The 68,586-nt window shown below is 55.5% G+C and overlaps 2 protein-coding genes and 1 long non-coding RNA gene across 4 annotated transcripts; 2 read left to right on the forward strand and 1 right to left on the reverse strand.

The window, feature by feature from the left end:
- The first annotated feature begins 14,851 nt into the window (after window positions 1-14,851).
- Window positions 14,852-20,795, forward strand: LOC124511553 (uncharacterized). The gene is made up of 3 exons (XR_006961929.1): window positions 14,852-16,063; window positions 17,259-17,431; window positions 19,260-20,795. It is a non-coding gene; the product is annotated as an uncharacterized LOC124511553 (long non-coding RNA).
- A 1,902-nt stretch (window positions 20,796-22,697) lies between these two features.
- Window positions 22,698-40,407, reverse strand: EMC8 (ER membrane protein complex subunit 8). Of its 2 annotated transcripts, XM_047078876.1 has the most exons (5): window positions 39,913-40,399; window positions 31,906-31,982; window positions 24,475-24,544; window positions 23,644-23,738; window positions 22,698-23,169 (listed from the first exon to the last, which is right to left on the reverse strand). In XM_047078876.1, exons 1-5 carry the CDS (start codon window positions 40,141-40,143, stop codon window positions 23,010-23,012), a joined length of 633 nt encoding a protein of 210 aa, XP_046934832.1. In that variant the 5' UTR covers window positions 40,144-40,399; the 3' UTR covers window positions 22,698-23,009. The 2 variants fall into 2 exon arrangements, with proteins under 2 accessions (XP_046934832.1, XP_046934833.1); XM_047078877.1 differs by lacking the exon at window positions 23,644-23,738 and having other exon boundaries at window positions 23,082-23,169; window positions 39,913-40,407.
- A 95-nt stretch (window positions 40,408-40,502) lies between these two features.
- Window positions 40,503-47,982, forward strand: LOC124511555 (cytochrome c oxidase subunit 4 isoform 1, mitochondrial). Its single transcript, XM_047078878.1, has 5 exons — window positions 40,503-40,607; window positions 41,746-41,819; window positions 46,006-46,173; window positions 46,717-46,848; window positions 47,711-47,982. Exons 2-5 carry the CDS (start codon window positions 41,747-41,749, stop codon window positions 47,845-47,847), a joined length of 510 nt encoding a protein of 169 aa, XP_046934834.1. The 5' UTR covers window positions 40,503-40,607; window position 41,746; the 3' UTR covers window positions 47,848-47,982.
- The last annotated feature ends 20,604 nt before the right edge of the window (window positions 47,983-68,586 follow it).

Below are 68,586 nucleotides of genomic sequence, written 5' to 3' on the forward strand. Positions count from 1 at the left end.
GATCTCAGAAGCGCCTTCACCCCGCTGCCTTCCATCTCCCTTCTGGCTGCTCAGCCGGCACAGGCTGACCCTGCTGTGGGTTCCACCCAGGCCCCGGAGCCCGGCGCCTCGGGACAGTCCGACCGCCCTTGACCCCGCCCCCCACGCGGCCGAGCGAGCGGAGCTGCGGGTCTCCCTTAATGAGCGCCTCCCCGGGTTCCGCTGAGCTCTGCCTGCCCGGAGAAGGCGCGCGTGCGTTCACACTGGTCGCCCTTTGCGGTTGCAAACCTGCTTTGATGCCCTGGGAGCCGAGGGGGCCCCTAAGTGAGGCGGCTCATAAATAATATAGTTTGAAATACTCGATCGAGGGGAAATGGTTCCTCTCGAGGCCTCCTGCCCCCACCCCCGGCTGGGCTCCTTTCCAGCTCTGAGGAATGGCGGTCTGGCCCATTCCCGAGGAACTCGTGACAGCGCGGGGTGTCGGCTGGAGAGTGGGGGGCCAGAGGCGGCCACGCGCGGACACACCCCCCACCCGCCCCGTGTAAGTTGCAACACGGCCAGAGGGGCCCAACTCTGCCCCAGCCCGCGTCTCCGCAGAAAAGTCTGCGAGAAGTTAGGGGGACGTCCGGGCCCGCGAGGGTTCCCCGCCCCCCTCCCCCCACCGCCCCTGGGGACCCTCTGGCCTCCCCGGGCGCGCCCTTCCCGCCGCGGGAGCCGGCGGGGCGTGGACGCCGCTCGGGGGACTGCGGCTCTCGGGGACCGCGGCGTCCACTGGAAGGGGTGGGCGGGCAGCGCGGGGCACTCACCGCTTCCTGGGGGGCTCACTGCGGAGCCGCGCCCGGGGCGCACGGGGCCCACCCGGGCGCTGGTGGCGGCGGCGGCCGGGCTCCGGGGGCCGCGGCGACGAGCCTGCAAGAGAGAGCAGCGGGGGTCATGGCCCGGGCCGGGTAGCGCACTGGGGTCCCCGCTCCGCCCCGGCCGGCGCTCCTGGCCGCCGCCGCCGCCGCCGCGAGCACGCCTCCCGCCCCCCCTCCCCTCCCCGGCCCCTCGGGGCGGTGCCGCCCGCAGCCCCGCCCCGCCCGCGGGCGCCGAATCGCACGGCCCGGGCGCGGGGGCGGAGTAGGCCCGCCCGCCGCCTCCCGCCGACCGTGCCAGGGGCGCGCCCGGCGCCCGCGCCTCCGGCCTCCCGCCTCAGTTTCCTCTCGCCCTGCCCGGAGGAGGAGGAGGAGGAGGGTGGGGCCCAAGGAAAGTGTGGGCCACTCCCCGGGGCTGGGTGCCAAGCTCCCTGAAGCCGTGCACCCCTGCCCGGGGGTGGGGGCGGCGGTGCGTGGAGAGGGGCTCCGGGGTCACCCCCTACCGTGTGGTCATACTTTAGTCGGCCCCGTCGCCCGGCTGCAGGGAGGGGAGGCTCCAACATCCCGCCATCCCCAGTCCCCTACCCCTTCGCGGGGCCCTGGGGACAAGTAAGCAACGTGCCCCCACGTCTTAGGGGAGCTATGGGGCCTCGGATGGCCCTCGTGATCAAAAGGCAGCCTCCCTGGTGTCGGGGTCTGGCCCCTCTGCTCTCTGCCCGTGCTATCACTCTTTACCTCTGGAGGTGACAGCTTCAGATATTTGCTGATACCCAGCTGGGAGTAACTCCCCAGTTCCCCTCCCGGTGGGTACAGAGATCTTTTATCCAAATGGGTTTCTTAGGAGGCTCCCTGGTGTGGAGGTCTCGGCTGGCACCCACCCAGCTAGCCAGGAGGAACAAAAGCATCCCCTCCCATGGGTTCTTTCTGTCCCTGTAGAAGTCCCTCATGCCAGCTCCATCTAACACGCCCAAGGTCTCCACACCCTGTGCTGTGTGTACTTCTGGAGGCTTGGAAGGGGAAACTGAGTCACAGAGCAGGACAGTGACACTCCCTTGGCGAAAGCAGGAAAGAATTGAGTTGCAGGAAATAGAGTCAGCATCCTAGCTGTGTTCGCCCTTTGAGTCATTCCTAAAAATGCTGCAATCTTTTTGTATCAAAGTCAGGAGTGACAGGTAGAAATGTATCCTGTTCCCCTCCCAAAAGGACAGAAGGGGGCAGGGTTAGGGACAGGATGCTCCTTCCATGGGTCCCCACTGGGAGGGAAGGTGGGCTGCCCAGGGTCTTGCGTCCTGGCTGTGAGCTGTGGGGCAGGGCTGCTCGGAATTGTCTCCTTCAATGGTGGCAACACAGGTGTGGGGGAGGCCCTGGGGACGGTGGGCACAGCCACCAGGGCCTTGTTCCTGCCAGGTGGAGACCAGCGAGGCCTTTCCAGCAGGCAGAGAAGTCCTCGGCCGGGCTGAACGGATGCTCGTTGTGAGATCAGCATTTCCGGGCCTCGGTTTCCACAAGGGACAAATGGGGATCTATTCGTGTCTACAAAACCTTTTGGAGCACTTACTCTGCGCCAGGCACCGGGGAACCCCAGTGTGTAGGATCACTGTCAGTGAAGGCGTCACCTATGCACGAAACCCCCACATCATCACCTGCTCAGAACGGGCCCTGCGAGGGGGAGACCCTGATGCTCTCTCCATTTCCCCAGGGGGCTGCGGCACAGGCCAGCTAGTGGGCCCAGGGAGAGACTCTGTCCCCATTCAGGGCGGGAGGTTGGGGGTTGCTACCGAGAGGTGGCCAGGAGGATACGTTTTGTCAACAGCAAGGGTGGAGATGAGGAATGCAAACAATCCAGGTTAACTTGCTCCTCCCCCGCACGGCTCCCCCTCCCTCCCCCTCCGTCCCCCGGGGAACAGGAGGGGTTGTGCTTCAGTGTGTCAGAACTGCGCACTTGACAATGACATCCTTCCGGGGCTGGGTCATTCTCTGTCATGGGGGCCGTCCTGGGCACTGCAGGATACTGAACGGCATCCCTGGCCTTCACCCCCTGGATGCCACTAGCATCACCTCCCCCTTTGCAACTTGTGACAGCTAGACACCTGTCCACTGGGGGGCACAGTCACCTGCTCATCCCCTGAGTGGATTCCAGTGGTTCCGGGGGGGCGGGGCGGGGGGGGGGGAGAGGTGAACAAGCAGATAAATGAAAATGCATAAAGCAAACGCCCAGGCCCAGGCTCACCCCAGGGATCCTGGCCTAATTGGTCCAGGCAGAGCCCAGGTAAGGGTGTTTTCTAAAAACTCCCAGGTGACACACGCATCGGCTGCTCCCACGGAGAACCTCGAGTCTAACGTCAGAGCCCACTTGGCAGACCGGGGACTTAGGGACACATCAATCAAGTGCCGTGTGTGACACGGGTACAGATCCTGATATGCACAGACCTGCTATGGAAAGGTATTTGTGAGGTAACAGTGGAAAAAGGAACAGAGTCTGGGTATTAGATAATATTAAGAAATTATGAATTTGAGAAACAGCTGGACGTGGGGGAAGGGAAGGAAAACTACGATAAAAACGGAGAAGGCAAATTATAAGAGACTCCTAAATACAGAGAACAAACTGAGGGTTGACAAGGGAGGTGGGAGGGGATGGGCACTGAGGAGGCCACTTGTTGGGAGGAGCTCTGGGTGTTGTAGGTAGGAGATGAGTCACTGGATTCTACTCCTGAAGCCAAGACTACACTGTACATTAACGAACTTGAATTTAAACTAAAAAAAAGGAATTATTACTAATTTTAATAGATACGGCAGTGGTATCATTGTGCTTTTAAAAGCTCCTGTTAGCGATGCGTATGGAAGTGTATTTATGGGTCAATTTGGTATGAGGAGCAGTTTGTTTTAAAAGTGTCCAGGAAAATAAAAAGTGGAGGAGAGGGGCGCCTGGGTGGCTCAGTCGGTTGAGCGGCCGACTTCGGCTCAGGTCATGATCTCACGTTCTGTGAGTTCAAGCCCCGCGTCAGGCTCTGTGCTGACGGCTCGGAGCCTGGAGCCTGTTTCGGATTCTGTGTCTCCCTCTCTCTGACCCTCCCCCGTTCATGTTCTGTCTCTCTCTGTCTCAAAAATAAATAAACGTTAAAAAAAATAAAAAAAAAAAAGGTGGAGGAGAGAGACAAAGCAAATGACGGGAAACGTGGATAGTTGTCGAAGTTACGTGGATGTTCATCCATTACGTGGATGTTTGCCACTTTCCAAAGAGAAGCACCTGACGGGCTTAGTCGGTGGAGCTTATGATTCTTGATCTCGGGGTCGTGAGCTAGAGCTCCACATTGGGTGTAGAAATCACTTAAATAAATCTTTAAGAAAAGAGAAAAGAAAATTTCCAAAAATAAAAAGATTTTGGTTTAAAAGAAAAAGAGAGAGAGAGAGAAAGAGAGAGGGCCTATGTGGGCACTGTTCTCCTGGCAGCCGGGTGAGGTACCCACCCCCTGGGGCTTGGGCTTGGTGTGGAGGTGGGGTGGGTTCTGGGAGTGGAGGCTCACCTTGCACCCCCACCTGGAAGCAGCCGTTACTGAAGAGAGGAGTGGGCAGCCTTGAACCTGCAGGCCGGGGGCCCCACACCAGGCCTGTGACCAGAATCACCTGGAGCTTTGGGAAAAGGCAGGTGCTGCAGGCCAGGGGAGGCTTCCTTAGGTGTGGGCCCGGCCGGCCCCTGACACCTGTCCCTAAAGCCCTTCCTTTTCAGCCCCAAACCCCTTGGTCTGCAGAGGAAGCAGGCCGGTGGGAGCAATTCCTCCCGGCCCGGCCCCTCCCCTGGGGATAAGCCCAGCAACAGCTTCCTGTGCGGGATTCAGCAAGAGTCCCCAGCCCTGACAGGGTGCCTGCATGTGCCAGAGGTTCTGGGCTCTAGCGGGAGAACAAGAGCCCCGTGGACATTAGGGGCTGCGCACTGAGAAGGAAACTAAAATGGTAGGAGGCTGTGAAGGGTGGTGGCGGGGAGCTAACACTTTGCAGAAGGTGGCCTTTCGGGAAGCCTCTGGAGGGCATCAGGAGGAAACGCTAGCTTCGGGGATTCTGGCTTCAGGGCAGGTCCCAAGAAGGGCAGAAAAGGGAGCACAGTCATAGGACAACTTCCTCCCCCTGAAACGTCTCCTCCCCCACAGCCCTAGCCCCGCCGGCCCCTCCTGACTTCCAGAGCTCTGAGCAAGGGTCCCTTTGCCGGTGTGGAACCGCAGCCTGTCGTGGGTTCACCGGCCATGTCGCTGAAGGTCTGTCTGTCACTAGCAGGTAAGCCCCCAGGAGGCAGGGACCAGGTCTGCTTTGCTGACGGTCACATGGTTGGCAGAGTGCAGGCACTCCACGCTTCAGGGAGAATGGGGTGTGAATGAGTGGACAAAGAATTACAAGTCCTCAGAAGGGTTCTGGGGGACTAGGGGACCAGACGCGTCCCAGATGCTAGAGGCCATTCCCAAAGGGAGCCATCTGCCAAAGTGCCAACCAGCGCAGTTGGCTGGGGGAGCTATAGGGGAGAGCCCCTCTCCGAGGGTGCTGTGCCCAGATACAGGGAGGAGCTGGTCCTGTCTCTGTGACCTGGTCACTTGGGGCCCTTCTCAGTTGTCACAGAGGGGCTGCATGGAGGAGGGTGACATTCCCCATCTGGGCTGCATCAGGAGATGGGGCCAGAGGCCACGGAGAGGAGGGGAGGTGTGGTTGTTCCGGACACTTTCTGGGCCTAGACGGACATCAGGCAGGCCCGAGTCTCAGTGGGGACCAAGGGTGGGCTGTGATCTGGGACGATCGCAGGACAGCCTGCGATATGGCACAGGGTTGGGGTGGGGGGGCAGTGGTCCTGCAGTCTGGCCTCCTAGCAGACCCCACATGGGTCTGAGAAGCTTGGGTCTTCCTGGTCACTGTGATGCAACCACCCTGTACCCTGGGAGCACCACCGAGTCACGGGTGGATCTGGGTCATCTGACAATGGCAAGTCCCCATCAGGTGACAGCAGCCCCAGCCTGTGCCCAAGAACCACCTGGCTGAGCCCACGCATCCCACAGAACTGGGAGGAAATAGAACACAGTCGTTGTTTCAAGCCACTTAGTTTTGGGACATTTGTTACACGGCAACAGATTGCTGAGACAAGCTTCTACGAAGTGCCAAGCATAGATGTGATCTGAGTTAATGCTTTGTTTAAGCTTGGCCTTAGTTTGTTGCAGTTAGATTTATGAATTATTCCACATGTCCAAAAAAGCACAGAGCATGAGAAAATGTACACCTACAACTTGCTATATTTGCTTGGGTTTCTGTTGTTGCTGTGACAGATACTCGAAGCTCTGTGTGTCCCCCTCCCCAATCTCATCCCCTTCCCTGCCTGTCCTCCTGGCTGTGAGGCTGACCGGCCTGCTGTGCCCTGCTGGATGCCTGTGCACTCACAGACGGTCTGCAGTTGTCTGGGTTTGCCTCTGGAGGCGCCTTGCCAGGCGGCGGGCCTTGACATCCCATTTTACAGATGCGGAAATGGGGCTCGGAGAGGTGGACCGAGGATGCCGGGCTGGAGAGGGGCAGGGCTGGCCTCTCTCGCCAGGACCCTCCAGCACGGGGTGAGCGGCAGCTGGCTCTTTCTTTCCGAGGGAGCTTTTGTGTGCGTGCGTGTGCTCGCACCGTGCTGCGGGACGTTGGGAACGTGGGCCATGGGACTGGGGATCGGGGATTGGGGATGGGGCGCCTGGAGTTTATTCCGCGGATGGGAGGGTGGACGGGAGCGGCCCTGGCGAGGCCACGGCCGGGGGCCGGGGGCCGGGGGCCGGGTACACGGGACTGGTTGTGCCACCCTCTCCCTTTTTAAATCACAATTTTTCCTTTGTATTCATTTCATATATTAAGCGAAATGCAGATAAATGCGCTCTCCTTCACACAGGACACAGTAAGTGTTCTAGATATAAATAAACACTGGCTGGAAACACTCTTGCCAATGTGAGTCTTACAATGATAATTCAGTTTTCTTCAAATGTCTCCACATATATGTTTGAAAATTCCCTACGTAAAAGTTACAAAAGAAACACAGGCCCTGGGGAGACAGGCCCCAGGAGACGGGGACTAACTAGGTGGCTGCACGGGGGGACGGTCTGTGCTGCGCTGTCTGCCCCACAGGGTCCCTCCCCGAGAGCCCTTGCTGCTCTGAGGTCGTCAGCAGGGCCACAGGGGCTCAACCCCACCCTGGGGGAGGCTGAGACGCCCCCTCTTCACGCCCCAGGCTGGGTCTGGCTCCCTCCTCAACGCTCCTCAAATGCCCAGGGCCCTCCAACCTCCATGACCACGCTGTCCCAGCAGTTTTGTGCCCCTGGGGGATGGTGTGAGGGCTTGGCTGGGGGCCGGCAGCAGTGAACGAGTCTCATCCCTGCGTCCTGGTCGGCACGCGAACCTGGGGAGTCGGGAAAGAGCCTCACTTTGCCTTCAGGGAGCAGCCGTAACTTTGGGAGAACCAGACAGATTGGAGCTCACGCCCGTGTTGAGCTGGCCTGGGTGCCGGGCCCCACGTTAAGTTGCGTGGCCTTCCGAGGCAGACGCCTTGTACAGAGGGAGGGCTGAGGCCGGTAGCGGTGCCTCACTTGCCCCAGGGCTTGGGCTGGAGGTGGCAGGGCCTGGGTTTCTACGCGGCAGTCAGGCGTCCCTCACCGCCCTCCATGCGCGCTGCGGCCGGAAGTCGGCGTGTGAGCGCAACTGTCCCTGCCCGGGGACCATCGGGGCTGCCCGTCGGGGGAGAGGTCAGAAAGTGGCCACAGGCAAAGCAGCATCTGCCCACAGATGCAGAGTCACGAGATTCGATTTATATGTCACCAAAGTAAAAACCTTCAAGAGACACCATTACAGAAATGAATGGACAAGCCACAGACTAGAAGAACTCATTTGCGAATCATGTATCCGAGAAAGGACTGAATACAGAAAGAAGCCTTAAGACTCAATAATAAGGAGGCAAGGAACTCAATTAAAAACTTAAGTTTAAGGGGCGCCCGGGTGGCTCAGTTGGTTGAGCCTCTGACTCTTGATTTCAGCTCAGGTCATGATCCCAGGGTCGTGGGATCGAGCCCTGAATTGGGCTCTGCACTGAGCGTGGATCCTGTTTGGGATTCTCTCTCTCTCCTTCTCCCTCTCTCTCTCTCCCTCTGCCCCTCCCCTGCTCATGTTCTCTCTCTAAAAAAAAAAAAGAAAGACACTTAAATTTAAGTTACAAAATTACATTCAAAACAGATCTGAATAGGGGCGCCTGGGTGGCGCAGTCGGTTAAGCGTCCGACTTCAGCCAGGTCACGGTCTCGCGGTCCGTGAGTTCGAGCCCCGCGTCGGGCTCTGGGCTGATGGCTCAGAGCCTGGAGCCTGTTTCCGATTCTGTGTCTCCCTCTCTCTCTGCCCCTCCCCCGTTCATGCTCTGTCTCTCTCTGTCCCAAAAATAAATAAACGTTAAAAAAAAAAATTAAAAAAAAAAAAAAACAGATCTGAATAGACAGGGCACCAGAGATGCACGCGGAGGAACGCTCAGGGACGTTAGTCATTAGTCGTCAGGGAAATGCAAATGAATGCAAATGCACCTCGCCACCTCACATGCATCAGGGTGGCCGTCAGAGTAATAAAGGGACCCTGTGGGGAGGCTCTGCCATCGCTGCTGGGAACGTAAACTGATGCGGCCACTCTGGAAAGCAGCCGAGAAGAGTCTTCAAAGGCTAAACATACCATGATTCCACCCGGGGGGGGGGGGGAGAGTGGGGGGGGCGCAATGACATTCTGGGTCCTCGAAAAGACTGGTGCACGCATGCTCACGGCGGCTGGATCCACAACCCACAGGTGGAAACAGCCCGGTGACCGTCCAGCAAGGGCATGCGGGGCGTTACTGAGCCGTGAGCTTGAGACCTGGAAACGCTCACTTCAGTCGGATTGAAAACTCGCGAGTGTTCGAGTACGCAAGACGGTGAGCGCTCAAAGCTGATGGTAACTTTGGGAAGTTACTTTTGGCCAAATATTTCAAAAGAAAAATTTTTTATTGTTGATTGAGAGACAGAGAGAGACAGAGTGTGAGCAGGGGAGGGGCAGAGAGGGAGGGAGACACAGAATCCGAAGCAGGCTCCAGGCTCCGAGCTGTCAGCACAGAGCCCGACGCAGGGCTCGAACTCACGAACTGTGAGATCATGACCTGAGCCGAAGTCGGCCGCTCAACCGACTGAGCCCCCCAGGCGCTCCTAATAGCCAAATATTTCAAATGCAAAATCACAGAAATTATTTTTTAAAAAGCTCCAGAGCCAATGGTGTTTAATGGTAGGTGTGGGTGAGACTTTTCACCAGTGTCCAGGACTCTGGGGTGAGGCCTGGCAAGGCAGGAGATTTGGAAGCAGCAACCTGGGCTGGGGTTGGGGTCATGAGCGTGGAGAAACAGGGGGAGTCCCTGGCGGGGGCAGGGATGAGATTTGCGGGTGGGGGGACAGGAAGGGGCGTCCCTGAGGGGTCAAGGGCTGGATATATGGGCAGTGGATGGGGGACAGGAGGAATCAAGGACGGCTCCCCATCCTGTGTCTCCTTCAGCCTGTGGGTGAATTTGCTTTGTTGAATTCATTTCTATTTTGGCAAGTTCAAGCAAACAGCAGATCTTAGAACCATCTTGAAGACAAAAACATTGGTACTTGGTGATCTGTAGTGAGTTGGTTGCTTCTCATCGGCACTCTTGTTCATGTACTAGTATGTTCTAAAATGACAGCAATGCCACTTATGTGAAGTCATGTCTGGGGACCTCACCTGTCCACACCCCGAAGCCCTGTGCCAAAGACCACCCAGCGGTCAGAGGTAAGACCCAATCCAAACCTTTTGCCTTTATTTTACATGTTATTGAACAAGTCTGGTTTCTCCAGCTCAGCTTAGAGGGAGTCATTTCAGAGGGGGTCGGGATGGGCCAGGGGAAAGCGAGGGCAGGGAAGGACATGGACTGCAGATGCCCTAGGCAGCAGGGGCGGGTGAAGGTTCTGGACCAGAGAAGAACGAGGAACTAGGAAAGCAGACCCAAGGCCCAGAAAGTGTGGCCCCTGGGGACAGCGGAGACACAGTCTTCCATGCTCAACAGGGCCTCAGGGTGTCGCCATTCAACTGTCCAGCCTCGTACCTACCGGTCACCATTTGTCACGGAGAAAAGGATGAAGGTCATTGGCAAACATTTCCCACGTAAAACCATCAGACTACGTGTGAGCACCGTGTCTGACGGGTGACGTTCAGTTGCCTGAAGCCCTGAGTGACAGATTTCTTCCCAGAGTCCAGATGGGTGAGCTTTCTGCACATTTTGGAACGACAGGGGAGCCGCCGACACTTCAGACCGGGCTCCCCACTGCTCCGGGGTTACTCTGCAGGGCACCCCAAGCTGGAAGCCTTGGGGCTGTTTGTTCAAGCTCCGCCTGGCTTAGCCACTCCACAGGCGGCTTCAAAGTTAACCTTTCTCAGGGCATCACGGCGGCCCCGTGGAGTGCAGGGCCCGGGCACCTTGCCCAGGGGCCGAGCCAAGCTTTGGTGTCCTTCTTCCTCGAGGCCTTGGGCAGGCACAGCGGCTGACTCACCACCCTCCACAGTGTAGTCCTGGCCTCCCGTGGGCTTAGGGACAGCGCCCGCAGGATAGGGCTGGGAGGGAAACGAGGGTGCTCGCCCAAGGGGGCCCGAGCCGTCCTGCAGGACATCGTTTCCGTGGTCGGCGTGGGGCTTTCCGGGAGGCCCTGCTGCGGGGAGGAGGGGGGGTGGCCGGGAGTCTGGCCCGGCAGAGCCCAGGCTTCTCTCCCAGGCAGCTGGTCTCCAGGGGCCCACCCCTCAGTCCCCGGAGGCAGGGGGCCAAGGGGCTCATAGCTCTCAGCCTTGGCACAGGCGCCAGGGGTGGGGCCGGGGGGCCCCAGCTATGCCAAGGATGTCTTCCTCTCAAGTGTCTGATTTCACTCACTCATTCATCAAACGCTCCCCGGGCGCCTGCCACCAGGCACCTGCCGGGCAGACTGTAGGGCTGCATCATCCCACAGAAATCTAACTCCTGCCCCCGGTGCCGCTTACAGATTTCCTAGCAGCCTTGTTAAAAGGAGTGAAAACAAGACAGGCAAAGTGCATTCTAGGGGTCTTTTTCGTTTAACCCAATGTCTCCAAAAACGATCGTTTCAACGTGTAATCGGCACGCGGCCTGGCGAGCTGCCAAGGCCGGCCCGCATTTGGCGACCGAGGAGACCCCAGCGCACACCCACCCGATGGACGCCAAGTGCCAGCTCTGGCCGCGGCGCCGAGAACTCTTCCCAGCTCGTGCGGTGGAAGGAAGCGGGCAGCATCTGGGCAACTCATCCCCCGCCGCCCAGCCACTCCACCGAGGGGTCTGTGTCCTGGGACACGCGCACGAGCAGGCAGGCGTGGGGCTGTTCGCCCAGCACCGTGGGTCAAACCGCCAACTAGGAACTGCCGTCCGTCAGAAGGATGAACGGACGCCCTGGGGCGTGGATAGGCGGTGACCTCATTTGGCGGAAGATCGCACGGCGGCCAAGGGGACGCGACCCAGACCTGGGGGTGTCCGCACGGGAAATACTCAAAGGCACAGCGAGTAGGGAAACACACGGACGGCGTGATGTCGATTGGAACACTTTGGAAAAAAGACCAAGTGGAAGTCGCACACCCCCGCAACGCGACCCGACTCGCGGGGAGCCTCCAGGGAGCGCTGGACTCCGGGAAGGGGGAGAAAGAGGCGGGAAGGGGGAGGAAGCCAGAGGCGGTCTCAGCTCAACATTTTAGCTCCGAGCAAAGTCAGCAACTGCGGCGAGGGGCTCCTGAGTGTCGTACAAGAGCGCACGTGAAGGTGTTCTCTGAACGAAAAAATAAAGAATGGCCTCGCGAAGGTCACCTGCCCACCCTGCCGTTCGGTGTCACCCCCCCCAAAGATGGGGTGAGAGTACCTACATCACCCAGCTGATGGGGAGCCAAAGCGTGGCCATTTTTTCACAACCAGCGTCTGGTAAGAATCGCAGCCGTGAATATTTGTGGAGTGCTTAGTGTGTGCCCGGCACTAACGAACCGACCCGATGGCGACGAGGACATTTTACAGATGAGGACACGGAGGGCGGAGAGGTTGCCCAGCGTTGCCGGGGTTTGAGCTCAGCCAGCCGGATTCAGAACTGGCCTTTTCACTCCCTTGCGCCTACTCGGTGCTGATTCGCTCTCCTTTCCCAGACGCGGAAACCACTTTTCGAGCCTGTGGGTGGCAAGTCGAGCCGGTGCTCGGTGCTCGGTGCTCGGGGCCCCGGCTAATCCCCGGAGAGGCAGGTGGGTCTTGCTCTGGCGACAGATGGCCCTCCCCTGCACGGACAAGCCCGCCTGGGGACCAAAGAGCCACCTGCCGACTTTAGCCCCTGCCCCTGCCCCCCCACCCCCATGCGGCCAGCACACCAAGTTCAAAGGAGTGCACCAAGTTAAGACTGAGGCCATCAGCAGCCCCACCTTTGTCTCCAGCTATAAAAATATTCACCAGGATGGGGGTCTACACAGAAGGGGGTTCTGAGTCCTAGATCCACCTTCAAGGTTCCCACCCCCCCCCCCCCGCCCCCGGGGCCTTGGAGAGCAGCTCACTTGGCTGGATGGCCTGGCTGCCTCATCTGGGGAGCAAAGGAAGTGCCTGCTCCTCGCAGCATAAAGACAAAACCCGAAGGCTTGGAGGGTCGCTGCTGGGCGGCCACACAACTGGGCAAACAGGTGAACGTCGTCTTCCTCCCGGGGCGCTGCTCGCCGACAGCGAGAAGAAAGTGAACTTTCTTTTCAACATTCCATTTAATTCCAGTATCTCATTTAAACTGGACCGAGTCCCACTGAAGTGTGGTTGCCACTTCTTTCTCTGGTACAACCGTCTATCATCTTTAGGTTAACCACCCCCCCCCCAACACCAGGGTGTATCTGGCTTCTGATATAAGACAATAAAAACCCAGGTTTAAAAATTCACAAGCAGAGGTCCAGAAAAGTGTCTGGCATCCCGTGGGCACCCAGGAGGTGGTGTTATGTACCAAAAGAAGTTGCATGGTGAGGCAAGTAGAGAGGGCTCTTCCTAAAACTTAGAGAGGTCTGGAGATGGGGCAGGGGACGGGGCCGCTCTTCCCTCCAAGCCCCTCGCAGACACCCCCGCGAGGCTCCCAGTGGCAGCCCCCTTACCTCTAGGAGAAGAGATCAGCGGCCGTCTTGCGTCTCAGGCTGGGGACGGTAGCTTGTGTTTCTGGGATGGCCATCTGGGCTGTGGCTGCTGTCCCCTGCTGGCCTGGCCCTCGCCCGACTCTGCCCATTTGGACTAAATGCCTGGCCTTTGCAGAGAAGGGAAATTATCTCTAAGCTCAGGCCTTCCAATGGCCCCCGTGACTTTCGGAAGCTTACTCCGTGCGATTAATCCCTGGCTCATATCCCCAGTTCCCGGCCTTGAGGACAGAGGAATGGACAGACTGGAGATAGAATCCACGTGGCGAAGGGAGTCAAAACCACGACGGTGGGGGGGGGGGGGGAGAGGTGGAGGAGGTCACTATTTCTGAAAAGCTCTCCTGGGAAGGAGGCCCTGGGGGCTGCCACCAGGGTCAAAAGGGGATTGCGGGACACAGCTTATTTGTAACAGAAGCGGAAATTTCTGGCAATCGGAACGGGGCGATGAATTGCCTCCAGACCCAGTGAGTCCCCAAGTCCGGGTGTGCCTGGCACTCTGTCACCACCCTGGGGCGGGTCTCCCCTTGTGAGGGAAAGCAGAAGAGGTGGGGTGCTCCAAGGACGCCCGCGTGAGGTGCTGACAGGCAGTGCCGGGGCGAGAGGGCAAGGCTGATCCTGACCTGGGGGCTTCGACCTGTCACAGGCCAGGGCAGAGAGCAGATGAGCACAAGGACACGCTGTGGGCGGAGCCACAGGACTTCACACGTGGCCAAGGGCTGTGTCTGGTAATAAGACAGGCCTGGCCGAGAGCAGGGATTTCCAGTAAGCTGGTAAGAAGCGAGTCAGCCGTGGCCAAGGACAAGCCAAGGACGCTTGCTCAGGCCTGCGAGGCCCACCTGCGTCCAGTCGCCATGCCACTTCTGGGAAGGCAGCAAGCAGATGGGCCTCTTTTCCCAGCAGGCTCCCCAGGCCACCACTTAGCTTCGGAGACTCCGGAGCAGGAATGAGGGCATCGCTACAAGGCTCTGAGCCTGCGGGAGTGGAATGAAAGCCTCTGTGGACCCCAGGAGGCCGAGGCAGCGGAGAGGCCCGGGGGGTGCTGGCGTGCTGGGCCGTCCAGGGCCCAGACCCCACCGCCACGCCGACAAGCAGCTGGAACCAGAGGCAGATGGGGCTGGAGAGGGGCGGACGTGGGTCTCGTGCTCCCCGTGGGAAGCCTCGGTGTCTGAGGACCCGTGACTCGGGCCCTGAGGCTGTGCCCTGGTCACTGCTGTGGGACACCTTTGTGACTCTCCCTTCCTGGAGTTTCTTTAGGGGCCCCGCAATTTCAGTGCTTCAGCAAATGCTGTGCTGGGGTGTGCCAGTCCGCGGGTGTAGACGTTGCTGATGGCTGAGCTCGGCCTCTGCTCATCTCACCCGCCCCCCTCCCTTGGCCACTTCAGGCGGCATTCGTCATGACAGAACCGATCTAGGGGACAGGAGCTGAGGCACAGTTGAACCCAAGGTCCCCGGGGTAAGCGAGGGAGCCCCAAGGCACCTCTGAAGCGGGAGGGACACGGCCACGGGGCCATTTTCCAGGCCGGTCCAGCCTTCTGCAGTTCTGTTGACTCCACGAGTGTCAGCACCAGCCTGGCTCAGCCGCTCTCCCGCCCCTGCTCCAGCGGATGGGACGCAGGTGAAGCGGCTGCCACACAGAGCAGGAAAGGCCTGGAGGACCGTCCTACCTGCCATCAGTCCCCTCAGCCCTCGCATCCTCAGCTGGGATCTCAGTCCCTGTCCCAGGGCCCGGCCGGCAGCAGCAGCAGAGGCCTGGCCAACCCCGCCTCCACTCGTACCTGGTGACCGTGTACTTCCTGCCACAGGCGCACCGCAGGAAGGAGGCCCTGCGTTTGGGGCTTCCGTATCCTGTATCCTGTCAGAGCCTGGGTGGCTGGGTGGCCAGGCCTGTCAAGGGCAGGGTGGGGCAGGTCCCCAGCAAAGGCCCTGTGGCCACGGACTGGGGAGGTTTTTGCCTGCCCTGGGGCTGGAAGTTCCTGCTTCAGGAAAGCTAAGTGTGTCACCAGGAAAACAGTTCCCTGGCCCTGGGAGGGGCGGGGGGCTGGCGGATCCGTCCCTCTGAGGGTGGAGGTGAGCCTCGATGTGCCTGTCAGCCTGTGGCGCTCCTTCCCCAGTGACTCAGCAAACCAGAGTGGCGGCCCAAGCGTCTGGGGTGCCGGGGAGGTCTGGCCCCAGCTGACGGCTCCGGTGGAGCGGGGACGATACATGACAAGATTTATTCAGCTCCAGGCTTAGCGAGTGACCCTCGATCTCCCACCCAAATTAACCCACGCACAGTGAGACAGAGAGCCCGGCTCTGCGGGGGGAGCTCGTCAGGGGTCATTTCCAGGCCTCCTCCCTGCGGCGTGTTTCCAGGGGCCTGGAGTGGGTCTGGGTTCCCCGGGGGGGGGGGGTTCAGCGAGCAGGAGCAGCTGCTGGCATCTCCGGGGGGTGGCAGGTGAGGCGGTCAGGGAGGCCCCAGGGAGCCTCTTGGTCGTCAGCACAGACGGAACTTGCACAGAATAACGTTTCCCTATTCTGAGTCTCTGGAACGTTCCTCCCCTGCCCCCACCCCCCCATGGAGACTGTGCAGGCAGCACCCCGACTTCCTCCCTGAGGCCTCAGGGATGCGAATGGAAACTGTGCAATACTAGGCAGTCAGCTGAACCCTGGCCCCCAGGCCCAAGCCCCATGCCTGCGGGTTCCTGCACCCACTGCCGGCCTCCTCCAACACCTGTGCCTGCTCCTCTGCGCCCACCCCATCGCCCCCACCCACACTGCTGGGGCGGGTCCCTCCCTGCCACCCTGGCCCTGGCTTGGTCCTGCCTCCCTGACTGCTCAGGTGGGCACCCCCCAGGGACGTGGCTCTGCACCTCGGCTTCCAGCTTCCCCAGAGCGATGGCTCTTGCTTATGAACTCAGCCCCTTCCTGGCCACAGAAGGGGGCCTGCAGCCCTGCCTGTGTGCGGCCCGCGTGCACGGTGGGCTGCTTGGGAGAAACATCCGGGAAGGGAGCCAAGGGACCCCTTGCTGAAAATGGGGAAATGCGCAGGTAGGTCCTAACTTCCTTTGGGTCCTGGGCTTCTCCCCGTCTGCCTTGCTGTACCGGTCCCACAACCAAAACACCCTCCTCCCCTCTTCTCTGCTTCCAGCCTCCCCACTGTCCTGGGATCAGCCCTGCCTCGGTTTCCCTCTGCCTAGCTGTGAGCGGTGGCACAGAGTGTGGCTGCGTTGGCAGGTGCACCAGCCCACCTGGATAGCCGCACTTGAGCCCATAATTATGACGAAGAACACCACCATCCCTCCCGGATAATCCTGTAAAGCCTGGATGAACAGTGCCTTTCTCCCGGGGCTCCAGCCGGCACAGAGCCGGCTCATAAAGGCGCCCCAGGTCTCCAGGACTGTCGAGGAGCCCTTTTGAAAACTACCTCTTAGCACAGACGTAATTTAGCAGAGAGCTTGACCACGGGGCAGCCATTTTATCAGCAGGATCTGCAAATGACTTTGGGCTCCTCAGAAGGCAGGTGCTGAGTAAATTCCAGGCATTATGGGTGATTAAGAGAACAATTCCACTCTGGAAAGACTAGGTCTGAACTTCGGGACAGGACAAGGAGGGAGGCCGGGATGGCGGAGGCAGGCGGCCACAGGAGGGGTCTTCCTTTAAGTCCCGCAGAGGTACATGTCCTACGTAGGCTGGGAGAAACCCAGCCGAGGTCCTCACATCAGTAACTCCTGCTCCCTGTTTGCCTGGGCCAGGCATTCAAGTGGAATCTCAAGCTTCCGCTACTCCAGGACCGAAGGAGCCGGATGCTGTGTCTCGGGGCGGGGGGTGGTCCTGACCCTGAGTCACGGTTGCGTGAAGCGGTCCGGGGATCACTGGGGCATTTGAGCTGTGCACACGTGGACGGTTCTGCTTCCTGACATTTTCTTCCCGTTAACAAACGGACTCCCGTGTTTTTAATTTGCTTCCCCTTGATGACATTCGTGGAGCACATTTTCATACGCTCGCTGGCTGTGTGGATATCTTCTTTTGGGAAGCACCTGATCAGCCGGGCTGTCTATTTTTAAAGACTGATCTGTAGTTTTTTAATATATTTGGGTAGACACATTGGAGTTTTCGGTTGGGTAACTGTATCATAAATCTCTTCTTCTGCCCTGTGGCCTCCCTTTTCACAACCCTGATTATGTCTTTTAAATGAACAAAAGCTCTTGATCTCAACAGAGTACAACGGATTGTTTCTTTATAGGTCCTGTTGAAAAATCTTTGCTGAGCCCATGTCATGAATACATTCTTCAGTTACCTTCTGGAAGCTGTATCGTTTTAGACATAGACCAATAATCCACGAGATGCCACCACAAACCACCAAAATGTCTGAAATTAAAGACCGCCAACACCAAGGGTTGAATTTAGGAGACAAATGTAAGTGAGCAACGTAACGGTTCGGAAATAAACTGTTTACGTAGTCCAGCAAATATGAATTACACTCTTATAAAGGGATTTCACGGCACACCTCTTTCAATAAATTCAAATCTAAGACTTGAGAATTCAAAGATCCAGAGTTCTGACATTTAGGGAGAGGTAGTTAGAAGGATATCAGCAAATGGTGAGAGTTCAGATGACTTTTAGTTTGTACCTTTTTTTGTCTGAGCTGATCTGCAGTAGGTCCCTGTGGGTATGTCTTAATACATGGGGGCCAGGGCGGGGCTCTGGGGAGCCACATGAGTCTCACTATAAAGGCACCTCCTGGGGGCGCCTGGGTGGCGCAGTCGGTTAAGCGTCCGACTTCAGCCAGGTCACGATCTCGCGGCCCGTGAGTTCGAGCCCCGCGTCGGGCTCTGGGCTGATGGCTCGGAGCCTGGAGCCTGTTTCCGATTCTGTGTCTCCCTCTCTCTCTGCCCCTCCCCCGTTCACGCTCTGTCTCTCTCTGTCCCCAAAATAAATAAACGTTGAAAAAAAAAATTAAAAAAAAAAAAAAAAAAAGTAAAGGCACCTCCTGGAAAGGAGCAGCACAGGACAGACTGGAGCCCAAACTTTGAAAATTAAAGACGCAGGGCACCTGGGTGGCTCAGTCGGTTAAGCATCCGGCTTTGGCTCAGGTCACGATCTCAAGATTTGCGGGTTCGAGCCCCGCGTCAGGCTCTGTGCTGACAGCTCGGAGCCTGGAACCTGCTTCCGATTCTGTCTCCCTCTCTGCCTTTCCCCGCTCACGCGGTCTCTCAAAAATAGACATTACAAAACAATTTAAAGACGTGTAGGACACCTCAGAAGGCAGAGGGAGTGTTAAGACATTGACCTTGCTCTATCCTCCTGGGTCTAGGGCTATGAGCTTGTTCAAAAGCTATCAGTCTGTTTCTGACTGTTCAAATGTTAAGCATACATTTTGTGCACTGAGTGTGCAATATGTTTTAAAAAAGAAAAAAAATCAAAGAAGCTCCCCGCTGAGACAGAGTTCACTCAGGAGCCCTGAATTCTGCCAGCGTGAGCCCGGTCGAGCTGTGAGTTCTCAGCTGCTGACCTGCCCAATTAGGTTTCACAGTGCCAGCTCCTCGGGTCCTGGCTGTCTGGGTACGACTGGGTGAATCTCTGGATTTCTGTGGATCTGAATCTACCTGCCACAAATGCCAACTTTTGGGCCCAGAATCTCAATGAATTGGGATGCTTGGGGTCTGGGCCCAGGAATCTGCACAAATTTCCTAACATTTTCCTTGTATTTATACCTTCTATATCTTAAATTATGTCGTAAGGTCCTCCAAGTTCTTTGCATCTCAATATCCAAGGACATCACGGCACATTTGACTTTCTACCTTGTCTCTGGGGGGGGGGGCGGGGGACGGAGGATGGAAGCAGGGAGTAAGTTTGTTTCTTTGCCATCTTCTGACACGAGCATACACTGACGTCACAGTGAGGACGAAAACGTGTTAGCACTGGGCTGGGGCTTTTCTGCTCCCGGTCTCCTAGGAGAGGGGCCACACCTGGAGCCCTTGCCTCACCTTCCCTTCTGGTCTGTGTCTTGGGCAGACACGTCAACACCCGTGCCCTGGTTCCCCCTGCAAAACGCAGACGAGGCCCTGAGACATCATAGCGGGGTTGGGAAGGTAAACGTGAGGAAAGGGTTCGATATAAGCTGCTGTTGTCTTTCGAGAAGGCTGCTTTCACTTACTTATTCATTCGACAAACGTGCCCTGGATGTCTACTGAGTAAGCGCTCTGTTCTTTCTCGGTCCGGCCTGGAACCGCGACAACATTAGCAGTGAAGAACCTTCCTCAGCGCAGCCCTAGCGTGTCCCGCTAAGTGCCAGCACATGGGGTCTTCACGACGTTCCCGCAAACAGGCGTCACCGCCCCACGTTTGACAGGACACGAGACACACCTTGCACGCAGCCGCAGAGCAAAGGCGGCAGAGCTGGGGTTCACACCTGGCACGCTGGGCCACTCACTGCCACACAGCCCCTCCCGCCGGCTGGCGCCAGACCCTGCTGCCTCGTGCGGTCACCTAAGGCGGGGTGAGGCACGGCGGGAGGCAACAGGAAGATTCTCCCTTGTGAGAAAATCGACTCTGAGACGGTCGACTCTTCTCTAGTAACGAGGCAGATGCAGAGCAGGGACCTGGACGGTACCGAATCCTGTCCACCTCGGGCTTCACTTAATCCTCAGTGCCCGAGGAGCATCCAGGGCCCTCGGCGAACTGGCCAGCGTCCTGCCTTGGGACAGGCTCCCCGGCCACTGGGGACTGTGCCAGGCCAGGAGCCTTGCCCACGCAACTTCACGATGATTCTGAAATGCAATTATTTACAGGTTTGTAATTGGTATCTGGAACGTTTGTTCAGACAGCCCTAAATATAGTATGTTACTCTCTCTGCTTTGCGAGGCAACACAAGTTCGAGCCAAAGGTTCCCTCCAGTCAAATTCAAGCGGATGCTTCGCTGGCACCAGACGCACTGCTTTCGAAGCAAAAGACCAAGAACACAATTCTTGGCAGCTCTAGAGCTGGACTCGGTCTCATCATCTAAAGAAAAACCTTCAGGTCCCTGCAAGGAAACAGCCACCCCAACAAGTTAATCCTTAAGGAACAAAAGGACCCTCAGAAGAAAAGCAATTTATTCTAAGACACGGAAAGCTGATCAGATTTTGCATCCCATTCGAAGGTATCTTCGACATTTTTAAGGAGACACAAGTCAAGATTATGGGGATAAAAATATTCAAGTTATCCCCTGGACTCTAAAGCATATGCAAATGAAGTCGGAGCGCTCTAACTGCCCACCTGAGAGTTGCCGAGGGGACACAAACCATCATTTGCTGCCAGGCCTTGTCGGTATTGAAGGGAAAAAAATCCCACGTTTAAGAGGCACCGAGTTGATGGAAAGCCTCAAGAAATGTCAACTAGTCAAACGGAAGTCTATCTTTAGACTGCGCTCTCTTCGCTAACGTGGCTAAAAATGCCCGCAGGGTACAAAGATTGATTCCCCTGGCTCTTCTTCTAGCGTCTGCCTACCATGATGTCATAAAGTAGCTACTGTGTCAAGATACGTACAATACCAAAGAGGGGCAGTTACGGAAGCATTTTTCTTTCGTAGCTGAGAATCATCATATGCAGAAACAACAGGTTTTCAAGTATATCAGAAAGATAAGCTGTACAACCAAAGCTAATTACACAAGGACTTTTTACACCAAGGAGGCTTAAAAACACCAGATTCCCGGAAAACAGACCTGAAGATTTAAATTGCGGGGCCCCCGGGGCGGCTCAGTTGGTTGGTTCAGCGGCCGACTTCGGCTCAGGTCGTGATCTCGCGATTCATGAGTTCGAGCCCCGCGTCAGGCTCTGTGCTGACAGCTCAGAGCCTGGAGCCTGCTTCGGATTCTCTGTCTTCCTCCCTCTCTGTCCCTCCCCGGCTTGTGTTCTGTCTCTCTCAGAAATAAACATAAAAAATTTAAACTGCTCAAGATTTCTAAGTTGTTTTGCATTCTAAATCACCCTAACTCAATTAGAACTGGCAAGACTGATTTTCTTCTAGCAAGCACAGCGCTTTTGTTATTTGTGAAGTTCCTGCTGACTTTTCCACGTTCGGTGTCCCCAGTTCTTCAGGCGACCATGGTTAGAAATGGAAATGACATTTTATCCATTAATAACTTATCCTGCCGTTTCGTACTGGATGGGTGCTATGGTAGAGACCACAACATCCACCAGGGTGATTCTGAGCACACGGCTGGGTCTGAGGGGACATCTCTACACAACCACACCCCGCCCCCTGCCTGCCCTCAGATCCCTTCAGATTTAAGATTTTGATGGACAGAGTTTCTCAGTACACGAATATGCTTTGTGTCATTCCTTAAAGCCTTTTCTACAAAAAGGCAAAGGAAGAATACAAATGTGTGGCTACCGGGGAAGCTTCTCACTTTTATCCTGGGGAGGAAACAATCTGGTTCTTAGCGCCAGGGAGACCACAGGCCCGGGGACCTCACCACAAGGCTGGGTGGCGAGGCGGGGGGAGCCCGGCACAGGCTTCTGCTGTTTTTACAAGGATGTAGGAGGTGTGTGCACTTGGGAAATGTGTTTTTGTTCTTCTAAACCTACATTCCTCCTTTTGGAATATTTAACACGCTTTCTTCTGAAAACCTAAGCCTGACTCAGCCACAGAGCGGGAACCTGGTTCCAGGCTGAAATCCGGACGGGAAGGAGGCATGGCTTTCCTGGGAAGCTGGTGGGAAAAATGAGCACAAGAATCCCACAGAGAGGTGAACACAAGGTACAAGAGTCGGTCTTTAAAATGCCTCCCGAGTTACAGCCCTGGCCACACCTTCATTCCACCCAGCTCTGCCAGCTGCCCCTTGGCCTTGGGCCGCTGTAGCACGTGCTGGTTTTAATCCCAGGAAAAGAGCTTTCTTTGGTGGTAAATGCTCCCTTTCTGAAACAAACACAGACCCACTCGGAACGCGACGGCTCCCCGCTCTCCGACCCGTCACCCCTCTGTCCGCGCCCTCACGTGAAGGAACGCCAGCTTCAGAAGCTAAGGGGGAGGGGTGTCTGAAGAAAGGGCGGAGAAAAGGACTCCTGCAGGAGAGACAAATGCCGCGGTACCATAGAGCCCCCTCGTCCTCTCCTCGGATTGCATTACAGAGCTTGACCACCTGTTCCAACCACAGAGCTCGCAGAGCTCTGTGAAGCGTGGGGAGTCTAAATTCGGTGTTGCTTTTGTTGCTTCAAATACAAAAGAAACAATTACAGAACAGATAAGAACCATTTGGATCATCATGCGAGTGAGTTAGGAGTTGGGATTGATTTCCGCCTTTCAAAGGTCATCTTAATACGGTTCCCTTTTCCCCTTTTCCCCTTTTCGGTCCCACAGGTTCACGAGCTTTCTGGTTGACTGAGAAGCATCACAACCATGCTCCCACGCGAATTCCTACTATCAGCAGTGGCTGTTTTCGCCCTTCACGATGAAGGTTTCTCAGGCGACAGTGGCATCGTTCCCACTGTGTGGTCGCGGCAGCGACGTGCGCCCGACGGGTGTGGGGCCGTGCGGTTCAGGGCTGCAGGCTCCCCACCGCGGACACCAGCCCGCCATGCACCCGATCCCGGGACCGGACACGAACCCAAACGGGACGAAAAGTCACAAACACTCAAGTACCAGATCTGGGCTTTTTCTGTTAAAGGTGGTTCGCAAGACTTAAGAAGTATTCTCTCCAGATTATAAAAGGTTAAAACTGTTTAATAGGAACAATCTTGGACAGGCAGAAACAGCTTTGATTTGGAGGATTAGAGCAACATACAACTGGGAAGGACTCCACAGGGGCAGTCGGATGGGACAGTCTGCACCTCTTCTAGCGACTGCATTAAAAAGCCGGCAGATGGACATCCTGCCCTCTGTCAGGACACGTGTCACCTCTGAGAACGGCCAGCTCTCCACACGGGCTATGGGAGAGATGTTATTTACACTGAAAAATAGCTTTCTTCTTCCGTGCAGTGGACACAGCCAGACAGCAGTCACTAACACCCCTCCCTAGCACAGGTGCAGGACAGCTTTATTGATCTCCGGGTTTGTCCAGTCATTCCGAATGTCATCTAGGTGGTTATCGAAATCCACAAGTGTTTCGTACGACCGGCTGTCCAGGAGCGACGCGGAGATCCTCTGGGCCTCTGGCCAGTCTTCACAGTAATCACTACAAGGCGAAACAGGAGAGATCAGGCCCTCGGCAAAGAACAGGTGGCTTTCCAACAGAGCACACAGAAAACTGGCCACACACACAGTGGGACAAAGGAAGACAGTCACGGATGCCAGCACCCACGAATGTTTTAAACAAAGATGTGCCTAAAGAGCACGGGGCATGGTTGAGAAACGAAGGAGCCCCTTCCAAACGAAATTCTGAAGAAGCTGGAGGGGGATGGCAGATGCTTTCAGAGTGCTTATAAATAACCACAGCAGAGGCCCGAAAAAGGGGGCCCGGGGGCGGGGCGGGGACCCCGGAGTAGCGCCCAGCTTCTCTCGGGAGCCAGGGAGCATGCACGCTTTCTGTGTGAGGTCTGTACACCCCCCTGGAGAATACGCTCTCTCGAAACCAGAGGCCGGGCCGGCTTTCCCGTGGGAGCAGCCCCCAGCACACCGCACGGGGCCGCCCCGAGGACACGGCACTCACTAGTGTGGGTCTCTGCACCGCCACTTGTTTTCATGGTGCTCGTACACGTGGATCGTGGGTACCACGCAGTCCATCGTGAACTTGGTGTTGTCCACCTGCGCACAAGACAAAGGACGCGCTCGTGAACAGAGCTGACGGGGAGCGGCAGCCGGCACCCTGGTGGAAGGCCTCAGGCGCCTCCTCGTGGCTCGAGGCGGCAGCGGAAGCCCCCGGCCCGGACAGAAACCCCCACACGGTGCGCGGACTCCGCAAACCCGACGCGTGCCATCACACCTCGGGTGGCCCGAGATTAACTGTTCGGAGAATAAGTGCTCAGTACTTCACAGCTTCCTCACAAAAGCAGAGCTTCTGCCCCCCTGTTAGAAGTCTGTCTGGACTGAGGTTGTGTACCAAGGGTTTGATGTTTGCTAACGTCTGCCTGACTTCTTCCTTCCCTCTGGGCTGTCGGCTGCTCTGATTCAACGGCTCTCACACTTGAGCGTGCATCAGAATCATCTGGAAGCTTATTCAAGCAGCCTGCTGGGCCCTGAGAATCTGCATTTCCGACACGTTCCCAGGTGGTGCTGATGCCGCTGGCACAGAGCCCCACTCTGAGGACCACTGAGCTGGAACGGCCGCCCCTCCTGGAGGTGTGGAGTGGGCCGCGCCCCAGCGGCATTCACACTGCGCCTGCGGGTCTGCAGCCGGGAGGAGGCCACGAAGGGCGGCACTGGTCTGACGGAGCCTCTGCGGAGAGGAGACCGCTTACACGAGAAAGCTCCGCGTGAGCAAGAGAACGCTCGGCAGCCGGTCCGGCAACAGAAAACGCGACAGCGCCCAAGAGTGACTCACCATGACGAGGGCGGTATCGCCGAAGCCCTCGGCGATTCTGGAGGCCACCTTCTCCGCAACCTGGTTCGGACTGCAAAAGACGCAGCAGTGAGCTGACAGTCGTTCTAGTGGACGCCATCCAACAGTCTCCCCGGGGTCAGGGCTCACAAGCACGGAGGCAGAGGGCGGTGCCGGTAACCCGTGCGCGCTCGTCACGCCTGCTAAGGCGGCTTCTGGCCGTCGCGGTCAGCCGCAGGGACTTGTGCCGAGGGTAGGGAGTGCTGTCGGGCCACGGGGAGCACGGCGCAAAGCGGGCCCTTGCCTTCCGGCAGAGGCACCCTGAGCAGAGGGGCCCCCTGGAGCCAGCGGAGAGGAGAGCGCAGCACACGCTCGGAGCTCCCGCCCTCTGACGCCTCCCTGGCCGCCCGCTTCATCACACACCTACTCACAGAGGGACTCCATCTAACTCTCGGCTGCTGGCAATGGAGTCGGCCGCCTTTTCTTTTTAAATTTAAGCATTTCTAGGCCATTCCAAATCTTCTCCACGCTCGTCAGCCTCCAATCGCTGGCTCCGGCCCATCCCGACCTCGATAAGTGACAACTTGCACCCTTGAGTCCATAGAGCAGACCAGAGAGGCTCCCGCATCATCCCTGCACTACCCTCGCCGCCCTGGCTGTTTTCTGATCCCATCTCAGGCAGAGGCCTCCTCGCACCCGGGGGCCCCTCCACGCAGACCTCCTCCTCAGGGGTCTCCTTTAGTGGCCCCTGCCCCGCTCCAAATCTGAGCCGGTCTCTTCCTCCATGGGAAAAAACACTGTTTGCCTGGTTCCCTCTGTCCAATCTGTCTCCTTTCACCCGTGTTTCTTAAATTTCAACCAATCTCACTCTTGAATAAGCCGGCAGTCTTGTCTCTTCGTGCCACCTGGGTACCCACCCCCTTACCTTCGAGGGTCTGCACCCCGGAGGCCTGCCAAGCACCCTCATCCTCCCCCCGGCCCTGCGGCCCAGCTGGAACCTCCCGCTCTACCTTCTCTGACTGCCCACTCCCCCTTGACCCTCACCGGGTGCTGGAGACTCTTCCCTTGCCTCGGCCTCCTCTGCTCTCCTCCCACTGTGCTCAGGCTGTCACCCTACACCTGGGTTTTTCCAAAACTGCTTCCTAACCGGCCTCGTCTTCTAGGCTCTTATTTCGTGTATCTTCAGATCAAACTTCCTAAAATGAAACTTCCAGTCTGTTTCCTGCGACTCATCAAAGCTTGGGAGAGAAGAGTTCACTGTGCTCAGCTTCGTGCGTCCCGCTTTCCTCCCTGTGGACCAGCTACTGTTCCTACACACAGGAGCAGTGCTTTGTGTGTCTTTAACGTCAGTGCAACGGCCTGCATACGGTCTCCCTCGCGTGCTCCTCCCCGGCACTCACACTGTTCCCTGTTCGGGATGCCCTTCCAACCTGCTCTCTGCTTACCGAATCCCTTCCCGTCCACGATGCCCAGAAAACTCTGTTCTCGCCACAATGCCCCAGCGGGGGTCCATCTGGCCTGCCTCTAAACTGTTTATTCCTGAAGTCCTTTAACGCCTAACCCTTGGCGCACAGATCTTTCTGTGCATCTTATTTTTGCCCCGCACAATGAAGAGTCTCAGCTTTTTGAACCAAGGATGGAGACATAATATATTTTAACGGCCACAAAAACACATGGATAATTATGGGGTTTACCTAAGGAAACATACGATTATGCTGTGACTGAGCTGGGAAAAAAAAAAAAGTCCGATTAATAATGTCTTAGGAAAATGAGGTATTTTATTTAATTACTCCATTTTCACGTCCAAAATTGAGAATTTGCAGTGATGTGATGCCTGTAAGTCTGCAGGATTAGAAAAAATGACGCAAAAACAACAAAGCAGTCTAAAGGAGAACGGGCCCCAGGGGCTGCTGTCCCTCAGGCCACCATGGAAAGCCTGGCAAGGGACGCACAGCCGTGGCGCATTTACCAGGAGCCGGCAGGCGCCCAGTTACCACGGCTCGAGTGGCGAATGGCAAGGAGGGGGACTGGAGCCACGGAGGAGGCCTGCCTATTCACCGCATGAAACGCGGGCCAGACACAATCTGACGTCCCTAACTCACGCCTCAGATGCAGAGAAAAGAAGTCGGTGCTGCTAAGTAAGTGATCTTCTGAGACTCGTGAAGCTTCTGCCATGAAGACACTTCTAAAACCATCGTCCTGACATTTATGATGATCACTCATAGTAGCTAGCGACTTTTATCAGGAAGGGGTCAAGAAACATTCATTAAAAACAACAACTAACGGGGCGCCTGGGTGGCGCAGTCGGTTAAGCGTCCGACTTCAGCCAGGTCACGATCTCGCGGTCCGTGAGTTCGAGCCCCGCGTCAGGCTCTGGGCTGATGGCTCAGAGCCTGGAGCCTGTTTCCGATTCTGTGTCTCCCTCTCTCTCTGCCCCTCCCCCGTTCATGCTCTGTCTCTCTCTGTCCCAAAAAAATAAATAAACGTTGAAAAAAAAAAAATTAAAAAAAAAAAAAAAAAAAAACAACAAAAACTACCTCTTCAGATGCCCCGAAACTCAATTTAAGATGCATTCTTTTGAAAAAAGTCAAATTGCAGTTAATGAGTTGAAAAAGTATTTGAAAGAAATGCCACTTTACAGTTTTTGGCATCACACACTTACTCTCAAATCCTGACCAGCCTCAGCCCTGACTGCATTCCTAATGTGGGACTGTCACTTTATGGGAGCAGCGTCACCCCCTTGCTTCTTCCTAGGCCGGGTCACCCCCTTGTTCCCGTCAAGACTCGGCTCAAATAAACCTCTAGGCGCACGCTGGAGGCAGAGACCCCTTTGCCAATCCCCTTCCCCACTCGCAAAGCCAGAAATCTGCTTGAACTGAGATTGCACATTCTCGACCTAAATGCTTTTTTTTGAGCATCTAACCTCAGGCCAGGGCGCTGTGCCTGGTACTGACGTTCACCCGCACGTAATCCGAATTAGGAAGCAAAACACCAGTCATTATCAAGTACTATAATAAAACTTGACACGATGCCCTTAAGCTTAATAAAATAGCTACAAACATGTTACGCCTCAAAATATTAAAATACGGATTGGTTTTTTTAAAAACTATGTTTCCTGGGGTGCCTTGGTGGCTCAGTCGGTTAAGTGTGCGACTCTTCATTTCAGCTCGGGTCATGACCTCACGGTTCATGGGTTCGAGCCCCACGTCGGGCTCTGTGCTGACAGCTCGGAACCTGGAGCCTGGAGCCTGCTTCGGATTCTGTGGCTCCCTCTCTCGCTGTCCCTCCCCTGTCTCTCTCACTCTCAAAAATAAATAATAAAACATTAAAAATACAACTATGTCTCCTATGTTGTACTTTTCATCTCTGTGGCTTATTTATTTAAATTTTATTTATTTTGAGAGCGAGAGAGGGAGAAGAGAATTCCAAACAGGCTCTGTGCTGTCAGGGCAGAGCCTGATGTGGGGCTTGAACTCAAGAACTGTGAGATCACACCCTGAGCCAAAATCAAGAGTCAGATGCTTAACCGACTGAGCCACCCAGGTGCCCCTTGTGACTCATTGATTTTGTAATTTAAAGTCTGTACCTCTTAATCCCCTTCATCTATTTCACCTATCCCCCCACCCACCTACCCTCTGGTGACCACCAGCTTATCCCCTGTATTTAATAGTTATCCGTTATTTATATTTATTACTATTATTAACAATTTTTTTAAACATTTATTCATTTTTGAGAGTAAGAGAGACAGAGCATGAGCAGGAGAGGGGCAGAGAGAGTGAGACACAGAATCCAAAGCAGCTCTGAGCAGTCAGCACGGAGTCTTACGTGGGGCTTGAAGTCACAGACTGCGAGAACATGACCTGAGCCAAAGTCAGACCCTTAACCAACTGAGCCACTCAGGCACCCCTATTATTTTTAAAAAGATTTTATTTTTAAGTAATTTCTACACCTAACATGAGGCCCAAACTCACAACCCCGAGATCAAGAATCGCATGCTCCACTGACGATACAGCCAGGTGCCCCAAGAGTTTAAGATTCCACATGTAAGTGAAATCATATGATATTTGTCTTTCTCTGGCTTATTTCACTTAGCACAATACCCTTGAGGTCCATCCATGTTGTCAAAAATGGCAAGATCTCGTTTTCTGTGGCTGAGTACTATTCTATGTGTGTATATACCACACCTTCCATATCTGTTCATCTACCGATGGGCACTGAGGTTACTTCCACGGTCTTGGCTATTGTAAATAGTGCTGCGACCAGCAGTGCATGTATCTTTTCTAATTAGTGTTTTCGTTTTCTTTAAATACCAGTAGTGGAATTACTGGATCATATGGTGGTTCTATTTTTAACTTTGGGGGACCCTCCACACTGCTTCCACAGAGGCTGCACCAATTTGCATTCTCCACCAACAGGTCCTCTTTTCTCCACATCCTCACCAACACTTGGTATTTCTTATGTTGTTGATTTTAGACATTCTGACAGCTGTGAGGGGACATCTCATTGTGGTTTTGACTGGTATTTCCCTAATGATGAGTGATGCCAAGCGTCCTCTCTGTTGGGCCTGTTGTGCCTTCTGTACGTCTTCTTTGGAAAAATGTCTATTCAGGTCCTGTGCTCATTATTTATTATTTTTTTTGGGGGGGGGAGTGTTGAGTTGTAGAAGTTCTTTCTGCATCTTGGATATTAACCCCTTATGGGTTACGTCATTTGCACACATCTTCTCTCACTCACTCGCCTGCCTTTTTTTGTTGGTGGTTTTCTCGGCTGTGCAAAAGCTTTTTCTTTTGGTATAGTCCTAATAGTACATTTGAATGATCCTTTTTTGGAAAAAGCAATCATAGGGCTAGTAATAGTAACAGCCCAAAGCTGGCACTTCCAACCAAGCACAAAGCTAAACATGATATACGTTGCTTCCCTTTGTCCCCAAGACCGGTTTCTGAGGCGTGAGCTTTTACCACCATTTTACAGACAGGACCACTGCAGCCCAAAGAGGTGAATCAGTAAGTCATCTGTGCTTCGAATCCAAGTCTACCTGATTGTAAGGCCCAGGCTGTGAGACAGTCAATCAGCTGGTATTTCTAAAAGAAGGACACATCTTAAGTTAGGTCTGGCTGAGAGACAAGTGAAGGTTTTCCCGCAAATAGTATTAGACCCGGACGTTAGCGTAATTGTAGCTCCTGAGCTTCCAAGCTGTGTGTGTGGCGTCTGTGCAGTGACCGTGTCTGGATGGACTTTCCCCGCCGGAGTGTCGTGAGGGTTGGAAAGGATGACACACAGTCCCGGCACACACACCGGGAGGATAAGCGCCCCCCCCCCTCCCCCAAATCTAGCAGAGACTCATCAGAAGGGACTAAAGGGTAACTGGCCCTCTTGTCCCCCAGCGCTCTTTAATCCCCCTACAGATCTGACAAGGGCCTCTTAGTAGGCACGTAAACAGACATAGATGAGAGAATGCAAAACCTCCTGAGCAGAGCAGGTGAAGGAAATGGGAAAGTCTAGATTACGAGTCGCATGAAAATGGTGTCTGCGTAGGAGAAGGCTGGGCTGGGCTGGGCTGGGCTGGGCTGGACTGGACTGGACTGGACTGAGGTCCAAATAGAGGCAGGAAGACGGAGGTGCCGTGAGCCACACAGGCACGCAGATGAGAGCTGTGCACACACACGTGGGGCAACCACGCTAGGCCGGGGTTTGGGAGTGTGCTGGGGGTGGGGGGAAGGAAAGGGAGGCTTCTACACTTAACACACTGGTGCCATTACCTCCTGCCTGGTCTCCTCGCCTTTCTGCGAGAGCACCTGTGGGAGGGTATTGCTCGGTTCAGGAAACCTCCTTCCAAGGACAGCTCCCCACTGCCTACAAAGTGCAGTTCCAAAGGCCTTAGAGCCCAACCTTTCTAGGGTTGCTTCCTAGCATTTCCCTCCGTGTGCGCCCTGGATTCCTGCCCACTTCCGCCCGGTGTCTACCTCACGCGTCCCCTCTCTGGACGCTCTTCCCTCCTCTCTCCACACGTGAACCTGACAAGCCCACTCCCAGGTGCCCGTTCAAATGACACCGCTCCCCGAGGGCTCTCCTCGTCATCCCCACAGAGCAGCTCCTCATTGCTCTTGCTGCGAGAGCCTCTGCACCACCCTCACGGCGTGCGTGTGGCCCTGGGCCGGTCCTTCCGGGCCTGGTCTTTCACGTAACAAAGACCAAGACCACAAGGGCCCTGTGAACAGGTCTGGATCAGAGACGCAGCCGTGGTGTCATCAATGCGCGGGGGGCTGATGGGATCACACGTAGAAGGGGCCCGTGGAGGAGTGGTGGTTCCCGGGACCACAGAGGCCCTGCATGTTGCCATCCAAGCAGGGGCTCTCGCCAGGGTTGTCTGGAGCCCAGCACTTGGCTGGTCACCCTGCCTCCCCGTGACTCCTGCCCGCACCCAGTCCCTGAAGCACGTCTGTGCCTCATCAATGACGGCAACACCTGGTCACCGGCTCACTGCATTATTTCCTAAAGTGCTCCTGAGTCCATTCCCTCACTTATGCTGAGCAAGTGGGTACACTCCGGGCATCCCAGGAACTCTGGGACCGTCCACTGCAGCCCCCAACTGCTTGGACGCTGGAGTCAGTGGCTCTGTCTGACGACGTGAGCCGAGCGAGAGGGCCGTGATGGGCACCTCCCATCTGCACCTGGTTTCCGGCTGAAGGAAATCACAGGGAGATCAGAGTACCGACTCCTCTGGGGCTTGCCCTGCTGGCCGTGTCCCTAGAGGGACTGCTTCTCTTGAGGTGCACGTCCTTACCGCCCTCTTCCCCTCGGTCCCTCTAGGCGCAGGGCTGGTGGTGCTGCCTTCTGTCCGAGCCCTCCCCTCTGGTGAGTTCCCTTACACGCTGCCCAGACCTTCGGAAACGACCCTCGGACCAGCCCTCCTCAAGTTATCCGAACATCCAGTGTGCCATCCCTGTCTCTGTGGAGGAGGAGACTAACGCAGAAAGCGAGCGAAGTCCTCGCCTTTGCTCACTAGTGAGAACCAGGGGCCCACAAGAAGGAAGCTGCAAACACTACATCCTCATCACGGTACAGACCCTAAGAGCACCAAACCCAAAAGTTGTTTTATTTGTCCCCAAAGACGGCGGCAGTCTTTCCTAATGCTCGGCCCTACACCATTCCTAGCTGGGATCGGAATCAGAGGCCCCCGACTGTCACTTTCATTGCGTGAATTCCCTTCAAGCAAAATACAGATTATACAAAACTCAATTCCAAATTAATGGAAGTGTCACAATTTCTGTTTGGAAATTAACCACCCCACAGCTCCTCTCAGACGCTATAAACGAGCACCGAAGGCGAGGAGGGGTTTGTTCTCACAGAGCCTACCGACGGTCAAGAGGCGCATCAGAGACTGTGTGTCACATGATCATTCTTTCACACCAGGGGGTTGCGGCTTGGACATACCTGGCATCCTTGACTCGTTCGTTAGCTTGGTAATAACCGGCGATCACATAGCTATTATCTTTGCACCATGAATCAATCTGAAAGAGACAAACATTGGGAATAAAAGATGAGTGATTTTCTCTTAAATGTCACCTCTTAATAAACACAGGAGACCTTGCCCCCCGCCCCCCCCCCCGAACAAGACAGTATAATCCCTGAATCCTCGTCCCCAGGAGAAAGCTACAAGAAAATGGGTGCTCCCACGAGAAAGGCCACACTAGCTTGCTGTCCACGGTCTACGGGAGGCCACATCACTCTCGCTGAGGGGCCCCAATGCCCACACACGTTGCACAGGGGCAGCACTGCAGGGAGGTGGAGGAGGGGACCATCTTTACCCACCTCGTCAGATACAAAGAATGGAGGCATTCTGGGGCTTGAGCAAGCCTTCAGATACCGGAAATCGATCCCTCACAGAGAAGCAAACTAAACCTATACATTTACACAGCCGGGGGCAGAGCCAGAATGGGAATCTCGGTCTCTTGAAACCAAGTTTTTTTATATTATATTTAAATTTCTGGGGCGCCTGGGTGGCTCAGTCGGTTAAGCGGCCGACTTTGGCTCAGGTCACGATCTCGCGGTCCGTGGGTTCGAGCCCTGCGTCGGGCTCTGTGCTGACGGCTCAGAGCCTGGAGCCTGTTTCGGATTCTGTGTCTCCCTCTTTCTCTGACCCTCCCCTGTTCATGCGGTCTCAAAAATAAATGAATGTTAAAAAAAAAAAAATTAAAAAAAAAAATAAATTTCTGTATTCCTAGCAACAAACCATGAAAACACTTTATGCTGGGATGTGGGGTAAAGAGGCCACGGACATCTGTTGGCAGAGGCAGGTGGGGGTGTGTATGCACGTGCGCACACACACCCTCTCTCTCGTGCACTCAATTCCCTGTGGCATGCTTTTAAATGGGAGCACGGTGGACAACTTTCAAAGTTTTTGTCCATTTTATAATGCCACTCTTCTCTCATCAGATTTAGCTTCTGGCAAGTCTAATGCCATTATTAAAAACAACAAAAGGTCCTCCTGTTTTGCCATAATGGAATTTTAAAAAAATATTTTATTTTTTTAATGTTTATTTTTGAGACAGAGAGAGAGAGACAGAGCGTGAGCAGGGGAGAGGCAGAGAAAGAGGGAGACACAGAATCCCAAGCAGGCTCCAGGCTCCAAGCTGTCAGTAGAGAGCCCGACGTGGGGCTCGAACCCATGAACTGCGAGATCACAACCTGAGCCGAAGTCGGACGCTCAACCGACTGAGCCACCCAGGTGCCCCTGCCGTAATGGAATTTTAATAACATACTGCAGTAAATTCTATTCTCAATCAGAAGAGGAAATAAAATTCTCAATTTTTTTCGTAGTAAATTAACTAGTTAAAAATAGTCTTCTTTCCTTAAAAAAAAAAAAAAACAACAACAACCAAAAAACAAAAACAGCTGTACTGCTCTTTTTCCTGAATTCTGGTTTGGGGCTCAGGCAGTGTCCTCTGTGACTAAAAGCAGATATTACCAGATGGTCCCAGTCCAAGGTTCCCTGCTCGCACAAGGATTAGAATAATAATTCTGGCCTCCTAAGAGCTCATGAATTACCATATTGGGTCAAAACCAAGGCTCAATGAACCAATTAGATGTTTTGGTCACCCACCCAAAAGACTAGGGCTATGTCTCCAAAATATTTATAATGGCTCTTTCGCCATAACTTTGCTGCAAAGTACTCCACAATCACTTGTATTTTGTTTCTATCACTTCTTAAAGGCACGGGTTCCAGAAACTTTCTGTTGGTACTTACAGCAGCAACTTCTTTCATTTTTTTCTAAAACTATTTTTTTGTAGCACCAAACGACATAGCCCAGCTCTAAACTTTGGCATCTGGCCCCATTCCCTGAACTCAAACCCACACGATTATTAGCCCCTTCAGCATAGCCCGCCCTCTCAGCTTTTACTTCTATTCAAAGACCAGCCTCTTGAGTGCGTCCTCGCTATCCACTTGAGAGGCCCTCTCCTGGCTCTCTGGTGAGGCTTGTCCTTCTAGCCAGTCAGAACTGGAGACAAATCTAAAATAGGTCAGCAGCGCTGATTCCTTCTGGAAACTCTAGGGAAGAATCTTCTCCTTGCCTTGTCCAGCACCTAGAGGTCACCCTCATTCCTTGACTGGTGGCTGCACCACCCTGACCTCTACTTCTGTCATCACCTCTCCTTTCCCTGTACTGCCCCACCTGTCTCCTCCTTATAAGAACCCTGTGATTACACTGGGCTCTTCAGATCACCCAGGTTCGCCTCCCCACCTCAAGATCCTTAATTTCATCTGCAAAGTCCCCTTTGCCAAGTAAGGTCACATATTCATGGGTTCCAAGTATTAGGGTGTGGACACGCCAGGGGATCATTTTTGGCTGACCACAACTACGTTTAGTACAAGGACCACTGCTTGCTGCCTGCTGCTGTTCTGACCACCCCGTGAGCTGTCTCCGCTGCTCCTGATCCAATCCTGGGCTGGAGGCAACAGTTCAGGACATGTCCCCCAGCAGACACAGGTGGGATCACCTGTATCTGTGCTCAGGGAGCACAGAAAGTAACTGACGTGAAGGTGATTCTTGTGACAAACACAGTGGTCGAATCAATTTCAGTGGAAAAACAGCGTCATGACCTCGAGCTTCTAAAGCTCTCTGAAAAGGCTGCCCTAAAAGTGAGCCAGTTCATAAAGGCTCTGGCTTGGTTTTAAAACTTCTGAACGATTCAAACAAGGACAACTAAGCTTACTGTAAGGATGCCCGTGATGGGCATGCACACCCACGTCCATGGTCCACAGATAGTTGAAAATACCGAAGGGCGGATGTGGAAAAAAAGGTTTTTTTTTTAAATGTTTATTTATTTGCTTATTTTGAGAGAGTGAGCGAGTGAGCACGCAAGCAGAGGAGGGGCATAGAGAGAATCCCAAGCAGACTCCATGCTAACGGCAGAGAGCTCGATGTGGGGCCCGAACTCACGGACCGTGAGATCGTGACCTGAGCCAAAATCGAGAGAGACGCTTAACTGACTGGGCGCCCCAGAGTGAACAAGTTTTAATAAGATGGAAGAGTTTTCTTTGATGGTTTCAAAAATGGAACCAGACTTCATCAGGTGAGTGACCTGGAGGGCAGTAAAAGCCGGTGAGCAGAAGACGAGCAGTGTGAACAGGGGAGGCAAGGAGGGGGCGGGCAGGTGGTGAGGGGCATCCGAATCCTCAGAAAGCCCAAATGGCTTGTTAAGAAAAGTCTTAGTGGATTTAAGAGGCAGCTCGCCCCGAAGTGGGGCAGCGCAAGGCAGAAGAACTGAGCGGCTGGCGTCTGATCTCCGTTCTCTGTGAGTCCACTTCCACGGTCCCTGCTCTCCCGCCACGCATCCTGTGAACAATCCACACGAAGACCACAGCTCAGGACGACAGGCTCCGCACACAGGGTCTGAATTCCATATTTACCCTTGTAGTTTCTTTTACTCGTCAGAGGCAAAAGGAGGACACCTTTACCGTGGCGTGAGCCTGCCACACCCTGTGCCAAGTGCCTTTTCTGGCTTGTTCCGTGTCAGACACATAGAACGACTAAAGGCACCAGGCCCCACTCGTTCATTGCCAGCTCAGCTGTGCACAAAGAATTACCAGCTTCTCTCTGCAAACTTGCTAACATGCGTGTGTGACATTATCATTTTCATAGCAGTATTACCTCCCTCATGCGACCGTGCCATTGCCATCGCCATAAAGCAGGTAAGGCAGGAGAAGAGCCACCCTGAGGAGGGCATCACTCCCACACGTGCCACCCACAAGCTGGGGTGTCTGGGAGCCTTGCCGTCTGCGGCAACAAGCAGGTCTTGGGAGCCTAAGGGGAGGGCTAGATGCATCGAGAAGAAAAGTTGGGTGCTGATTCTCCACGGGATGGAAAGCAGCTGGATCCACGAAAGAGCTTTGGAGGTACATGGGATGGGGCGAGGGTGAAGTTCAGAGGGAAGAAATGGAAAGAGGGCCTGGAGCAAACCATCTCCGTCTCCCAGGCTAGCTGTGAATGTTCTGGAGGTAACCAGGCAGAGTAGGCAGGGAGCTTAGGAAAGAGCCAGAGGACAGCGGCCCACGCCAATGAGCACAGAGGAGGCACACATGGAGGCAGCAGAAAGAATTCCGGAGAAGAATCAAGGTGGTTAGACCAACCGGCAATTGAGAAAGTCATCTCAGCGGAATGTAATCAAAAGTTGCTCCGCGGAACCAGGAAATCAACTGAGGGCAAAAGGACGAAAAGGGATTAGAGAAACAGCAGGTCCACACTGATTTTCCTCCTAACATTTTATGGGTTTTCGCTATTAGAAATAATTCCGTCACTACCTACGTCAAAGGGTTATAAGGATAAATAACAGGCATAAGTGCTTAAAAAAAAAAAAAATGAAAAGCACCCAGAAATGGAAGGATTTTTTTTTTTAAATGGAAAATTATAATGAAAAGCTTTTCAAAGGAATCTGATGTTGCCCTTTGATGGACTGCTTATCAAGTCAGCCTTTCCCAGTTACTAAAAATAATTACAATATGAAACTCCCTGAATAGAAAAAAGCCATGAGAATGAGGCCTCGTTTATACAGTTTCATGGATTTAGAAGCTTTATTAAAACCGCTTCTTCCATAGCTGATATACTGATAAACTGTGGCTCCATATGCTGAGACCTCTCATTGCCTTCAGGTTATAAAGTTGCTAAGTCAAAAGCTGGATGGCATAAACTTAAATACGTTAATTGTGATAAAATTTTTTTGGATAGACTCAAATCGCAAATTTTCCCTTGTAACTTTGCTCTGAAAGTTACTTAATTTGTACTCAATCGGCATCTTTTTCCCACCTGTCTAAGGCTGGGGCTGTGATTCAGGGTAGGTCAGTATTTTAAGAGGAGCCAACTGTAACCCACCACCGCTGGGCGAGGGCGGAGCCCCAGCTTGTTCTTACTGCGTACAGAACTTGAGGCCCAGAAACTAGTGCAGACTTAACTCTGCGGGACTGGAGACTCAAACACCGAAGGGCATGTTTGGGGAAGTGCTCTAAGTGGAGAGTGAGGGCAGAACGTAAAAGGGCGGGGGGTAAGATCAAACAGGGCCCCACGCAGTACCCCCTTCCCTCTCTTCAGACAGCGTGAGTGGGGGAGGGGCAGGGGAAGAGGGACAGGGCGCCCCTTTCCCTCTTAACAAGCTGGTGGCACTGGGCCATTGTAAGAGTCCGGGTCTCCTCTGGGCATCTTCCCTCCCCAGCTAAGTGGTTTGGCAGGCAGCTCTGCTCCTCGGGGAAAATTCGTGTAAAGGTGACTCTAATGCAGTTGTTTATAGTTAGTATATTTAATTCTCTTAAGTATTGTGTTTCTATCTTATGGAAGTACTATAATCCTTTAACTCTACAAAGCTTAATTAAGAATAAGAATTAGAAAAATTCTTTGACAATTCCAAGTGAGGTTCAAGTTGTCTTTAAGACGCTTAGATTTTTTTTTTTTTTTTTTTTTTTGAAAGAGAGCGACAGAGTGTGAGCTGGGGAGGGGCAGAGAGAAAGGGAGACAGAATCCGAAGCAGGCTCCAGGCTCTGAGCTGTCAGCACAGAACCCGATGCGGGGCTCGAACTCATGAACGGTGGGCTCATGACCTGAGCTGAAGTTGGATGCTTAACTGAGGCCATCAGACAGGCTTTTAAATGGATTTAAAGAACATGCGTTTCCTTCAGACCCCTCTGGCTACTCCCCTGCCGATTCCCCTTCCATCCACCCTGTAAAAGCACCATCCATAGCTCTCCCCTCATTCCACACACTGCCCCTCCCTATACGACCTGCTCTCATAGCCTCATCAGTCATTGCAAAGCCACTGGTTCCCAATCTGCATCCCCAGCCCGTCCGTCTTCCAAGCTCCAGACCCATTTTGCAACATTCAATGCTGGGTCTTCATTTCCCCTCAACAAACGGCACCACTGTCGTCCAAGGCAGAAGTCAGAAATCGAGGCGCCACCCTTGCTTCCTTCTCCCTGTGTCCACACTACGGTCAGTCACCGGTCACAGAGTCCCGTGGGTTCTTCCTCCTGATTCTGTCTGACCTGTCCCCTCTGCATCCAGGCTGCAGTTTAGGCCACCTCTCTGCCTCTGGTCCTGTATGCGCTTCTCCCAACACTCTCCTTGCTGCAGGCTGGAGCCATCACTCCAGCACACAAATGCGCCCGTGGAACTGTCTCCAGTGGCGGCCCTCTGTCCTCATGATGGTGCCCGCACTCCCGTGCGACCTGCGGGTTGCTCTGAAACCTGCCCTTGATCCCCTAACACTCTACACTCTAGCTCCCCCTCTCTGCCATTTTCTCGTCCCCCCTCTGCCTTGAATGTTCTCTCCGCCCCGCCCCCCCTCTCCCCGTTACTACTTCGGTGGCCCGCCTAGCCATTCCTTGCAAGTGCATTTCCCCAGGCAGCCTGCCTTCCCTGACTCGGCAAGCCTGGGCCAGCCCTGGACCTCACCGCTTTCTGCCCCAGCCCACATACGGCACTTATTCTTAGAGACTGTACTTCTGCTTGGAGCACGATCAATGGCTAAGCAGGTGCTGTGATCCACAGCCCTTTCCGCCCTCCAGCACAGGCCTGGCACATGACTGGAAAACTGAATAATCCTGCATCAGTGCTCCTGGGAAACCTAGTTCCCTGCAAGCGACTGTATTTCACATGTCCAAGCACCTGCAATTCCCTTGAGATCAGAGTAATTAAGGCAGCTGGATGAAAACACTTGCATCAACTGCCCCCCCTCCCCGGCCAATTTGGTACTGACAGCACATTCCCTCAAGAGCAGCTCGGATGCATCTTATAGATATCTACTTTCATTTATCTCCTGCCCCGAGAAGTAGTGGAGAAATGCACACAATGGTCCAGTTTAGCAGGCCCTCAAAGACACGCCCCGTAGGCCTTGGGGGGCCATTTGCCCAAGGGGACTTCCTGCCTCCCGAGAACTGCCATGGGTGTCCCAATAGAAAAATTATGAAACGGGCTCATTTTACTTGGGGTGAAGTACAGACAAAGCATTTCTAGCCACACCTTCTCAAACTCAACTACCTTCTGTATGAACTTTCTTAAGGATCGTAGTTTATATTTGTACTTAAGTGGAAAGTAAACAGTATCTCAACTCAGATAGGAGGCGGCTCTGAGGTTCCGGTTTGTTTCGCTCCGAGGTTTTAACAAGTCCGTGGACCTTCCAGGTGGTCTTTTCCCTGCGTTGCTCCCCAGACCCGAAGAACTACTGCCCGGAGTTCCATTACAGTTGGTCCCTGAGCTAAACCTCTCCCCCACCGCACGTGCATACAGCAGGCACTCAGCACACCCAAGCGCGATGGCTGGGAGGCAGGTCTGTTACCGCTTTTTAAGTTCAGCCTCCAGCTTTTGAAACCATGGGTGCGTCCTCTGGGGCGCCCGGCAGGCTCGGTCCGTGGGGCCTGCGACTCTGATCTCGGGGCCGTGAGTTCGAACCCCGCGCTGCGGGTAGAGACGACTTCGACAAAGAAAAACCACGGGCGGGAACAGACAGGCTCTCCTTACACGGCGGTCGCGCACGTTCAAAGGGAGGAGTGCCCGTCAGGTCCGAACTACCTCTCCGAACGCGTCTGGGGCGTCTACACCCACGCCAGACACCGAACGGGCTCTGGGAGGCGGCGCGGGAAGCACGCTGCAGCGTCGAACTCCCAGCTCCTCACAACTGCCCGCGCCTCCCGGTCCCCAAGCATCAGCGCGGTCGAGTCCCGACCCAGTTAGCGACAGCTCGTTCCTGCAAAGGCTACCGGTTTGAGGAACGGACCTAAAGCGCCTCTGGGGGCACGGCGACCGCTCCGGCTGCGGCCCCGTGGCGCCAGGCCGAGCCCGCGGGGACACCCCGCTCTCCGCCACCGCGGCCGCCTCCGGGCTCCCGCCGGACACCCGCGCTTCCAGCCGGGGCCGCCCGCACGCTCCGAGGGGAGGCCGCCCTTCCCGCGCTTACCAGGGTGAGGGCCACCTCCAGCATCGGGGCGAGGGCCAGGGTGCCGTGGAAGAGGGGGATACAGTCCACGAAGAGGGTGTGGGGGGCCCCGGGGCCGCCCAGGGGGAGGTGCTCCTTGCGGGGCTTCTGCTTCTCGGCCACCAGCAGTCCGTTGACGGCGCAGTGCGGGTACTTGGCGCCGTGCAGCACCATCTTGCAGTAAGCCTGGGTGGTCAGCTTCACCCCGGGCATACTGCGCCCGGCAGGGCCCCGGAGGCCCCGGCGCCGGCTCAGGCCTGGATCCCCCGCCCGGCCGCCCGGCGCCTCAGCGGAGAAGCGGGGTGAGGCGGCGGCGGCCTGGCGCGGCCCCGCGGCTGGCGGAGGCCCGCACGGGCCCGGCCCCGCGGCGGGCTGCGGTCCCCACACACTAGCAACCCGCCGGGGAGAAGGCGACGCGCCCGCCTCACACTCCACTCGCGCTTCTGGCCGGGCGCCGCCGTAGAGCAGCCTCTCGACGCCGCCGTAAAGCGGCCCGACCAGCCCTTTTACGACGCTGGCGGCGCTGCCCTCCTTCCGCTCGGGTGACCTCCGGCGCGGCCGGGTCCTCCTCGATCCCGTGGTGCTCCGCGCGCGCCCTCGTTCCTCTCTTCCGGTAGCGGGCAGCCCGGACATAGAGGGCGGTCGCGGCGGTCGCGGCGGGCAGCGTCGGGCGGCAGGTGAGCGGGCGGAGGATGGCGGGCGGCCCTCGCCGCGGGGCCGGGGAGGGCCAGGGGCCGGCAGCCAGCGGACGAGCGTGCCCGCGACCCGGCGGCCCGGCGCCAGCAGGGAGCGGCGACTGGGCCTCGGAGCCCTGTGACATTGAGGCCGGCCGGCGGGGTTTCGGGGCTCGGGGGCCGCCGGCTCGCGGCCTGTGTGCCGCCCCGCGGCATCCCGCCTGGCTGCACCTGCGCCGCCCCGGCCGTGGTCTAGTTTCGGGTTCTGACCTTGGAGCGCCCGCTGGCCGAGGGCGGGGCCAGGGGTCGGCGGCTCTGCAGCCTAGGCCGCAGCCCTCCAGCTACGACTGCGCGACCGCACCGGTTTAACGGGGCTCGGGGAGAGCCGCCCCGCGTCCGCCCACGCGCGGGCCAGGCCCGGGGAGAGAAGACGCAGGGTGCGAGCCAGTTCAGCCCTGACGTCATGCTTATGTTTGTTGTGCGTTTTCCCCATGCGTTCGGCGTCCCTTTGGTCGTCAGCAGTCCCCTGCTGAAGTCCCCGTTTGGAAGGAAGGGGAGGTAGGGGAGATGGGCCCGAAGCTAGAAGGACCCGGGTGGGACCTGGGTCATCCAGGTCATCGTTGTCCGCGGACACTGGCAGTGGACCAGGCCGTATTTGCAGCCTTTCTGCCTGATGTCTTCTTCCTATTTTAGGCACCTGCTAGGTTTTTAACCAAATGCTCAGTTGCATGCAGTGCATGCCGGTACCTTTGAGCTGTTTACCCTTTTCCTCCAGACAGTGGAGCCCGTCATGGTAGCTCAGCGCTTTAGGGTTTAGCTTTTTCATCTCAGTCTCCTCACTAAAATTTCTTCTCCTTGTTTTTTTTAACAAAGCCAGTTTTCTGCTAATTTCCTGTATATATATTTCCTGAGTATATATTACGGCGTTTGGCCTATTATGAAGCCCCGTAAAAACGTGTCGATTGTTAATAAAAATCTCATCCTCAGGTATTTTGTGAATTTAGAGTCAGTAACGAAGAAACAGTGGGTCATAGATGTTGGGGATAAAAAACCAAAGTTGCATCGACTTCCCAAATGCACTGGAATCCCCGATGGGTGTTTGCCCTTATTCATAGAGAAGGTGTGCATTTTTCTCTTTCAGAATGTTGGCTGCCAGAGTGTTCAGCCTAATTGGCAAGCGAGCAATTTCCACCTCTGTGTGTGTACGAGCGCATGGTAAGTGTAACTTCTTTTAAATGGGCTGAGGTGATTTCATCCTGTTCCCACTGTGTGTGAGCTCCTGTGCCGGAGTTTCAAACACAGATGGTCTAAGGTGGCTCAGATCCTGATTCTGCTGTTGTGGGACTTCAGGGGGGGTATCAATATTTTAACAGGGCTTACCTCTGGATTATAGAGCATTTATGAATCATGTTGAATACTAGTCTGGATTTTTGCTTACACTGATATTTCCCCCCTTTTCCTTCCCTTCCCGTTTTTTTCAGGTTCAAGTTCCACCCCTTTCAAGAGATCTCCACCATACATGACTTTAATGATTTCCTCTCTCCACCTAAAAAAGTCCCAACCGTTTATCTTAAATACCACTTGCATTGTTGGGGCAATGGAAAGGAAGGAGCTTGGACTTCTAGCCTGAGCAGAATTTAATCTCATTTTTGTCTTGGATGAGCTACTTACATGTAGGAATCTCTTCTCACCTGAAATATATGTAAAGAGTTTAGTTCGTGCCTAGCACATGGCGAGTTTAGTTTTGCATTCATCAAGCATCTTTGGGCCTTTCCCCAGGATGTTTGCCGTCTGGAGAGGGACAGATATGTGAAGACAGTGTTTGAATAAGTGATGTACCCTCAGAAGAAACACTTACCCTGGCCTGGGGTTCAGGAGAGGTTTTTGGAGGGGCGGCTTCTCTGTGCTGAAGTATTAGCAGGTTTAACCTTATATTCTAGAGGAGAATGGCATCCTAGACGGAGAGAAAGCCAGCGAAAGGACAAAATGCAAATTACCATGGCAGGTTGTGTTAGGGAGGGGTCAAGTGCAAGGCTTGAGTAGTGATAACTTGGAGAGCAAGGCCTATGAATCCAGGGGCTCAATAACCAGTAACTGCTACTGCCTCAACTGCTTTTATGTGTGAATTTTTCCTTGAAATTGTGTCCTCGAATTGGTGGTCCTGTCTGTTGTCTTACATTTTCCTCCATTCCTTATATTGTCCAGGATAACACAGATCATCTAGTGAGAGTATCGTTGAAATGTTTGTTATTTAAATGGGGATGTAACAAAGACAAGTTTGTTGTTTAATTAGTAGGTGTGGAATGAAACACTCCTTCATTGTAGGAAGCCAGGGGTATCTGGGTGGCTCAGTCAGGTAAGCATGTGACTCTTGATTACATCTCAGGTCAAGATCTCATGGTCGTGGGGGTGAGCCCTGCGTTGGGCTCTGCACTGACAGTGAGGAGTCTGCTTGGGATTCTCGTTTCCTTCTCTCTCTTGAAATAAAATAAACATTAAAAAGCCTAGCAAGTCACTTAATGACAGATTATATTTTGTTTCTATTTTGGCTTTGCTTATGTATTTTTTCAGCTTTGTTTAATTCGTTTGAGGTGCAGTTGACAGAAAGTACAATTTACCTTTTCTAAGCGTAATGTTCTGTGGATTTTGATAAGCTCACACAGCTGTGTAACAGTGATGCCAGTCAGGACTACGACATTTGCATCACCCCCGAAAGTTCCTTCACGTCCCCTTGGTCATTCTGGCCTTTCATAAGAAGCCAGCTTCCTTCTCTTTACAGTGGCGTTAGCCAAAACTTATTCTTAGTTAAATCAGTCCCTTTTTGAAATCCTCCGGTGGCTTCTCGTGTCTGGGGTAAGATCTGCACTAGGCCTCTCTGATGTTATCAAAGCAGACTCAAAAAGGAAATGACAGACCCAAGGCAGCTCTCCCGGGTGCTCAGGGTCCCCGTCCCCAGGGGCGTGACACAATCCTGGTGTGCGGCAGGCTGTGGCTTCTGCCTCAGAGCTCCAGAGTTGTTATTTTAGAATAGCCTTTCCTCACCGCCCTTTGTGAAGATGCTGCCTGGCCTACATCATCTTGCTTTGTCTGCTTGGAGGGCTGACATACTGGGGTTTCTGCGTGTCGTCTCTTTGCTTCCAGGATGCAAACTTTTTTGAGGCTGAGAACCTGCCTTTCTTCATTGCTGTGTTTTCGGTACACAGTACACAGGTGGAGAAAACTGCGGTCCATTGAATAGGTCTTGTCCTTTTTTTTTTTTTTTTTTTAGGTTTATTTTTGAGGACAGAAGGAACACATGCGTGCATGAGCAAGGGAGGGGCGGGGGGGGGTGGGGGAGACAGAGGATCCAAGCAGGCTTGGTGCTGTCGGCCCAGAGCCCCACGTGGGACTTGAACTCATGAACCGTGAGGTCGTGACCTGAGCCGAAATCAAGGGTCAGACCCTTAACTGACTGAGCCCCCCGGGCGCCCCCGTCCTTCCGTTTTTAGCTTTCACGCGTGGTGCCTGAATACACGGACTGGTTTTCCCCCTGAGATAGTAGCGCTTTGAAGTGCCACTGGCAGCCACCTCTGTGTCTGGGTGCTTGTGCTGTGACACGTGTGATTGAGGGGGCCGCTCCTCATTCCCCAGATTTCCTCAGCAGAGGCTCAGGGAAAGACCCACCCAGCTGAGGACAGCAGTGACGAGCCCCTTGCTCAGATGCAAAGTCTCTTTTCGTCTCCCTCTTAAAGGAATGCTTGGTGTGCTAATCTTTGTGGGGTGTGGGGGACCAGGCCCAAAGTGCTGAGAACCCTTGCAGCCCCGAGACCACACATTGGCCGTTCTTGTTCTAGAAAGTGCAATTTCATGCTGAGAGTGTTCCAAGGTTGCGAGCATTCGCATTTTTATAACTTTACTGAGAGGTGATTGACACGACGGACACGGACCCATTGAAAGCGCCCTTCAGTGGTTTTGAGTTGAGTTCCTGAGCTGTGCCATAACCATCGGTCAGTTGTGGAATGTCCTCGTTACCCCAGTTTACATCTGTTTTTAGTGATTAATGGGAGCTGAGTGCTGGTATACATTTGTTTCTTTTAGGCCACTCATTTTTATAGAACCGTGGAAAGTAATTCCAGTCCTTTCCACCTTCAAGTTTTTGGAATCGGGCTGTGTATACGTAAGTCACTTGCGCTCCAGAGATAAGCATCTAGAGAAATTGTGCTTTACTTGAGGTGCAGCGATGGGTCACTGTTGTTAACGTGACCTGGGAGAGTGTGCTCATGGCGACTCCGCTAACGGAAGCGAAGCATTTTTGCAAGACCTCACTCCTCCAGACCAGTTTGGATCACAGCGTTTTCTTGCAAGCATAGGATGAAATTGAAAAAACAGCTTTCAGCAGTGGGAAAGCCCTAAATACAAATGAAGATACTCCTTTGTTTTCTGGTTTCTGAGCTGTTTCTCTTTCCTTGAGCAACACACAGATGCGTGCTTGTTTTAAGGCACTAAGATTTCTATCTCTTGGAGCAGAAATCCCCCTTTTGTCCTCTCTCCACTGATAACAACTTGGGTTTGCTCTGCCGGGAGTTTTGTGTGTTCAGTTACGTGGACGTGTAAGCACACCAGCGGTTTATCTTAAAAAAAAAAAAAAGTCCCGGGATCTTCTGTGACTTGCTGAGGACGCGACTATTTCCTCGTTCTCTTGACTGCCGTCCCTTGCTTCCTGCTCTCCGTGTGCCCCGATTCCTTTCCTCTGCTGTACCTTTTCTTTCTCCTGAGCCCCCGTGCCGTGACCTCGGACCCACGGATCTGTCCGCTTCTGGCCTGTGAGCACCCACGGGCAGCCGGCTCTGTTCGCTGCTCTCAGCTAGAGCCGCGGTGAGCGTGTAACAGGTGCTCAGCCAACATTTCTAAACCTGTGAACGAATGACACCTTTGACACACCTGTGGGGGTAGTTGCGTCCCTCCTCTGTTGGGCGCAGGTTGTTTGTTTCTGGGATAATAAACAGCGCCCTGTGTCTTGTTTCTGACCTTTGGACGCTTGTTTCTTTTACGAGTTTTCTGTCGATTTTGCTCTCCCTCCTTAGTTTGAGTCTCCTGCAGAAGGGCCTTCGTGTAGGCCAGCAGGGCGTCCCGAGAGCCCCGCGTGCCCTCTGCGTGGTGCTGGTACGCGTGGCCCTGCCGTCCCCGGTGGCAGTTGGCCTGGCAGGGGCGTGTCGGCTGAGAGAAGGGCCGCGCTTAGCCGGCCCTACACCCTTGCCCCGCCATCTGGGCCTGTTTCCCCCGACGGTCCGTCGGCCGTGTGACACTGTGGCCTCAGTCCCTGGGACGACCGAAGTCTTCAGGGTGCACACGCCTGTCCTCGTGTGGGTTGGTCACTCGGAACCCATGTGAATTTTCAAACACTCGTCACTGTGTTTTGTAGGAAGCGTCGTGAAGAGTGAAGATTACGCTCTCCCGAGTTACGTGGACCGGCGTGACTACCCCCTGCCCGACGTGGCTCATGTCAAGAACCTCTCTGCCAGCCAGAAGGCCTTGAAAGAGAAAGAGAAGGCCCCCTGGAGCAGCCTCTCCATCGATGAAAAAGTTGAATGTGGGTCTTGAAGCAGAAGTGTTGGCAGACCGTGTGAGAGAGAATGTCTACCGGGGTCTGGGCTGTGAGCTTGGGGGCGCCGCCCGGAGACCAGCACGGGGCGTGTCCCGGGGGCTTGTTCCGGGGCCCCTGCTCTTTGGGCTGGCCGCACCTCTGCCCGGCTCCCTGGGGCTCTGGTCCCCCAGGAGGAGGGTGCGGGTACGGCTTCTTGGCGGCCCTGCCGGGTGGGCGGTGTCCGCTCTGACTTACTGACAGAAGATCAGAGGCCGAAAGTCACCGTCAGGTGGCGGGGGTGGGGGTGAAACTCTGGGGACTCAGTGGATCCTGCACCGTAACCCGAGGAGGAAGAATTCACTGGTTCTGTGGGGTTTTCGTGCTCAAAGCAGACTAGGTGCGTTCTGTCCCCTCCGCCACCCCTTGCACCCGTGTGGGAGAGCACGTGCGTGTGCGCTGTGCCCCTCGGCCGCGTCGCGGGCCCCGCGGAGGAGGGGCTGCTGGCACGGCCTCCCCTCACCCACACCGATGGCTGTGCTCTCTCCCCAGTGTACCGCATGAAGTTCAACGAGAGCTTCGCGGAAATGAACAGGAGCACGAACGAGTGGAAGACGGTTGTGGGCGCTGCCATGTTCTTCATCGGCTTCACCGCTCTCCTCCTGATCTGGGAGAAGCACTATGGTGAGTGGGGGTCGCGGGGGCCTGGGGTCTCGGGTCGCAGCCCCGCAGGCCCGGATCGGGTCGGCTCCGCGCCGTCTTCCGGCGCCCGGGAGTGGGCCGTGGGCGCCTGTGCACGAGGCGGGCGCCTCCGCTCTGGGGTCCGGCTCACGTTCACCGAAGCGGTGTAAGCCACCTTCTGACTTCTTCGCGGCGGGCCGTGCTCGGTAGTGAAGGACTTCCTGCTCTGTATGGCACACCGCCTTTCTGTGACGCTTTATTACGTTATCGGAGGATGGCGTCGGGAAGGTTTGGTCAAGGAAAAGGGTGTTGTTTCTTATCGAAGGGCTATTTCGACTGAATAGGGACTGTGTCTCCATAAGCAGAATTCTGGGTCGTTAGACCTCACAGGGTCTGCACAGAGGCCGTTGGAGTTGTCTGCTCGTTCTGTGCTACCTCTCCCGGGTTCTTTGTGTCCGGGCAGAATGGCTTTTTCCTGTTCCAGACGGCTGTAATCCTGTACCTTTGGTCTGACCGTGGACGTGTTCCTCAAGACTCACAAGTCACTCGTGGTTTCTTGTTTGTGCTCAGCGCTAGTCTGTAGTCCCCCTCGTCTACGTCGTACGGAGCAGACATTGTGCTCTCAGCTCGTGTTTCATTGATAACCTTTCGTCAACAGAGAATAGTTTGGAAATATCAAGAGTCGTCAGTGCCCAGAATTCAAAACCCGGGTGTGGGTGTGGGTGTGGGTGCGGGTGCCGAGCGGCAGACGACTTTGCTAGCCTGGCGGCCAGTGTGTTGGGGGAAGGCCTGACCCGTGTAACGCGTGGGCTTAGAAACAACCTGTCAGGACGACGTTGTCTCATGAAATTGTTTTGGGCTTTAGTGTATGGCCCCATCCCGCACACCTTCGAGGAGGAGTGGGTGGCTAAGCAGACCAAGAGGATGCTGGACATGAAGGTCAGCCCGATCCAGGGCTTCTCAGCCAAGTGGGACTACGACAAGAACGAGTGGAAGAAGTAGGAGCCGCCACTCCGCCCACCCGAGCCTCGCCTCGCCTCGCCTCGCCTCGGTCCGCCACCTCCGTGCAGCTCAGCGCGGCTCCCGGAAACTGTTATGTTGCAGTACCGATGCTAATAAACGAGCAGTTTACGTGAACCCTGCCGTGGTCGCTTCTTTGGTGACTGTAAGCGCCAGTGCCCGTTGTTTGAAATGGTTTGTCCCAAGTGTCTGCTGCAAACATATCTCGGGTGTAGACGAAATAGCAAGAGTAAGTCGTTCAAGGGGATGTCCTATAAAAACGAGAAACGTAGGGTCTTTGTATGCTGGGTGTTTGGGTTTTCGACTAGAAATTTTTATGAGCGTGAAATCCCATCGTGGAAGCTGGGCCAGCAGAAGCCCCCATGGCTGTTTTTCTTCTGGGACTGCCCTCCCGCCTTGACATTGTCAGTGCTGGTTGGAGTGGGTGACCGTGGGCTTAGGAAGGGCGGGCTGAGCTCTGTCAGTGATGAACTTGGTTCCCTGGCCGCTCTCAGCCTTTTAATTTAGAAAGCGACGTTGGAGTCCGTGCCAGGGAACTGCCATCATCCCAGCCCCAGCAGGCCCCCTCTGGGCTCGCATCCCGCTGTCCTGCTCTCCCGCCTGCCCTGCCCGCCAGATCCCCTCGCTGATCCCTGGAGGCCCTGCCGAAACAGCAGAACAGATCCTAGAACGTTCCACGCGAGGAGCTGTGCAGAGGGCTGGCACAGAGGGGTCTCCCAGCAGCCTCGGTGGGGAGTGTGCAGAGAGTGGGAGGCGGCCTTTGAGAAGCGCAGCCGTAACTGGGAGGGGAAGTTGGCCTGGGGCTCGATCAGAGGCTGTCGCAGGTGGTTAGAAGGCTTGAACTAAGTGGCTGAAAATTTAGCAGGTTATGTAAAACCCCTGATTGTAGAATCGTCCTGATGGATTAGGAATGCCCTTGCTCCCTTGTTTTGAAGGGCCCACTGACTTCCCTGGGAGGCCCTCCCCACCTTGGGGGGAGGGATGCTGGGATCTGCAGAGGATGGGAGTCTGGCTGTGAGGGCCAGTGTGAGGCCACTATAGCCTCCGGATGGCCTCACCTACAAAGCTCGGGCCTCCTGCTAGATGGTACCATTTTCAGCTCTTTCCCAGGGTGGGCTCCTGCATGGGCCTGAGGTGCCTGACGAGGCCCAGGGTCACTCCTGACTCGTTACCTGGCCCTTCTGACCCTTAAATGACCCATTGATTGAGAACCTACCTGGGCCAGGCACTTCAAGGCCACTGTCCCTCCACAGAACAACCCCGAGAGGAAGGGGCCTTTACCCCAGGTTAGACGATGGAGCTAAACGGGGCTAGAAGTGGAGGGCTCTGCCTGAGGGAACTCGAGAGAGTCCTGGAGACGGTGTTCGAAGGTCCTTCTGACCCCCGGACTCTTATGCCGGAAAGCTCCAGACAAAGTCTCCTTGAGCCTGGGGACTTTCTCTGGGGTAACCAGGCTTTCTTGGCCTGCCCTTACTGTGTTGAAACCTGCTCTCTTGAACTTGCTGAGAGGGTTCTAGTTGTACGTCCGCGTCCGTTTCCAAAGTGTGACCGTGGAGTCCTGTCATCTGTGTCCTTGCCCCTTTCCTGCCACCGTAGTGGCAGTTCAGGAGGGAGCAGCCATCCTTAGGCCAGAGGGCCACCTGACCTTTGCTCTCTCATCTGCATGCTGTGGGGTGTGACAGACCTGACCCTTGGGGCCCTTATCCTTACAGGGCTCGTAGGAACACCGAGGACGAGTAAGACGATGGGCAGAATGGGAAGCTTCAATGATGCTCCTCAGGGATGATGGACACAGGGTTGGGGTGGGCGTGGGAACAAGTTGAGGCTGGTTGGGGGAGGGCTCCCTGAGGATGTGACTAGTCAAGGACCAGCCAAGAAGAGCGTCAAAAGTCGTCTTGGGGTGGGGGTGCGGGGGGCAGGTGGAAACGGTTCCAGACAAAGGCCCTGGGAGGACAGAGCTGAAAGCCCACCAACGGGGCTGAAGTGCCATGCGGGGGCGGGGAGGAAGGAAGCTGGGGCAGGGTGCTGGGAACACCAGGGAGGCCGGGCGTCCCTGTGCCCCTAGGAGTGGGGCTCCCGACAGACCCAGGCTTGGTCTCCATGGAGCCATCTGCAGAGCACCCCCCCCCCCCCGGCAGCTCCTCACCTTTTGCCGGGAGAGTTCCCGGCTGTTGAGATGCACCTTGTCCCTTTTTCCTATTGTTTTTGCCTCTCACTCGTGTTCACCTTGTTACCAGCCAGCAGCTTTCCACCCTGCACAACTTAAAAATCATTCCGGAGGCGCCTGGGTGGCTCAGCCAGTTGAGCGTCGGACTTGTGGTTTTGACTCAGGTCATGATCCCAGAGTCGTGGGATCGAGCCTTGCGTTGGGCTTTGTGTTGAGTGTGGAGCCTGCTTGACATTCTGTCTCTCTCTCTGCCCCTCTCCTCTGCTCTCCCTCTCCCTCTAAAAATATAAATAAATAAATAAGTAAATAAATAAAAGTTATTCCCTGCAAAGGGACAGTCAACAGCAGACTTCTGAAACACAATCCTAGAAGGCAGAAGGCAGTGGAACGATAATTTCCTCTCGAATGACAGAATCCGTGAAACTGTTATAATGAGCAGAGAAAGCAGGATCTTCATAGGTGAAGATCAGCTTTTATTACTGACTGGTCTCTGGAGAAGTGCTGCAGGGCACGGTCGGGAAGAAGGGGATGGAACTCCGAGGGAAGGAGTGGGCCGCGAGAAGGAAGGGCAGAGGAACCGGGAGCCGTGAAGGCAGGTGCGCCCCCGCGCCGGTGAGGGCAGCGGTGAACTCGACGATGACAGTTGTGGGGGTGAGTGGCTAGCAGCATGGGGAAGGGATTCTAGGAGGATGGAGCCTGCAGTGACCTCCTTCTTGAGTGTCTGTGAACCCCCACATAAAAACAGCAGCTAGAGAAGCCAAAATCCGTACTGACGGTATCAGAAAATGAGGCAAGGAGGTATTACTCCCACGGAACACCCCTTCCCAACGATGGAGAGTGGAAGGCGGAAGCTAGGGAATGTCAACTGTGGCTCCGTGACCAGTCCACTTTTTGTCTGTTCCTGCGTCCTGTCTGCTTCCTATAACCTGTCTGCTTCCCAACAGCTCGATGTCTGCTTCTTTGTACCCCTTGTGTGTTACCAGGCGAGCTTCTTCAAAACTCAGTAGTGGTGGCTCCTTCCATCACGGCAGTTGAGTCTGGTCTCGGTCTTTCTCACGCGGGATTAGCCTACCAGAGTTCTCCGAGAAGGCCTGGTACAGGGGGAGAGCAGCGCGCAGCCGGGCCTGGGATGTGGAGGCGTTTCTGTGTGCCGTCCTGCCGCGGAGAGGCTGTCAGCTTTGAGGAGCCGGAGGCATCCCGGGTCCCACGAGGTGTCACAGAGCGGTCTCCAAAAGGGAGTGTCACCGTGGTGGGGGCAGGAGCACGGTCAATTAGTTTTTTTTTTTTCGAAAAGAGCAATTGAATAGGTTGAACATGTATTTTTTTTTTTTTAAAGTTTATTTTGAGGGATCGTGTGCGTGCATGCCTGGGGGAGGGGCAGAGAGAGGGAGAGAGAGGATCCCAAGCAGGCTCTGTATGGACAGTGAGGAGCCCCCCGTGGGGCTCGAACCCGTGAACCGTGAGGTCACGACCTGAGCTGAAACTAAGAGTCAGACGCTCAACCAGCTGAGCCACAGGTGCCCCGAACGTGTACTTTTCAAAATAATGTTTTAATGTTTATTTTTGAGAGAGAGACAGTCTGAACACAAGTGGGGGAGGAGAAGAGAGAGAGGGAGGCACAGAATCCGAAGCAGGCTCCAGGCTCCGAGCTGTCGGCACACAGCCCGACGCGGGGCTCGAACTCACGAACCACAAGAATGTGACCTGATGTGAAGCTGGATGCTTAACCGGCTGAGCCACCCAGGCTCCCCGACGTGTATTTTTAATGCATCTTTGATATTGGTATTTGAAGGAGAAAAAGATGTTTTTAGGTTAAGAGAACGTCGATAGCACTTTTTCTTTAAAATAGGTTTTTATTGGGGCGCCTGGGTGGCGCAGTCGGTTAAGCGTCCGACTTCAGCCAGGTCACGATCTCGCGGTCCGTGAGTTCGAGCCCCGCGTCAGGCTCTGGGCTGATGGCTCGGAGCCTGGAGCCTGTTTCCGATTCTGTGTCTCCTCTCTCTGCCCCTCTCCTGTTTCCACTCCGTGTGTGTCTCTCTCTCAAAAATAGATAAACATTGGGGCACCTGGGTGGCGCAGTCGGTTAAGCGTCCGACTTCAGCCAGGTCACGATCTCACAGTCCGTGAGTTCGAGCCCCGCGTCAGGCTCTGGGCTGATGGCTCGGAGCCTGGAGCCTGTTTCCGATTCTGTGTCTCCCTCTCTCTCTGCCCCTTCCCCGTTCATGCTCTGTCTCTCTCTGTCCCAAAAATAAATAAATGTTGAAAAAAAAATTTTTTTAAATAGGTTTTTATTGCAAAATAGTTGCCAGTATTTTTACTTTAGTTATGTTATTCTTGGTACACACATAATTGTTCTTTTAGTTTTTAAAATATTTATTTAAAATATAATTTATTGTCGAATATCTTCCATACAACACCCAGCGCTCATCCCAACAGGTGCCCTCCTCAATGCCCATCACCCACCCTCCCCTCCCTTGCACCCCCCATCAACCCTCAGTTTGTTCTCTGTATTTAAGAGTCTCTGGGGGCGCCTGGGTGGCGCAGTCGGTTAAGCGTCCGACTTCAGCCAGGTCACGATCTCGCGCTCCGTGAGTTCGAGCCCTGCGTCAGGCTCTGGGCTGATGGCTCGGAGCCTGGAGCCTGCTTCCGATTCTGTGTCTCCCTCTCTCTCTGCCCCTCCCCCATTCATGCTCTGTCTCTCTCTGTCCCAAAAATAAATAAACGTTGAAAAAAAAAAATTTTAAAAAATAAAAAAAAAGAGTCTCTGATGGTTTGCCTCCCTCCCTCTCTGTTTGTAACTTTTTTTCCCCCTTCCCTTCGCCCATGGTCTTCTGTTAAGTTTCTCAAGACCCACATATAAGTGAAAACATGATATCTGTCTTTCTCTGACTGACTTATTTCACTCAGCGTAATACCTTCTAGTTCCATCCACGTTGTTGCAAATGGCACGATTTTATCCTTTCTCATTGCCAAGTAGTGTTCCATTGTATGTATAAACTACATCTTCTGTATCCATTCGTCAGCTGATGGACATTTAGGCTCTTTCCATACTTTGGCTGTTGTTGAAAGCGCTGCTATCAACATTGGGGTACGTGTGCCCCTGTGCATCAGCACTCCTGTGTCCCTTGGGTAAATTCCTAGCAGTGCTATTGCTGGGTCGTAGGGTAGATCTATTTGTAATTTTTTGTGGAGCCTCCACACTGTTTTCCAGAGCAGCCGTACCAGTTTGCATTTCCGAGATAGCAGTTTTTTGATAGCGACTCTTAGAAACCCTTTTCAGATTCTGTCAAGTCTTCTGGGTGCTTTGAAATGCTTCACAAGTTGAAGCCGACATTACCTTCTTGCGTCTGACTTGCCTTCAGAGCGTTGGTTTCCCCCGGTGCGATGAACTCCCAGGACTATTCCCGCAGCCCTCACACGTGTCAGATGTGGGCTCACTCCACACGTCGCCTAAACCCTAGACCGCCCAAAGGCTGGTGCAGGGCTGAGTGTGCCTCCAGCACCTGGGTCCCGGCCCTGGCTTACCATTCTCATGCATCATTTGTTCACAACAGCTGGGAGTTATTCACTGCATTTTACAAAGTCAGGGATGGGGGCACAGAGAGGTGCAGTGACTTGGCTGAGGTCACACAGCCGGTAAAGGCGGTGCTGGGATTCAACCCCCTGGTGGCCTGCACCAGAGCCCCATCAGCGGCTGCTGTGGTGCAGTCTTTGCTTGGGCCCCTGGCCCACAGTAGGTGCTCAGTAAATGTTTACTGAGTACATGTGTCCAAACCCTAGGACGAGTCAACCTCTCAGGATCTTTTCAAATGACTTCCTCATCTTCCTGTGATGGCCACCACTTCCTGGCCCCTGAACCAACCAAAAGTCGACACCCATATCAGCCACAGTCGCTGTTGTCCAACTGACCAATCACATCACAGCAGCTCAGCCGTCCCTTCCCAGACCCGCCCTACAGGCGGCATCTGGGACGGATGTTAGGAATCCCATTCCTTCCATGAAACATAATCGTACGGTGCCACTGCCACTGTGAATCTGGTGCACAAGCAGGGTGTGGGTCGCAGACAGGGATGGAAAGCGCCACTATCACCGTCGGGGGATTACGGTCCCCTGTGAGAAGCCGATGGGCGCTCTGGCCACCGCTCTCAAAGATGCGCCCATGGAGGTCCAGGCCCGGTCATTGCTAGTCTGAGCCAGGGTGACCACCTCGTCCTGGCTTACCCTGGGACCTTTACAGTTTTAGCTCAAAAGCTCTGCGTCCCTAGGGTTGTCAATTACGTTGTGTCGTAGGACACGAAGGCCGTCCTGACAAAGTCCCACAGGAAGCACAGGAACTGTCCATGCAGGCGACCACACATCCCGGAGCCCCTTGGTCCCAGGGTGACCGGAGGGTTGGCCACCCAGCTGCAGAGCCGTGTTGAGAGCGGGCATCCCTCCCGAGGGCGCTGAGGTTCACGAGGAAGTTCACGGTGAAACAGGCTTTGTTCCCGTGTTCCTCAGCCCCGGCTGCGAGGTGGGGTCTCCTGGCGGCCACCTGAAGGCACTGAGGCGTGGGCCTTACCCTGGGTGTATCAGTAGGGCTTTAAAATCTCCCCCGGGTGACTCAGTGTAGGTTCGAACCGCTGCGTTCATTCCCAGGTTGCCTGGAGAATGGGTGGGACCAACAGACTTCTGCCCCAACCCGGGGCTCCTGAGCCAGACTCTCCAGGGGAGCGAACCTGGAGTAAGTAAGCCCCCAGGCAGGCGCTCTCGAGGCCAGGCTCGGGGTGGGGACACCACCTCCCCCGGACGAGCCTGGTGACCAAGGGGGGACCCAGCTGCTGAACTGGGCTGACGGGAGAGGTAGGGAGGTGTTCGGTGCGAGGTCCCCGCGTTGACACGGGCTCTCCCCCATCAGCAGGCTTTTGAACCTCACACCCTCACAGAGGTGGCACGGGGCTGGCTGTCATATCCCCTGTGAACACGAGGTGGCATCCAGGCTCCGTGCTTGTCCTGCAGCCCCTAGAGGTTGGCTCTGCCTTTGCATTTCTTCCCCCTTGTGAGACTTGTCTCCTGGAAAGGTGGAGGAGAGTTGGTGCAATCTGGGTTCTGGACGGTGGCCTGAATCGTCCTGCTGGGCGTGACGTTCCTTTGAAAGTCTCGTGTCTGCTGGTGGACATTCATGGGCATATATATTGTAGTTTGCTCCACCACAAGGCTGTATTTGTTTGAAAATGGGAGCGATTATTTCTGCAAATTGAGAGTGAAATGGACCCCCCTCCCCGTTTCCCTGGGGGAAAAGCTTTTGTAGGCTTCTCAGCACCCTTCTCCGACTTGAGGAGCTCAGATCCGTGTGATCGGGCCCCAGATCTGCCTCCACCCCGGGGAAGGGGCGGAGCGAGATAGACTCCCCCTTTGTCCATGTCCCTACCGATGCCAGACCTCTGCGATTGGAAGGACGGGACCCCTGTCCTCATGGGTCAAGCGAGACGCATTTTCATCTGCTCGGTAAAGCCCGGTTTATTTCCGAACTCGTGTCGTTGTCAAATTACCCGTGAACTGCTTTCTACTTCCAGGCTCCGAGGGTGACTGTTATGTAACAGAGCTGAAAAACATCGTGTAAAAGGCCCACTTTGGAAATGGGGAAACAGAGCCTCTGGGAGCCGGGCTTGTGGGGTGGGGAAGCCAGGCCCTGAGTCTAGTTCTGGTTGCCCAGTAGCCTGGTGAGCGCCCTGCCTCTTCCTGCCTGGTGTCACCATCTGAAGAGGGTGTAGCACAAGGACGGCTGCCACTGGGGAGCTGGGCGGGTTCCTCAGCCAACCTGCAGACTCCGGCCACACGCAGCAGCTCCTGAAATGCCAGCTGACGGCATCCGCGGGGCTCCCGCAATGGACACCGCTGCTTTGTGGCCCAGGGTCTGTCCAGGTTGGTGATGCAGCTTCCCCATGCTGGGAACACTGGGGTTTTACAGGGAAAATGAAGTTTCCAGAGACCTTCTCAGGGCCTTCTTATGTTGACATGTTTTGGCTCTCAGCCCAAAGTCGCTGAGCCCAGGCTCAACCTCCCTGCCCCGCAGAGCACTGAGCAGTGCACGAGCTGCCTTCAGGGCCTTGCCTGTCCAGCTCCCCTGCCCCCAGCGTCACCAGGAGAGAGAGGCTTCTTATCCAGAGTGGGCAACAGCTTGGGTTCGCACTTCTGGCCTTGGGCTCTGGGCTTCTGGTCGTGTGTGGGGCAGCCTGAGGGACTGGGCTGTGTGTGTGTGTGCGTGTGTGGTGAGTATCTCAGAAGCCACAGGAGTAAACAGGGTATGTTTTCTTGGGGCATCGTTTTCACTCAAAGTTTTGGAAAAAAGTTCTTACTGTTTATAAGTAGAGCAAACATGGATATACCGTAGAACGGAATGAAAAGCTTAAGTCAGTTTTAAAGATAAAACACATGACTTCAAAGAGATTTGCACGGGGGCCAGTTGGAACTATCCGTGGCGGAGCTCTCCTCTGCTTAAAGCAACTTGAAGAATAAGTCTGTGAGCCACACGCATTGGTTAAGTACATGCTATGTGCAAGGCACTGAGGGACCAGGAAATGGGAGACACAGCTCCCGCTCATGATGGTCTCATGGTCGAGAGAGGGGTCTTAGCTTCATCACCACCATCACCGTCACCATGATTACCTTCTTCATCTTTTTTTTTTTTTTTTTTCAACGTTTATTTTTTTGGGGACAGGGAGAGACAGAGCATGAACGGGGGAGGGGCAGAGAGAGAGGGAGACACAGAATCGGAAACAGGCTCCAGGCTCTGAGCCATCAGCCCAGAGCCCGACGCGGGGCTCGAACTCACGGACCGTGAGATCGTGACCTGAGCCGAAGTCGGACGCTTAACCGACTGCGCCACCCAGGCGCCCCACCTTCTTCATCTTAATAAACTTCAAAACACCTGTTTGCCTCCCACTGTAACCCTGGTTTCTAGGATGTTGCCTGACACCTATGAGATGGCCAATAAATATTTACCAAATGGGTGCTTGAGCGGGACATAATCAAGCCAATGTCTATGTTGTGTATTATCTCAGTTCCTGTTTACTGCAGTCCTAGAAGTAGGAAAGTACAGTTATCTGTTCTAGATGGGGACGTTGCGGGAGGCTGGACACCTTCCAGAGGCTGTATGCCAAGTAAACGGTAGAGTCAGGATCTAGATCCTGGTCTGTCCAAGTGCAGTGCCCGCAGCTCCGCCTTGCCCCATGGTGGCCTGAGGATCCTGGCACAGCCATCAGATTGGACTTGAGCTGAGAGGGCACGAGCCCCCGAGGCTGGCTGGGTCAGGACGGCTTTGATTTAGCTTCTCCACGGGAGGCTGAGACGATCCAGTGTCCGGATGGCAGAGACGGCCAGCTGGAGTTGACCACATGGGTTCCGGAGGTGTGACAGCAGCGAATTTAGGCAGCAATTTCATGTTTGGGGATTCTTGGCCAGTAGCCACGTGGGCTTCGGGTCCCGCCAAGTTGTTTCTGCATGCGGTGTAGCTGTGCTGGGCTGGAGGGCGTCTCGCGGGGTTTTCCCTTTGATCAGGAGTTTGCTGGGGGCACCTGTAAAGCAGAGTCACAAGGTTGCCCTGGAGGACTTTCCCGGCCATTAGGGCCACTGCTTCCTCAAACCTCCCCGAGGCCCCATTGGAAAACACCAGCGTGGGATCCTCATGCGTCTGGGAGAGCTGCTGTTCTGAGGCTGGGACGTGATGGGCTGGGGAGACTGAGGGCCCACGTCAGGTGCCTGGATGCAGTGTTGGGTGCTAGCTCGGTGTCAGGGTCGGGCAGAATAGGAGTGTCCTGTGGCTACAGAAACAAGTTACTCCAGACTGGAGGCTTAAGACAACGGGCATTCACTCTCCCCGTTCCGGAGGGCAGAAGTCCAGAGTCAAGGTGTGGGCAGGGCTGTGCTCGCTCCGGAGGATGCAAGGAAGGACTTTCCTCTTCTGGTGGCTCCTGGCATTCTTGGGTTTGTGGCTGCAGCGCTTTGGTCCCTCACCCCATTGTCACGCGGCCTTCCCTGTGTCTGTCCAATTTCCTTCCCCTTTCTCTTCTAAGGACACCTGGCATTGGGTTTATGGCCCACCCTAGTCCAGTGTGGCATTTGTGAGGACTCTATTTCCAAACGAGGTCACGTTCACAGGGTCAGGACTTCACCGACGGGGGGTGGAGGTGGTGGGGAGGACACGATCCCACCCCACAGCAGATGGCATCGCTGCCCTCGGGCTATCCCACAGCCGTCACAATAAACTACCAGACCATTTGAGTTTGGACTTGACTTAGGAGTTGGCCTTTTTCAGAGTGTAGGGGATGTTTTCTGCCTCTGCCCCGGGCCACGACCCCTTCCTCAGAGCACCAGTCTGATTTCTGGTGGTGACTCATCACCCCTTGGATGGGGGCTGGGTGTGGGGCCTGGCCTGAGCCCACCGGGCATCCCAGTCCAGAGGGATCCGTTTGTGGACGGATGGTGGCCTGTGACCCCCCCCCCCCCTTGTGCACCGTCATCGGGGCCGCTGCTGGAGTGGCTGGGGGAAACCGCTTCTTCTCCAGCTGAGTCTGGACCCCCGGGGCACAGGGGGGTAGTGAGCCCACCTGACCACCAAGCCCACGGGGCAGAGTGAGAGAATTGTGCTGTCTGGCGTAATTTGAGCCCTGGATTCAGCCTCACCATGAGCCAATAAATTCCTTTTTCCTCCTCCATCCCCTCAAGCCAGTTTAAGTTGATTTTTTTTTTTTTTAATCATTCATAACAGAAAGAGCCTAATTAAGCACACGGGGTCAAACACTTGGAGTCGACACCCTCTCTGAGAATCCAACCAAAGCTAAGACTCCTTTCCCCAGAAGCACTATGAGCACACACAACTGAGCGAGCGGTCCGGCCAGGAGGCCAGCGGGGTGCCGAGAATCTCGAGCTGAAACTGACCTGACAGAAAATGCTAAAAAGCCCTTGGATGCCACCGCGGAGTCTTTCCGGGATCTGAGATGGGAGGAGACAGAGCCCTGTGCTGGGGGGGGGGGGGGGGGGAGTTGGGGGGGGGGTCTGCCTGCCTCCCAGAGGGACGGGAGCCCAGGGCGGGAGCCCAGGGCGGCTGCATCAGGTATCTGCTCTGCACCTCGGCCTCCCGCTCAGTCCCGGCTCCTCCCCTTGCCACCTGCAGTCTCCGGGGCGGCAGGAAGTGGGAGGGGGAGGTGGGCGTGACCACGCTGGGGGTGGGGGGTGGCTGCCGGGAAAGCTGGGCGCCGACCCGACCCTGGATGGCTTCTGAGGATGCGGCCCGCGGCGCGGTTTAAAATAAAAATAAGGGAAACAAGCCCGTGTTTACCGAGAGGGGAATGTGGAAACGGATGGTGGCACTTCCCGCGGTTCGTCTGGAAGCTGCAGATGCACGACTTCCAGCGGGGAGGAGCCACCGAGAGGCTGCAAGAAGCTGAGGGCGTGGTGCCCGGGGGGGGGGGGGGGAAGCACCGCAGTCACGCGGTCCTGGGGGGGGCCGGGGGGGGACTCCACCTGTGGTGGGGGAAGCGGCGTGGGCGTGTGAGGTGTGAGCAGCTGCGGCCCGGGGCTGCCCCGGCCGGCGCGGAGGGGTCTGGGGGATGCAGGGCCGCCAACTCTGCCTGGGTTTGGTTCTTTGCCGACCGTGAGGCGAGGCGTAGACCCAGGAGAACCTCGGCCCCAGGGCCTGCCCCGCGGGGTCCCCGCGAACCCTACACTTGCACACGCAGGGTGTGCGCCCACGCTCAGGCACACGTGCATAGGCACACGCAGCACAGTGCACACGCCCACAGTGCACGTGGACCCAGGGATGTGCGTGCACACGCAGGCGCACACACACGCCCACGCCCACGCCCGGAATGCTGACGACTCCATGTAAGTCTCCAAACCCCTCCACCCCGGATCCACCTCAGGATTTCCTGGTTAGGTGGTTCGGTGAATTGCGTTTCCCTTTGCGCAGTCAGAGTGGGTGGCTTTCTGTTACTTGTGGCCGAACACCTCGACTTGAATGCGCTTCAGGGGGTCAGTTTAGGGACCTTGTGCCTCTGGGGAGCGTTTCCGCCCGGGATCCAGTCCACCCTTCCCGTGTGTAGATGAAAAGCTCAGGTTTAGCCAGGTGAGCTGTGCAGGCGTGAACAATAGCCCGCCACCCTGTGACCGTGTGGCTGTGCTCATGGAGACCGAGCGTTGGTCACTGGCCTCCATGGGGTTTTTGCAATAATGATGTATAACCAGGGACTGCAGCAGCTGAATGCTGAGCTCTTTATGTTGTGAGTGAATTCTGTATTTTCGTCCACCTGCAGGGAACAGATCTTTCTGATGCTTACCCTGGAAGGATCCCGTTGGGTCACAATCGGGGTCTCAGATGTCTGAGCGGCCCGTTTTGTTTCCTCGGGCTTGAAAAACACACCAGAGGCCCCCCCCCCCCGCCCCCGTGGTCCCCCTTGGGCTTCTGGTAGAGGAGGGCAAGGCTGTGCACATTTGGGGAGCGGCCTGGGCAGGCCTGTCTGCAAGGGCCAGTTAAGCCGGAGGGGCCGTGGCGCGGCCCCCAGCGCAGCTCCGACCCCGTGGTGGTCGGGGAGGGGCTGGATCCTGAGGCTGTGTCTTGGGATAAATAGTGGGGCCCAGGGTCTCTGATACAAAGACCGCCAGCCACTTGGCCAGTATCTTTCTGAGTGTGGATTTGGTGTTAGAGAAGAGGCCTGTGCAGTTGAAGGTTTTCTGGGTTTTGCTTTAAAATTACAAAACATCTCAGACGTACAGAACCGTATAAAGGGTGATACAGTGAACCCAGCAGACCTGTCACCTGGTGTAAGAAACAAAACACTCCCCGGGGTCCCTTCTCGGTCACCTGCTCCGTCCCCCAGAAGTGACACTCTCTTCACACAAGGTGTTTTTCCCTGTGGGCATTTCCCCCCTGCAGTTTCCTTCCCCAAAGGGGTGAACTCAGGAGTGATTTCTTCACTTTTCCAAAGGACGCCTGAGCCTCCTGTACCTGTAGCCTTCTGCCCGTGTGGTGCTTGGGCCCCGGGGACAGTGCAGGGTGGACCCTCGTGGGTGAGTGGTCCTGGTTCTGGTCGACCTCCTGCTTGCCTCACCCAGGTCACCCGGGGCCACCTCCCGGAGCCGGAGCCCGCTGCAGCCTCCTCATCTAAACAGCCAGGGGCCCAGCCGGCGCCCCCACCTCCGTGCCCCCCCACCCCAGGGGGCTGGAGGGCTGTTGGGAGGACGAGGGCCGGGCTCCCTCCTCTGATTGACAGGAGCCCTCGGTAAATATTAGGGGTTGTTACTATCATGCAAGCTCCAGGCACGTTCTGACGCTGTTTGTCAGGAGACAGAGGAGGGGAGCTGCTTCCTCCCCGTTCCTGGGGTGCAGGGTGCTGGTCCCGCCACCTTGGCTGGACCGTCATAGCCTCTTTGCACACAGACAGCCTCGGACTCCTTCCCCAAAATAAAAAAGCAAAAGAAAAGGGTTTCTTCATAAGCTGTTTAGCAACCCAGGGAGGGAAAAAACAATCAGAGACGTGGAAACAACGCTGGGGGGGGTGGGGGGGACACTGTGCAGGGAGCCGGCGTTCCCTGCGGTGAGCCCGCAGAGCCGCCCGGACCACACGCAGCAGGACCTGCACCCGCTGGGGAAAAGGGGAACAGGAAAAGCATGGCAGGTTGAGCAACTCAGGGCCCAGATTGGGGCCGTCAACCACAGTCCATGGACGCTGCAGCTGCCTGGTGTTTGCACAGGAAGCGCCCCCACACCGGGACGGGCGGGCCCCTCCGTGCACGCAGGGTGGGCGCCTCGGGGGTCCTGCGCACTTCGGGGGCCCGGCTTCCCGGCGGGGGGGGGGGACGACCAGGGCTGTGGCCCTTGCACACCACCATGGAGCTGGCTCGGTGGGGCCAAGCTTTAAGCCAGAGGGTCAGATAGAGGGAGGCTTGGGGGGGGGGGGCGCCCAGAGCTCTCACCCCACCTCGGGCCCACCTCTCCCAGGAAGCCCCCGGGACTCTCCTGAAGTCTGTCGCCTCCCCACTGGGCACCCTTGTCTCGTTTCGCTTCTGAACGTCTCCCCCTGTGACTGCCTCGGGGCTCGTGCAGCCCGGTTCAGAACACCATACTGGTAACTCTGTGGGAGAAAGTGTGGAAAAGGAAAACAGAATTTACCCGCTCCCCCACCCCCCTCCACCCCCCCCCCCCCCGGGCACCATAGCTCATGTAATTCTGCTAGAGTTCCTTCCAGACTTTTTCCCCCCGAGTGCGTGTTCTTGCATGTGGTTTAAGCACAGTCCAGACCCACGTAATCTCCTGAGCATTTGCCCATGTGTTTTTTGTTCGTAGCCTCTTCAGCCCTGGGGGTTCGGACTGTTGTTTTAGTAGCAGGTTTTTAAAAAAGCGTTTGAGTGTGGAAAAAGGTCAAACACACACGAAAGCAGAGTGAGTAGTGAGAGAAATCTCCGTGCCCATCGTCCCGTGTTTATGCTTCTCAGCAAGTGGCTTGACCACCCTGCTGGGCTTTTTCTTATTGTGGTATAACATAAAACATAAAACTTGCGTTTTGACCAGTTTTAAGCGTGCAGGTTCTGTGGCCTTAAGTACGTTCATACTGTTGTGCAAACATCCCCACCACCATCTCCAGAACTTTTCTGTCTTCCCAAACAGAAGCTTCCCCATCCAACAGCAGCTCCCCATGTCTCCCCCTGCCAGCCCCCAGGAGCCCGTGGTCTCTTTTCTGTCTCCGTGACCTCGACTACCTAGGTGCCTCATACAGGCAGAATAATAATAACATTTGACCTTTTGTGACTGGCTTCTTTCTTTCAGCACGATGTCTTCGGGCTTCAGGCATTAGTAGCATGAGTCCCAGGTCCTTTTCTTATGGCCGAATGATATCCCATTATATGTGTAGGCCACATTTTGTTTATCTGTTTATCCATTGGCGGCCCTTTGGGTTGTTTGACTCTGGTATTTTTTCTCAATGTTTTTTTTGAGAGAGAGAGAGTGCGTGCGCGTAATTAGGGTGGGCAGAGAGAGGAAGACGGAGGAACCTAAGCAGGCTCTGCGCTGTCAGCAGAGGGCACGATGCGGGGCCCAAACTCATGAGCCGTGAGATCCTGACCTGAGCCGAAGTCGGACGCTCCACCGACTGAGCCACCCAGGCGCCCCCCGACCCTGGTATTTTTAAGCAGGTTCCAGGCATCATCTTGTTCTATCCACAAATATGTCTAAATACTTAGAGATGCGGACTTTAAGAAAAAAAATCACAGCACAACCACTATTCCGTCTGGACAAATTAACTATGATTCCTTTAAACCATTTAATATCCAGGTGCCATTCAGATTTCTGATTTCCTTGTGAATGTCTTCCTAAAGTTGTTTGGCTTGAATGAATTAGGATCTAAAAAAGGTGGATGTGGGGGTGCCTGGGTGGCTCAGTCGGTTGAGCGTCTGACTTGGGCTCAGGTCATGATCTCGTGGTTCGTGAGTTCGAGCCCCGCGTCGGGCTCTGTGCCCACAGCTCGGAGCCTGGGGCCTGGCTTCGGATTCTGTGTCTCCCTCTCTCTCTGCCCCACCCCCACTCGCGCTCTGTCTGTCTGTCTCTCTCTCTCAAAAATCACCGTTAAAAAGAATTTTAAGAAGGGTGGCTGTGTTCCTTAAGACTCCCTTGTCCTTCCCCTTTTCTCTTGCCATTTGTTTGTTGAAGAGACTGGGTCCTCATCCTGCGGCATGTCTCCCGTGTGTCTCTGACGTGTCCTTCTGTCCGTCGGGGCTGGACCCGGCTCAGGGTCAGGTCTGGTAGGGGCTCTTCTGCAGGCGCCGTGTCCCTCCTGCTGTAGTGGATCAGCCGGTGCTCGTGTTCAGTCCACCGAATTTTCTTTTGCCTTTTTTCCTCCTTTATGTTTGTTGTTACTGCTCATTTTGTAACCACTTCAAGCTTATAGGAGCACATTTCAAAGAACGTTTCGGAGAACTCCTGTGTACCCTTCATCCAGAGACCCCATCCAAGTTTCCCAAACGGTGGGGCCCTTGTTCCAGTCACGTGCTGCCTAAGGCAAGACCCAATCCAGGGCTGCTGGATCTGCCCCAGTCTTCGGTCTGGAGCAGTTCATGGGTTTCTCTCCTCGGCATTCACAGCCTTGAGAGGTTTGCTATTGCAGACTGGTCTTTTGTCAAATGCCTCTCCACTTGGATTTGTCTGACGCTTCCTCGCGAGGGGTGAAAGTGCACTAAGGGTGCAGCTCTGTGGCGTGAGGCACGTCCACACTGTTGCGCAACATCCCCACCATCCATCTCTAGAAATTTCCCGTCGTCCCAAACACAAGCTCTGTCCCCCATTGAACAGCACCTGCCCGTTTCTGCCCACCCCAGCCCCCGGCTGGAACATCACAGTATTCTTGTCAGTGCATCCCGCCAGGGTGGGGGTGCACGTGAGCGTTTGGCCAGCCCTGTGGCATCGGCACTGATGACTCATTACTTGATCACTTGGTCACTGGCGATCACCTGATTGAGATGGCTTCGGCTGGGTCTCGCCATCGTGAAGTCACTGCCCCGCGTTTGCATTTGGTGAGCGTTTCGGGGAGAGGCACTTCGGGAAGATATAAAGTCCTGCCCCCCGCTACTCTTTCGCTAATCTCAGTATCCGCGAGTATTTCTTGCTTTGGTCAGTCATTGCCGTTAGGATGGCCACGCGGTGGTTTTTAATTCCGTTGTTTCTGTGTGGCTGTTGGCGTTCTCCCGTAAGAAAGAGCCTCCTCTTTTGCTCTCTCGCTTATTCCAGTCGCATCCGTGGGCTCCTGTTCGAAGCCAGCCTCTGTGACTGTCGCCGTTTATTTTCATCCTCAACCGCACGTGTCTCTTAAGCCACTCTTGTCACTCCACCTTCCGCGACGGAGCTTGTCCCATACGCGGCAGGATCTCGCTCCTTCTAAACGTGGCCTCGTTCTCTGTGGCGGCTCTATCATCCGCCTCCAGTTCCCCCAACAACACTGGAGGGGCCCCGTTCCCTCCTGGGAAGCATTCTGCTTTAGAAAGCTCGTCTTGCCAGAAATTTCTTTCTTCTTCTGCACCCAGATGTATCTTCTTGCGGCTTCTACGCCATCCTTTCCCGAACCCACCTTCTGGGGAGTCTCCTATCTGTCGCGGGAGCCATGGAGCTCGAAGGCCAAATCTGAGGCTCGTCCACCCAGCAGGTCACGGCATGGGCAAAGACGGCTCGGGCCCCCAGCCTCCCTCCTCTGGGTACAGGCTGTGGTTCCTGCGGCCGCCCTCCAGGCCACGGCCTCCGGCTCCTCTGGTCACAGTCCGGTCTCTGGGCGCCATGTCCCGAGTGAGCACGGGCTTCTCCGTGGCCTGGCTGGAGGGGACTACAGGCCTGGCCGCCCGCTGCTCTCGGCCCCGGCCGTCCTGCCCGATGCCACTGCTGTCGCGTTTCACAGACAGCCACGTCTGCTGCTGGTGCCGTGGGTTACGGTTGGCAGGAGCCCCCTCTGCGGGCTTGAGCCCTCGTGTCTGCAGTACAGGCGGCCGCCGCCGGGGACTTGAGCGTCTGTGGGGTTATGCCCGGGGCCCCCGGGCAGGGAGGGCACCCTCAAGTGAGGACGGAGTGCCCAGCCCCTTGGTCCACAACTCATTTCAGAGGATTTAGTGGGGAGGGTGAGGGAGGCAGAACCCAGGAGAGTTCAGGACCCCAGGTGGGGGCAGAGCAGCTGTCCCCACCCCAACCCAGCAGGGCCAAGGGAAGGAAGACATTTCTAGAACAGGAAGGAGGGAGTTCTCTCCATCAGGTCTCCTGGGAGGAGCACTGAACCTTGGGGCAGGGATGCAGCCTGTCGTATGGGGAGGGGCCAGTGGACAGAGGCCACAGCCCGGTCCTCCTCCCTCCAGCCTCCTACTGGGCTCCCCATAGCTGGCTTTGGACGCAGTGGAGGTTTGCCGATGGGGCCACGCAGGCTGGATGGAAAGCAGGTCTAGGGAGGCACATGGAAGATTCCAGCACAGAGACTTAGTGGAATTTGCCCGAAGTCTGAGGCGGAATTGGGGGTGGTGGCCGTCTAGCACCTGTGTTCTGGATAAGGCGTCTCAGCTCATTCCCCTTCTCTCTCTTTTCCCCTGTCCCCAGCCAGGTGCTCTCAGCCACACGCGGCTCTGTGCGCAGTGTCTAATCCCCTGTCATCCTGTCCCCTTGCGGTGCCCTCCCCCACAGTGAGAGAGTGAGCGGGACAGCGAGTGAAGAACCACTCTCCACTGTGGGGCGAGTGTCCAGAGAGGCCGTCTGTCCTCCAGACCCGCTGGGGAACGTCTCCACCCCGCAGGGCTGGTTCCTGCCCCTCCTCAGCACACGGCTTGTCTGAAAGAGCCGCCTCTCCTGATGGATGGTGTTTTCCTACCGGGCAGGTGGTGGGACACGTCACTCGATTTATCCTCCTGCTTGGTCTGCCTCACCGGCAAATGGAAACAGCGTCGGGCTGAGTATCAGTTGGAATCAAGTTTGGCTGTGTGGAAGGAAGGCAGGAAGGCAGGAAGGCAAGAGGGAAAGAGGGAAGAAGGGAAAGAGAGGAAGGAAGGAATCAAAGGGAAATAAATGAGAGGAGGAGTTCTTTCCCTAGACAGAAAATTGCTCTCGCCACATATTAGAACAAGAAAGCTCCCAAGGTAGCAGCTCCACGCTGGTATGGCTACTGCGTCCTGAAGCTTCTCCCATCCTACTGTTCTGTCATTCCCAGCACAGTGCCTCAGGGTCCAAGACGGCTGCTCAAGTTCCAGCCATCAGGTCTGCATTCCGGCCAGCCAAGAAGAAGAAAGGGGGAGGCTGAGCCACTCCCTTTTGCTTTGAGGAAAATGCGTGGAGGGAGCGAAGCACACTCCAGCTTGTGTTTCATTTGTTGAAAAAATTAGCTTCTCTTGTTGAAAAACACTTCTGCAAGGATGCCTGCCAGATTTTAAGTGGGTGCCTCTGGGCGTTGGGGTGTGCGGTGCTCCTGATTTTTGCCTGCGGACAAACTCCATCCTCGCCAGGAGGTGGAATCCAAGCCAGTGAGGAGGGAGTTGCTGCCCGAGGCCTGGAGAACGGGAGGGGTTCCCGGAGAGAGGGGGCGGCCCCGTGGGAAAACAGGTGGGCCCGTGACTCACAGGGGCTGCCGTGCCGGGAAGGAGTTAGGACCCCGGCTGGCTGTGGGCCCTGGGGGTGCGGGGGTCCGGGGAGCCCGTTCCAACCCAACATGATAAAATGCTGTGGCAGCTACAGTTTTCAACGGGGCAGCTCGGTGAGGCTTTTCCCCGGGGAATTAAGGGGAGGACAACCTCCCGCCCCTCGGTACTCGTCTTCCTGCTGTCCCGAGAGCCCCCGGGTGTCATCTCGTGCCTGAGCCTCTGTACCCCGAGGCTGAGCAACAGAGTGGGGGCGGCGGTGTGTGGCCAGCCCACGTCCGCAGCTGGCAGCTGGCAGGACCGGGAAGAGAACCCGGCAGTCCTCCTGCTCGGGGCCGGCACGGCCGTCCAGACAACCGGCCTGGTGTGGAGATACGCAGGCGGAGCCAGACGTGGCTTCCACACCCTCCTGGCTCCGCGGGTCCCACAGAGGGCGGTGGCAGAGCGGAGAGAGACCGGCTTCCGTGGTGCCGGGAGGGACTCAGCCCGCCACGGAGCTTGGAGGGGGGAGAAGCCCAGAGACATTGTCTCTTCAGGAGGTGCCCAGGGCAGTGGGCGTCGCCTCCGTCCGCAGTGTCGCGGGAGGGGAGGCCCCGTTTGCTGCTTCCGTGTAGCTCTGTCTAGGGGAGAGCTGTGTAGGTGGTGTGGACAAGCGTATTCTGGGCCCGTGACCCCCGGCATCTCCAGTGCCCAGAAGTTTGTGTGTTTCCTGTACTAGTCTAGCAGGTTGGGTCCTATGTCCTTGTTCTGCATCTTTGAGACAAGCAGGTCCTAGTGGAGCAGGATTAGTGGCACAAGGGGCCAGATGGCCTTCTGGAGAGGGTCCCCTGGTCTCAAGCCCCAACCCCAGGTCCGCGTTCCAGATCCTTCTCTGCAGAGGCAGGTGCTGCCTGTTGGGCACCAGGTTGGGGCTTGGGGTTCTGGCTGTGGGAACTCCTTGCCGGCATTGGCCCAGCTTTCTGGAAGGTGGGGTGTTCCTCGGAGGTAACGAACGGAAAACACGATGTCAGCCAGGAGAGCCCCGGCAGCCGAGCCGTGCGCCACGAGGGCTCGTGAGGCTGCGGGACCACGCGGGGTTTGGAAGTCACAGTCCCTGGCCGTAGCAGCGCCTCTGACACCTGGGGCTCGTGACCGTGACGTCGGAACCGTGGGCAGAGTCCCACAGCTCAGAAGCTTACTTGGGAGGTCCGTGTGAACTCAAGCTGCGGGACCGTGCGGGGCACCTGCGCAGGCTCAGGCGGTGCGAGGGGTCCACAGGTCGGCTGAGTTCCTGGCCAGACTCCCAGAGTGATGTCGTGACGACGTCAAAGTGGTTCTGTCCTTGGCTCTGGAGTCCCAACTACCTGCAAAGTAGGAGAGAATGTCGTTCTGAGATTTCAAAACGCAAAGTTCTCAGTAAAGGGATTTTAAAGATCCTCTCTTTTGGGGAA

This window comes from Lynx rufus, unplaced genomic scaffold, assembly GCF_022079265.1.
Source record: "Lynx rufus isolate CCGP_SWC_20201006 ecotype Redwood Valley unplaced genomic scaffold, mLynRuf1.p SCAF_16, whole genome shotgun sequence".
Taxonomy (NCBI): Eukaryota; Metazoa; Chordata; class Mammalia; order Carnivora; family Felidae; genus Lynx; species Lynx rufus.

What these genes read in the sequence shown, in the direction of transcription:
- EMC8 (XM_047078876.1), bottom strand. Translation starts at nt 40,143, where the DNA reads ATGCCCGGGGTGAAGCTGACCACCCAGGCTTACTGCAAGATGGTGCTG. An exon ending in TGGAGGTGGCCCTCACCCTG is followed by an intron (nt 31,983 to 39,912) that starts GTAAGCGCGGGA and finishes TGTCTCTTTCAG; the next exon opens with ATTGATTCATGGTGCAAAGA. An exon ending in GAACGAGTCAAGGATGCCAG is followed by an intron (nt 24,545 to 31,905) that starts GTATGTCCAAGC and finishes CGTCTTTTGCAG; the next exon opens with TCCGAACCAGGTTGCGGAGA.
- LOC124511555 (XM_047078878.1), top strand. Translation starts at nt 41,747, where the DNA reads ATGTTGGCTGCCAGAGTGTTCAGCCTAATTGGCAAGCGAGCAATTTCC. An exon ending in TGTGTGTGTACGAGCGCATG is followed by an intron (nt 41,820 to 46,005) that starts GTAAGTGTAACT and finishes TGTGTTTTGTAG; the next exon opens with GAAGCGTCGTGAAGAGTGAA. An exon ending in GATCTGGGAGAAGCACTATG is followed by an intron (nt 46,849 to 47,710) that starts GTGAGTGGGGGT and finishes TTTGGGCTTTAG; the next exon opens with TGTATGGCCCCATCCCGCAC.